A 72,089-nucleotide genomic window follows, 5' to 3' on the forward strand; every position below is an offset into this window, starting at 1 on the left:
AAGATTCAAAATGATCATGAGTAGTGAATCAAATGAATAAGAAAGGGAGGCACGTTTAGTTCATTCCCCATGACCAATGAGAGGATCTTAATACACCACGAATTAGGATTTGACAGGACCCGGAACTCCCCATCGAGCCCATGACAACCGCCGCGAAGCCTCGACAAACATTCTTCAACCCGAATGTCGATCAAAACTTCGCAAGGCTCTCGTATCAGCTTTCGCACTTCCCCGGTGAGCAATAGTTATCCAATAATCAAAATACGAAGGATTACAAATCATTTCCAAACCATAACATAACATATTTTTGTTTTTTGGCTCACAGGGGCATTTTCGTCATTTTTGTCGAAAACCTCGAAACTTGCTAAAAATGTAGTAGGTAAGCTGAAAATATATATTTAATGATTAAAAAAAATTAAGTATCTAAAACGTTCATTTGAAGTGAAAATTTGACCATTTGAATATAATAAAAATATTCAATAAAATAAACTATTTTCTTATAAAATAATTTTCATAAAACTATCGGTACATAATTCTTATAGCGTAAAAGATAATTATATTCATATATACTATAAAGCAAATAACCAAAGCATAAAATTTCTTTTACAGTGACACGTGGGCCCACATCTATCCAAAATGTATCGAAAGCTGAAAACCTACAGCTTTTACCGATACGAGTCCAAATGAAGGTTCTTGTCAAAGTCAACTAACTATGGAATTCCCGAGCCTAAAATGTGAGGAAATGAGGGTGGTGAGATTATAAAATTCCAGTGAGTAAACAGATACCATCTAAACTATCTAAAGTCGAGTAAATGGAGACAATTAAAATAAGTCATCATACTGTAATTTCATTACCTTTCAGTTCATTTCAACCAAATAAAATCAATCCATATAAATCGAGAAATCAACTTGGCTTATGAATTTCTTAAAACTTTGGCTCGTGCCAAAACTCATACTCGGTGATACCTTGAGCAAGGCATCCAACCGAGTCCGCCAAGGCTGTTAAAATTTTTGTATACACTTAAAATATATTTTTAGTTTGAGAAAAATATAGCCGTTCCTTGGCGTTGGTTGAGTTTCCCTTCACGTGGTGGTTTAGCGTGAAGTGAACCCTAAGCTTTACCCCAGAAGATACCCTACGCGCCTCTCCGTTCGAGGTAATAATATAATGGAGTTTATCGTGCCCCTCTAATAGGCTGGTCCACGAAACCCCCTCTGCAGTAAATAATTAATATATAATCCACCAATCAATAAAATTCATTCTAGCATGACATGACAATTTATCGCAACCTAGCCTCTCAAGGCTGAATACATAGTATAAATAATTCTAACACCAAAATCAGTTTAGCCATTCATGCTCATTTATTGTCATAAGCCATTCAATTCAAAACCATAAATTTGCAACACAAACTGGTAGTCTTCAATTACTTTATTTTCAAAACCAATATTCGATTTTTCAAAAAATTTATAAAATTATTTTATAAAATCACAATTTCTCTTAAAACATAGCAATTTACCATTTAAACCCATTTTTCATAAAATCACACAGTTGTATAAAACTACTCTAGATAATTAAGACGATAATAAGTTCACTCACTGTTCTAGGAGTCGATGTACTCCTAATCCCAATCTCCAAGCACAATCTCTATACTTTTACCAGTGTACTTTGCTCACCACCTATCCACAATGTACAATACATAATTCACCACATCAATACTTGACCATTATTAAATCAATTCAGGTTCGGTATATATGCATGATATGATATACAACTTATCCGACTACCGCTTAAATGCGGTGTTGACCTAATTCGGCCTATTATCTCCAATTTAACTCCAAATTAATTCTTCTCACTTTCTACACTCCAATTATAACTAAATTACCTCCATGACTGTGAATGAGATTCAATTTATCAGTCTCGGTAGTAAATTACGAAAATACCCCTAATGAATCTCTATTATTTATAGTCTCATAATTCATCATTTCTTAACCAATTCTCCTAAAATGAAAATCAAATTTACCCTCACTCAACACATGATAAATTTGGCCATTAATGATTGTGGGAGAAAATAAATTATTTTCTTGTTGTTTTGTTTCTAAATATGCTAAACTAACTTAAAACACTAACATAGTCTAAAATCAAATTAATCTAACAATTTTCTCTCTCCTAACCCATTTTTCAGAATTGAATTCATCATAATAACTCAATATTCAACCATAGAAATCAAGAACAAAAGCATGGGTAAGCTAGGTATCAAGGAGAACTAAAGAAATTCTAACTTACCTAACTTGTTTCCTTGATTTCTTCACTTTTTCTTTGAATTTTCACTTAGGTTTTCTTGTTTTTCCCTTTGTTCTTCCTCTCTTTCTCTCTCTTCCTTGCTTGGCCGGCCATATCAAGAAAATGGGCTGATTTTATGCCTTTTTATAAAGAAATAATAAAATAATAAAGGTATGACACATGGCATTTTCTTATTGGTCCATTTTTAAAATTTTAAAATTTTAATCCTTTTTATCTCCACCACACAATTAGTCAATGGTCAAAATGAGGATAAAGGAAGACCATATGCTGGAAAAATGTCTTGGTGGTGGAAAATTACAATTTTGCCCCTAGGATGGCAAAATTACCATTTTACCCTTTTACTCAAAATTATACCGAAATTAAAATTTTTCACTTCTAAACCTGAAATCTTACTCCAATAAGTCAAATTATACTCCAATAAGTCAAATGGGACCAAAAAAATCTTTTCTAAAATCCCCATTTTGTCCCCAAGTGGCAAATGACCATTTTGCCCCTAGATAGCGAAAATCCGGTTTGACTCCAAATTGATCCTCGAACTTCGAATCACCATATTAAACCATTCTGGGACTTTAAAAATCTTAATTTCATTGTGAATTCTCTATTTGATCTAGTTCGAGGCTTAAATCAACTTTGTTGTACGTTTAGGTACAATACCAATTTTTGTAACTTTTTTGAAACTCTCTTAGCATGCAAACATGCTATCCATCACATGTATGTCATGACAAATATTTTATAGAGTCGAGCTTGTCATCTTCTCCCCCACTTGGATCAACGATATGATCCTTCTTCATGACTGATTTCGACATCAAGCTAAATATTAATATTTTAATATTATTTTATTAATAAAATATTATTTTATTCTAAAAATTTTATCTTGTCTCCTTGGTACCCAAAATACCTTATTATGCCTCACTTGACTTCCAAATCGCCTTTTATCTCACAAATTCTCCTCCGATAAAATTATTATTATTTTATTATTATTTTCTCACTTGCGAAATATTTTATCCTAAACTACTCCTTTCGTCTTTTATCACTTCTAAATATTTTAATTGACCTCAATTTGCATTTGATCAACTTTATTTATCACTATATCAAAATATGGGGTATTTCAAGATTAATGAAAACTATCAAGATCCTTGAACAGTCATCCTCAAGACCTTAGGATAATCATTTTAATTAAAAATACCTTGATGTTGCCTATTTGTTAAATTATTTTTAAAGTTGTAGAGCCTTGGATGAAGAGTTGTTTATTTTTTCAAATTGATTTAAAAGTTGTGGAGCCTCAGATGAGGAGTTGTTTTCAAAGTTGTGGAGCCTTTGATGAAAAGTTGTTTATCTTTTTCAAAATTGTTTTTTAAGTTGTGGAGCATTGGATGAAGAGTTGTTTGTCTTTTTTAAAATTATTTTTAAAGTTGTGGAGTCTCAAATGAGGAGTTGTTTATCTTTTTCAAGATTATTTTTAAAGTTGTGGAGCCTTCGATGAGGAGTTGTTTTTAAAGTTCTGGAGCCCCGGATGAGGAGTTGTTTATCTTTTTCAAAATTATTTTTAAAGTTGTGGAGCCTCGGTTGAGGAATTATTTATTTTTTAAATTGAATTTAAAGTTATGGAGCCTCGGATGAAGAGTTGTTTATTTTTCAAATTGACTTTAAAGTTGTGAAACCTCGGATGAGGAGTTGTTTATTTTTCAAATTGATTTAAAGGTTATGGAGCCTCAGATGATGAGTTGTTTTTAAAGTTATGAAGCCTTCAAATGAGGAGCATTTTCAACTTGGTTGAAATAAGGTGTCTACATCTTTGAATTATCTTGATTCTCAAGAATGTGCAAAGAGAGGCAACTGTAGTCATTCATTTTTTTAAAAAAATATATATATAATTAAATAAATTAATTAAAAAAAAGGAAAAAAGAAAAAAGAAAAATTGAATTGCTACCATGCCAAGACTCAACTGTCGTGACAACCAGCAAAGGTTGGATAATCAACTTGTCATCCTTTCTCACCTCCCTAGGACACAGTGGCTTCTTCTCCAAAAAAACACCATTTATTGCTAAGGTTTTTACCCTTTCAAATTTACATGTTTTCCCCCTTTCCCTCATATGATGAAGAACCAAGAGTCAATTTAAAAAAGTCAAGGGTTTGGTAGCTTTGGCAGCATACAACCACCAAGGCACTGTCAATGGCAGCAAAAGGAAAGAAGGATTTTGAAAATCCTTCCCTTGTTCATAAAAAGGCCGAACCAAGAATGGATGAGTGGGAGCAAAAAAAAAAAAATCCCTAACGATAGCCAAGAACCCTAGCCTAGTTGAAAAGCTCTAAAAACCTCAAAAAACCTAAAGCAAAAATCCTAACTTTCCTATTCCATCAACCAGCAATACCATAACAACAAAAAACTAAAAATACCCAAAAACTAAAAAACAAGTGGGATGTAATGCCTAGTGAGTGAAGGGAGTTTTGATGCTTTTGGAGAAATCATTTTTAGGAAGAGAATCTTTATTAGGTTTTGGTTTTAGAATGAGAGGGAGTCGCCTATGGGAAGGTTGAGAAGAAAGCTTGAAAGTTTGAAAGGCTAGGGTTTCATTTGAGGGAAAAAAGAGAGATTTTTTTTATAGTGAATGAGGAGTTGCCGCTAGAGAGAGAAAATGCAAAAGAAAGAATGACTCGAAAAAAAGGAAAGGATTCTTTTTATACCTAGGGTTTTCATTGCCAAAATGGCATAGCTTTGTTAAGGCTTCCTTGTGGAAGGAAGAGCACCTAAATGGCGTCGTTTTAGGAGGAGTATATCCTCCTCTTTGTGTACCTAAACGGTGCGTTTTGAAGGAGCTTGGAGGGCTGGTGTAACAAGCTTTGTTCTCTTTCACGGGCTGATTACTTTAGGTTATTCCTAGCCCAAGTGAGGTAAAGTCTTACTCCTTTCTTGTTGGGTTTGGACTATCCCACTTATGTAGATCAAAATCTGTTGTTTAAAAATCTACTTAGCTTAAATGAAAATATATATTATGAAACTTACATGATGTTTTAGATTAGAAAAATAAAAGTAACATATATATAAAGCTATAAATGAAAAAAAAATAGATAAATATTTAGCTATAAAATAATAGGTTAGTTAGGTAAAATATATGTATAAAGGAAAAAAATGAATGTCAAATCTAAAAAATAATAATAGTAGATCTAGGTTAAAATATAAGGACATAAGAGAAATAAATAAATATTTAGCAGTAAAAAATATAGAACTAAGTAAGTCAAATAATATCTAGTTAGGAAAATTAATTTAGCTAAAGGAAAATATATGAATATGTAAAATATATATATATATATATATATAGTCATAAGAAAAATAGACTAGGTAAGAAGTAAAAAAAATAATAAAATATTCAATCATAAGAAAATGAGTTAATTAAATGGAAAAAACAGAAGTACATTAGGTCGTGAAAACTAACTTAGGTAAATTAGTAAAAATAGCATAAAATATATAACAAAAAATAGAAAAGATATTTATTCACAAAAGGGGGTTAATTAGAATATAAATATAGATAGTAATAAAGTGGTTGCTTTGGATTAATTTCGATGATGGAATTTCATCCGAAAAGGCAAAGCGTTGCCATTTTCGGGATGCCTTTCCTAGGAATGGAATATAATAGGTTTTTCTCCGAAGTGTCGAAATAAATCCTAATTTCGTATTTTGATATTCCGTTAATTCATGCAATTACCTTAAATTCATAAAGAAATAAATTTATACAATATTCCATCTAAATTTAAATTTGATATGGTTACTAGTTAGTTTAACAAAAATAGATTGCAAATAAAAGATTAATTGTTTGTTCAATAAAAAAATAATTCAATAAAATAAAATAATGTTAACCACTAATATTAATTAAAAAATTTATTATCAATTTAAATAGAATGTTTCTTAAATATATATATATATAGACAATAAATGAGGCAAACACATATTTTTTTTATGCTGGAAATTCACGCAAGGCCCAGCTAACCTGTTAAATTTTATTAATAACGAAATAAAAGTACAAAGGAGGGGGACATAAACCGTACCTCCAAGTTACATGAACATAAGAAAGATTCATAAAAGCACTTAGAGTAAGGAAATCTATTTTATGTGCATAACTTTTGATGATACAATAAAATAGATATTCCCTACTATTACATTGAGCTCATATACTAAAATAACCATTAAAACAGAAAATGTAGATAAGAAAGGCACATAGAATGGAGTGTTTCATTTTATGACCATTTTTTTTACTATCGTCATAATATTGAAACACACCCATATTACAAAATTCTATGTGAAAAGTAAAATAAGAAAAATAAATTAGGAGTACTACTCCTTTACATTCATTTAAACCTAACATAAGGTAAACAAATTTTATCTAACCTAAGAATGCCTTTGAGCTGACCTTCTGCTTGTGAAAATACTTGCAGGATCCGTTGTGTATGCCCTTGATTTGCGAGATGGTCTGCTGCCTGGTTCCCCTCTCTGTGAATGTGTGAAATCCGAAACGAGATACCACTCAAGGATCTGCAAATGGAAGCAAGCAAATACCAAGTCCGAGAAGATCCCTGATGACCCTCATTTATCATGTGAACCACTACTTTTGCATCCATTTCTATCCAAAGTCTAAAAACATTATGCTCAATGCATAAAAGTAAACCCTTATGGACTGCCATTAACTCTGCCTGTAGTGAATCACAAGGTCCAAAATTTTTAGAAATTTCAAAAATCATGGTACCTGTATGGTCTCGAAGAAGTCCTCATCCTGCAGCATTCTGACGATTATGCTTGGAAATACCATCAACATTCAACTTAAACTCACCTGCTGATGGTTTATGCCAAGAGAATATTTTTGGAGGATGAGGGACTGCCTGTTGAAATATTATACCCCATGCTTGAGCAATCTGTAGATCTCCCCTCCATTGCCACCAATGGAATTGCCTCCCATGAAATAATTGGTGGATGAGTTTGAGTATTCTCTACGGCACTCTGTTAGGATACATACCAAGGTCCCTATGCTTCGCATCATTCCTTTCAACTCATAAGAACCAAAAAATGAATAGAGGCATTAATGTGCTTATGTGTCCTTTCTTCGTATAATCACTAGAGTACAACCATGCCCATATTATCTGAGAAACAGTCTGGTGACGAGTAATGTTGATTTGGAAAAATTTTGCAAAATAATTCCAAACCTATGTAACTATTGGGCATTCCCACATGACATGCAAGAGAGACTCTTCGGAGTTACAAAGTTGGCATTTGGAATTGAGCTGAAATCCTTTAGTTTTCAACCGCGAATCAACTGGGATCCAATCTTGTAATAACCTCTATAGAAAGAAATAAGTTGAAAGAGGAATGCATTTATGCCAAATTAAATTGAATACAGGATTTACCGACTGTCGCTGTCGAACTATCTCCCAAGCGAACTTGGTAGTGAATTGACCATCCGAGGTAGGTACCCAATATGCCCTATCATCACTCTGTGGATCGATCAAAATTTTCAAGATTTCTGCCACAACATCCTCTAGTAACACATCGTTCAACTTGCCCACATCCCATTTGCCATTATCATAGAAAAAGTGGACTCTTGTCGTAGATGATGCAAATGATGGAAATCGACTAACCAATGGTGCTTCACCCATCCAACAGTCATGCCAGAAGAATAACTCACCCTTACCAATCCGCCACCTAGTGTAATGCTCTGTGACCAGGCAGCTCGCTAACATCTGGTTCCATATTTGTGAATCATGAAGCTTCGATTGTACATTCCTTGGAATTTGACCAGCACAATATTTACTCTGCATAAATTGCGTCCAAATGTTGTTACAAGTCAACAACCTCCACCAAAGTTTCATGCTAAAGGCCTTCACCACATCATCTAGGCCTCTGATGTCTAGTCCTCCCTCATTAGATGGAATAGTGATCTTATGCCACGAAGCCCAATGAATTTTTCTAATACTTGCCGACCCTCCCCATAAAAAGTTGTTGAACAATCTGTCAATTCTTTCAATCACATTTAAATAAAATATTCTTTAAAAGATATATATAGTAAACAAATAAATAAATGGGTTATTTAATTATATTAAACCATCAACTATATATAAATTCTAATCAACAAAACTATGGTCATAACGTGCTCATGTGACATCATTCATAATTTTATTTTTACATAGCATACAACATGTTTAGTTTATTAATGGGACGAGAACCCCGACGATGGGATTTTCTCAAAGGACTTATAGAGACGAGGTTTTTCAGAGATATTCGTAGGTGAGGAAAACTTCGAGACTTCTCCAAAGTGTTGGGATGGTCTACGAATGATTTTTCAAAACAAAGTTTTCACTTCCCATTATTTCATAATTGCATCATGTGCACCCATAAAACCAAATAAAATGTTTTAATTTGCTAATAAAATAAAGAATAAAGTAAATAAACAATAATTAGGGAAACATAAGAATAAAATCAATGGATTATGATAACATATGATTGAGTAGTACCATTCATGAAATGGGATCACGAGGGTGCTAATCCTTTCCCATGCGTAACCATACTCTCGAACCCAACTCTAATAAATCGCAAACCAGTTCATCACTCTTTTGACGAACCTAAAGTCAATTTAAGACCTCGTCTATTAGAACAGAGTCAATATGTAGCTAATCGCACCTAAATAAAAAATATTGGTGGCTACTTTTGTATTTTTTACGTCCAGTGGTCGGGTTTCAATACCCACACATTACTATAATGATCACCAATTAGATTAATTTGGATATCTAAATATAACTTAACGAATGGAGTTTAGATTAGGCCATGAATAGAATAGCATGTGCTTATAATCACTTAGTTGATTAAGTGATTTGATTTACATATAAGATAGACATATACCTATGTGTCGTATGTAGCCAAGATTAGCCAAGATTAGAGCACCAACTTAATGAATTTGTTTTCAATTGAATTTACATAAACATATAGTAAATTAATTGAGATAGATATTTTTATGAGCACATCGACAGAGACTTGTAAATAGCTTAGGACTCTATGTTAGCAATTCTATCCATTGAAGTAAGTTTAGAGAGAGAAAGATGACTCACATGAAATGTTAGGGGATATCATAATCCTAGGCTTTTAATCGCTTGCTTTTCTAGTGAATTTTGCTTTTCAATTATTAGTTTTAATTTAGATTTTAAATAATCTTTTAATTTTGACTACTTGGATAAAATTAGTTTCTCACAATTTTAGTACTTAGCTTAAGTTGGTGCAATTCCCTCTGGGAGTCAACACTTTACTTACTTCGATATTATTGTTGCGATACATGCACTTACATGAAGAAAATCAATAACAAATTTTTAACTGTTACTAGGGAATTGTTTCTTACATTTTACTAATATTAATACCAAGCTAACTAGTTCTACTTCAAGCTTTGTTTTTTTTCTTTATTTCAAGTACTTTTAGTCATTCTATACGAAGAATAAGAAGTTTGGAGATTTTACCTCTTGATCCAGATATCGAGATAACTTTTTGAAGACTTTGGACAAAAAATTTACAAACTTCATCTCACCTAGAACCAATGGCTAAATAACAAGGAGAGCATCAAATTCAAGGGCAATTAGTGGAAGATAATCGATCTTTGAGAGATTATGCTATTCCGTTAGTATAAGGTCTTCACTCGAGCATTCGAATGTTGACTCTCCAAGCTAACAACTTTGAAATAAAGCTAGCAATCATTCAAATGATACAGACTTCAGTCCAGTTTGGGGGTCTATATAATGATGACCCAAATGCTCACATTTTAAATTTTTTAGAGATTTGCTACACTTTCAAGCACAATGAAGTTACTGATGATGTTATTAAACTACCACTTTTTCCTTTCTTCTAATGGGACAAGGTGAAGGTTTGGTTGAATTATCTTTCTACGAGCTCCATTACGACTTAGGATGATTTTGCTTAGAAGTTCTTAGCCAAGTTCTTTCCTTCGGCCAAGATAACGAAGATGAGAAATGATATTACTTTTTTCATGCAACTTAACTCTAAATCGTTGTACGAGGCTTGGGAAAGATACAAAGATTTGCTTCGACGCTGCCTTCATCATGGTTTACCAAAGTGACTTCAAGTATAAATATTTTTTAATGGTTTGACTGGTCATATTCGAACTATTATTGATACAGCAGTTGGAAGAGCTTTTATGGCTAAGTTTATTGATGAAACGTATAATTTGTTGGAAGAAATGGCATCAAACAATTATCAATGGTCATTTGAGATAGCAATGACTAGAAGAGTAGCTGGTGCACATTAGCTCGATGCTATCAATGCATTAACCACACAAGTAGCTACCCTTACTAAGAAATTTGATTTTTTGGAGTTCAATAAGTTCATACAATTTAAAGTCTGTTTGTATCTTATGATTATTATGGAAATGGGCATGCAAGTGATTAGCATTTAGGCAGTTCAGAATTGGTTCAGTTTGTGGGGAATAAATAACAAAACAATCTCTATTCCAAAACTTATAATCTTGGGTGGGGGAACCATCCAAACTTTTCTTGGGGTAATAATCAGGGGTCTTCTGTAGCTTTAAGACCTAATATACCTCTTGATTTTTAATAGCAAGCAAGACTTCTTATACCAGAAAAAAAAAACCATTTATGGAGGAGTTGCTAATGCAATACATGGCCAAGATTGACTCTCTCATTCATAATCAAGCACCCTCACTGAGAAACCTAAAGACTCAAGTTGGGCAACTTGCTAACACCACCAACAATAGGTCTTAAGGGACCTTACCAAGTGACATAGAAATTAATCCTAGGAAAGAAGGTAAGGAACATGTCAAGGCCATTACTCTGAAAAACATAAAAGAGGTTGAAAGCACTCCCAAACAAGCTGAACCAAAAGGTAAGTAAGTGGTAAATGAGACAGTGATTGTGAATGTGGATAAGCAGAGTCAAGAGAAGGAGGTAGCGTGTACTCCACCATCACCACCCTTTCTTCAGTTTTTTCATAAACAAAAGCTTGATAGTCAATTCTAGAAGTTTTTAAAGATATTTAAAAAGCTCCATATCAATATACCTTTTGCTGAAGCTTTAGAACAAATACCTACTTATGTGAAGTTTTTGAAAGATATTTTAACCAAGAAAAAAAGATTGGGTGAGTATGAGACAATGGCAGTCACTGAGGAAAGCAATGCAATCATTCAGAATAAGCTTCTTTCAAAACTTAAGGATCCTAACAGCTTTACCATTCCTTGCATTATTGGTGCACTATTTTTTACCAAGGTTTTGAGTGACTTGTGAGCCAGTATCAATTTGATGCCACTGTCGATTTATAAGAAGTAAGGTTTAGGGGAAATTAAGCTCGCCACTGTAACTTTACAACTTACTGACTAAACCCTCACATATCATAGAGGTATTATCGAAGATGTGCTAATGAAAGTAGACAAGTTTATTTTTTTGACCGATTTCATTGTTTTTGACATGGAGGAGGATAAAAAACTCCCAACTATCCTAAGGAGACCTTTCTTTCGCACTACTAGAGCACTTATTGATGTGGAAAAAGGAAAGTTTACCTTAAAAGTGCAAGATCAAGAGGTAACTTTCAATACTTTTAAAACTTTAAAGTTTCCTAATTATCATGATGAATGTTCTGTGGCAAGTGTAGTTGATAGAGTTACAAATGAAACGTTTAGGGAAAACCACCCTAATGACACTCTTGACGCTTCCTTAGTAATTGATTCTAAGAGACATGATGAAAATGTCATTGAATGTGTGAATTTGTTGGATGCCCCATCCTGTGTCATGAGGCCACAATTTGAGATGTTGGATTTCTCATCTTCTTTAATTTTACTAGTGAAGCCATTAATTGAAAAACCACTTAAGTCGGAGCTTAACCTTTGCCAAATCACTTGAGGTATGCATATCTTGGTAACTCATCTATTCTTTCTATGATTATTTTTTCTACTCTTACCAACATGTAGGAAAATAAGCTTTTGAGAGTTTTAATAGCACAAAAAGGTATTGGGATGGACAATTGCAGACATAAAGAGAATTAGTCTTTCAATATGTATGCATAGGATTCTATTGGAGGATGATAATCGAGCCACCATCAAGCACTAGAGAATAAACAATCCAATCATGAAGAAGGTGGTGAAGAAAGAGATAATCAAATGGTTAGATGTTGGCATCATCTATTATATATCGGACAGTGCATGGGTAAGTCCAGTGTAATATGGTCAAAAGAAATGTGGGATGATTGTGGTAGAAAATGAGAACAATGAATTCATTCCCTATAGAACACTGAATGGATGGAGAGTATGCATTGACTACCAAAAGCTTAATAAGGCCATAAGGAAAGGTCATTTTCCTTTGTCGTTTATTGACCAGATGTTGGATAGGTTGGCTGGTAAGGAATTTTATTGTTTCTTGGATGGGTATTCAAGATACAATTAGATTGCAATAGCTCTAGAGGATCAAGAAATGACTACTTTTATATGCCCTTATGGTACTTTAGCTTTCAGAATAATGGCATTTGGACTATGCAATGCTTCAATCATTTTTCAAAGATGCATGATGGTTATCTTCTATAATACAGTGGAACAGATCTAAGAGGTATTTATGAATGATTTTTCTATTTTTGGTAACAATTTTGATGAGTGTTTGTTGAATCTTGACAAGGTCTTGAGAAGGTGTGAAGAGACAAACCTGGTGCTGAGTTGGGAGAAATGCCACTTCATGGTGCAAGAAGGCATTGTCCTTAGTCACAAGGTTTTAAGCAAAGAATTGGAGGTAGACAAAGCCAAAATAGAGACAATCGAGAAACTTTAACCACCGTTTTCTATAAAAGGTATTAGAAGTTTTCTTGGTCATGTAGGTTTTTATATGAGGTTTATTAAGGACTTTGCTAAAATTTCCAAATCTTTGTGTAACTTGTTGGAAAAAGATGTTCCCTTTAAGTTTGATGATTGATGTGATACAACATTGGTAATATTGAAAAAAAAATTAGTATATGCACCCATCATCATAGTTCCTAATTGGACACTTCCATTTCAGCTTATATGTGATGCTAGTGACTATGCTGTAGATGCAGTGTTAGGTTAGAAGAAAGAAAAATTTTTTATTCTATTTATTATGCTAGTAAGACCTTGACTAAAACTCAAATGTATTATACCACCACTAAAAAAGAATTATTCACTATTGTTTATGCATTTGATAAGTTCTGTGCATATTTGGTTGGCACTAAGGTTATTATGTACACTGACCATGTTGCAATTAAGTACTTGATTGATAAGAAAGATGCCAAGCCAAGATTGATACGATGGATTTTATTGCTTCAAGAATTTGATCTCAAAATCAGAAACAGAAAAGGTATGGAAAATCAAGTAACAGACCATTTGTCAAGGTTTGAGAATGACAACCAAGGTAAAGACTTAACTCTGATTGATAAAACTTTTCCTGATGAACAATTATTACTTGTTAGGTAAAAGAAATTACCTTGGTACATTGACTACGTAAATTACATTGTAAGTAAAATTTTTCCTCTTGATTTGAATGGCCATCAGAGAAAGAAATTTCTTCATGATATTAAATTTTATGTATGGGATGAATGTTTTTGTTTAAGCAATGTGCAGATAGAATTTTGAGAATGTGCATCCCATAGAAAGAGGTTGAAAGCAATTTGAAGCATTGTCATTCTTCAGATTATGGGGGCCATTTTGGAAGGGAAAGAACAGTAGTGAAAGTTCTTCAGTCAGGTTTGTATTGCCCTACACTTTATAAGGATGCTCGCAATTTTGTTTTTTATTGTGATACGTGTCAGAGAGTGGGGAACATTTCCAAAAACATAAGATGTTGTTCAATAACATCCTTGAAGTGGAGATTTTTTATATATGGGGTATAAATTTCATGGAACCATTTATTTCTTTTTCAACAATTATTACATTTTGGTGGCAGTGGACTATGTTTTCAAGTTGGTGAAAGCCTTAGCTTTGCCTACGAATGATGCTAAGGTGGTGTCAAAATTCTTAAAAAAGAAAATATTCACTAAATTTGGCACACAAAGAGCAATTATAAATGATAAAGGCAACCACTTTTCCAACAAGTATTTGGAAGCAATTCTTGCTAAGTATGGAGTCAAAAACAAAATTGCGATTGCTTATCATTCACAAACCAGTGAACAAGTTGAAGTCTCCAATAGAGAAATAAAGAGGATTTTGGAGAAGATTGTATCTCTATCAAGAAAGGATTAGGTCAAGAGATTAGATGACTCATTGTGGGCATATCAGATTGCTTACAAAATGCCGATTGATTTGTCTCCATATAGATTGTTTTTTTGTAAAGCATGTCACCTTCCAATGGAGTTGGAGCATAATGTTTATTAAGCCATAAAGAAATTGAATTTTGATCTTGAAGCTACTGGTGAGAAACGTCTATCTCAACAAACGAGATAGATGAATTTTGACTTGATGCCTATGAAAATGCCAATATTTATAAGGAAAAGGAAGAGATGGCGAGATAGAAAGATTGTTGAACGTCATTTTGAGCTTGGTCAACATGTGTTATTGTTTAACTCACACTTGAAGCTATTTCTAGGTAAGTTGAAATCAAAATGGTTGTGGCCTTTCATTGTAATCAAAAGTGTTTCCACATAGAATAGTAGAGGTAATGGATGGTACAACAAATGAAATATTCAAAGTGAACGAGCAACTATTGAAGCATTATTAGGGAGGTAACATTGATCGTCAACGATCCTCCATCAACCTTTCCGATCCCAAATGAACTAGAAAGAAATCCAGTTGATGACAATAAAGCTAACGCTGCTTAAGAGGCAACCCAAGTTTTCTAAACTTAGTTTTTTTTTTGTTATTTTATTTAGCGTATTGACTTTTATTTTTACTTGAAATTTTATTTTACATTTTTGGTTTTATTTCCTGATTTTAATTTTCTTTTTCTCTTTTGTTTTACAAGTACTTATTAAAAAAAAAATCAAAATGGCGTTGTGACGCCATTGGTGTGAAGGCCGTGGCGCCAGCTCATGATGCCTTCTTTTATACAAAAACACGAGAGTGGGGGCTATGGCACCCCTAGCCCAACGTCGTGATGCCCACTCTTGTGCATCTACCATAAAAAGGGACAAGACTAGAGCTTTGCTATGCCCACTCGAGCCCTACACTTTATAAACCCGCCTCTTTTTTCCATTCTTCATCTCTTTCACTTTGTAGGTTTTCTTTCTCTCTCTATAAACTACCCACTGAAAAACAAGCTTCCATTGTCAAACTTTTGCTCTAAATCAAAGCTTTAAAGCCATCAAATCATCTTCCACTCATTCAACAACCAATTTTTTTTGTAGAAAATTCAAGTAAGTGGTTTTGTTCCTTGATGATTTTCTCTTTGGTAGATTTTGATATTGAAAAAGAGTTTGTGGTTGTTGATTAGTGGCTTTGTGACAAGTTTGAGATTATGATATGTGTGCTTGCAAATTACTTCTTCTCAATTGATTATTGTGAATATTTGATGCCAGGAAATTATGAGTAAATAAAAATTTATGTACTTGAATAGTAACTTGTGGAATTGAGAGGATTTGTGCACTAGTGAATTGGGTAAAAATATTTATGGATAGAAGTGAGACAGCTACTACATTTTTTTGTGGAAACTTGTGTTTAAATTGCTACAAATTTGTTGACTTTTTATGGCACCCAAGAAAATAGTTAGAGGTCGTGGAAGTAAGACCCTTTTCAATCAAAGTAAGTTTGTTTCTGCTGACACTGCTACAAGGCATTCGCAGTCCTTGTTGCAAAAATTCCCTATTCCGAAGCGAGGTATTGATTTTCATCCTGGACTTTATGGTTATGTTCATAAGATTATTAATAAGCATCAATGGGAAAAATTTTGTGAGCAACCTAAGGCGGCAGTATTGCCTGTTGTTTGAGAATTTTATGTCAATGCCGTTGAACATGAGAATGGGCAAGTTTTTGTCCAAAGGTATTAGGTACGCTTTAACAATCAAACAATTAACCAATTTTATAACTTACCTAATATTGGGTTGCTTTGCAACTAAGGTAAAGAATGGAAAATGACTAAGGGTGTGCCATTGTATTTTAATGCCAATACCATGAAAAATGATTATAAATTATGGTATCACTTTTTGGCAGCAAGATTACTCTTTACGAAGTATTTTAGTGACATGACAAAAGACAATGCCATTTTACTTTATGTAATTGTTTCAAGGACGTCAATCAATGTGGGTCAATTAGTGTTCAATAGTATTGTTCAAGCTATTCACTCACCCTATGATGGACTTTGGTATCCATCCTTGATCACGACTTTGTGCAAAAAAGTGGGAGTGATTTGGGAAAGGAGTGAAGTAATCTTGCATCCCAAAGTCCCTCTAGATGTAGGAATTATACGTAGGTTTTATACTCATGGGCATTCAACTGCTAGAGGAAGTTCTTCATTAGCCTCACGCCATCCACCATTGCAGCAACATCCTCAACATTTTTCCATGTCTTAGAGAATGGAAAGGCTTGAGCTTCTCATGGACCATCATGCTGTGTGTATGCAATCAATTGAGCAGATGATGATAGCTTATGATGAACATGTTGGCATGGACATGGCCTATTTTCCTACACTGCCATATGATCCCACCATGGTGGACTAGAATAAAGATGAGGAGGAGGATGACTAGTAGTGTTTGTCCGCGAGTTAGGGGAGTATTCCTTTTCTTTACTTTTACTAACATTAGGGACAATGTTATCTTTAAGTTTGAGGTAAATTTTTAATTTTTATGCTTTGTTTTCTTTATTTTGCAATTATATTTTTTAGATCTTAAGTTTAGTTAAGTTATTTATCAGTTAATTTGTTGCATGTTTTAAGAACTTGAACTAGATTTAATTGTGCCACTTTCTTTAATCTACCTATCCAATGATGAGAATCTAATTATATTCTTATCTTGATTCTTTGAAACCTGTGAATATTGTTTAAGTATTATGTAAATTCTTATGCTAAGGTTCATTTTTGGGATGTGATTTCTACTTAATTTGAGCATCGTGTCTTTTGCTTAGATTCATTGTGCATATTTAGATAAGGTTTTATGTAAATGTAAGATCTTGAATTATGTATTGAGTTCTAAAATTTGTTAGATTCTCTCTCAAGGTAAAATCTTAGGTTATACTTAGTTAAAAAAATGATTTAGACCATCTTTGAACTGATTGAGCTTTTCGAGCCACCTTGTTATATAAATATCCTTAGAATACCCCTTTGAGCCTAATGTAACCTTTTCTTTGTTTAAGCACTTAATTATTAGCCTAAACCCTTATATAAAAATTTCCAACTTGTTACATCTCTTACTCCTAAGTGTATAAGTCAATTTAGGAAGTGTAAAGCTAGATTGTGAAGAAGATAGTAAAAATGAAAAGTGATTAAAAATTTAAAAGCATGATTGTATTCATCTAACTACCCAATAAAATAAATAATTTTGGAGGTGTGTTATTGAGAAAAAGAAAAAGAATAAGGAAAGAAAAAAGTGTTGAGCAAAAGAAAATTTTAATGAAAAATGGGTGTACTTGGTGAAGGAAAATAAAGCTCTTTATAGGTTTTAGAATGACTATATGCTTAAGGTGATTTGAGCCACATTAATATTCCATATCCTATCTTGATCCTAGCTATATATTACAAGCTTGATAAAGACCTAATAATCCTTAACTTAGTATTAGCCCACATTAGTGGAGAGAGAAATGAAAAGCAAACTTATGGTACTCTAGTACTAATTTGAATTTTGCATACATATAAACTTATTCGGACTGTATGATGTTCTTCACAAAAAAATTACACACACACATTGAAATCCATTTGATGATAAGCTTGCATTTGAATTGAAACCCAATTTTAAATAATATTTATTTGTTACTTAGAGTTAAGAATAGGGATTAACTTATGAGGATATTAAAGGTGATTATTGAGTTGCTGCAATTTATTTCTAGTTAAGTTGTTTTCTTCATTTATGTTTTTGCATTTTAGTTTATGTTTTACGTAAGGACTAACAAAATCTTAAGTTTGGGGGTGTGATAACCCTATTATATAAAGTTATTTTGTCACATTTTGTGGGTTTAAATAGCTAAGTTTTTTAGATTTCTTGGTTTGGAAATTAAGTATATTAGTTATTTTTCTTAATTTAGTTTAATAGATGTTAATTAGTTTACTTTAAGTTAGTTTAGTTTAATTTTATGTTATTTTACTTTAAATTACTTTAAGTTTAATTATTATTGATCTCTTTCATTGTTTTGTAAGAAATTTGATGAAATTACCTTAATTGATGAAAATCTGTGCAAATATGGTGATGGCTTTGTTCGTACATACTGCAATATTTCGAGCATCACTTGAGATACAGAAATCCAAGTAATGTGATTTTTAAGCCATTGAAAAGCTAAGAGATAGGACTACAACTTTCATATTTACCACTTTACCCAGTTTTGATTTGATCAAGGTGAAAATCACATTAGAAAAGGCTAGATTACTGCAGGTCAACACGAGACAACATGTGAATGAATGAAAGCTGTGGCCTTGAATTGCTCAAGGTTATGGACCAAGATGCATCAAAGCCCCATAGTAGGACCCAAGAGCACAACGTTGTGGCACTAGTGAAAGGAGACCGTGACGTTGGTTGAAGAATGAAGCATCATACTCAAACCCAAAAGCATGGTGCCTCGATGCCAAGAAAGGCTAGGTTGTTGTGCCAGACAAACTTCCAAAATATGCTTTGATGGGATTTTTAAAACTAAGGCTTTTGGAGAGTATCTAAGGGACCTTTTTCAGAAGTTTGGGAAAAGAGATAACAAGCAATTATTCTGGAGAAAAAAAGCCACAAACAAAGCAAGAAAGTAAGAGAATTTGAGGGAGAATTAAAATAAAAGAGCTTCAATATATTAGTTTCTATCTCTACTTTTGTTTTTATTTTTTCATTTTCTTTAACTTGGATTAATAGTTAATTTTCTTTGAATGGTGTCTTTAGTCAATATTATGAGCTAATTTACTTTTTCTAGGATTATGATGGAACTTAATATGTAATTTAGATTTTTAATTTCTCTTTAGCTTATTTTTAATGGAATATGAGTTGTTTTTTCCAATTCTGTGTTTAATGCTTCTAGTTGCTTGACCATCAATTAGATTAATTTGGATATCATATAACATGACGAAAAAAGTTTAGATTAGGCCATGAATGGAATAGTATGTGTTCATAATCACTTAGTTTGATTATATAATTTGATTTGCATGTAGAATAGACATATATCTATGTGTTGCATGTAGCTAATATTAGATATAAATTTAATGAATTTGTCTTCAATTGAATTTATATAGACATATAGTAAATTAATTGAGATAAATATTTTTATGAGCACGTCGACAAAGACTTGTAAATAGCTTGGGACTCTATGTTTGTAACTTTAGCCATTGAAGTAAGTTTAGATAGAGAAAGAGGATTCAAATGAGTGTGAGGGATATCATAATCCTAGGGTTTTGAGCAATTTGATTTTCTAGTGAATTTTGTTTTTTAATTATTAGTTTTAATTTTTTAGTTTAATTTAGGTTTTATATAATCATTTAATTTTGACTACTTAGATAAAATTAGTTTGTCACAATTTTAGTACTTACCTTAAGTTGGTGCAATTCTCAATAAAATTCAACACACTACTTACTTCTATATTACTTGTTGCAATACGTACACTTGCATGAAGCAAATCAACAACTCTTATGCAACAATAATATTTTCAAGGTTATTTATTAATTAATTTTCTCACTTGTAATAATGGAAATTCAATTAAGAATTAAAAATTATATAATATGTATATATTATTTCTCTTAATAATTGACAGCCATTGTATGAGTAAATGAATCAAAGCCTAGTTTTTATTATTTAAAGAAGCATAAAATAAATAACTGTATATGAGAGAAAAAAATCAAGTACTAATAGCATTATTTACTTTGAGAGTAAAGAAACGTATAAACATTTTAGAGTTAACATGAGAGATTTAATTTATAAAGTTAAATATATCATTGTGATATGGTAGCAGTGCACAAAATTATAATTTCTTGAATTATTTCTTTTCTAGATATTACATTGATTAAAAAATAATATGCCTAATAGGAACTCTTGAGCCTTGACCAGTCAAATTAAGCTTAGTCCACAGTAAGTAGGAAAAGCAATCATTCAAACTCTCATAATTACATAGATAACCCGGGCTTTTCAAGGTTTAAGCTTGAACATGCTAAAAATGTCTAATTTACCAAGAAAGCCTTTACCTTTGTACCTTAATCCATCACGGCTAGTTAGCAACTTCCTTAAAAAGAGTGTCCATTTCAGTCATCCTTGTAAAAATCAGAAAAGAGTAAAACTATCACATGTCTTAATCATACTAAAAACAGAACAAAACAAAACAAAGCAAAACTCCTCTGTCTAAGTTGTTTCGTTGGTTGCTTTGATTTTCTCCAGTCCATATTTTCTTTGGACACCTTGGGAGATTGTTTTTGTGGTGGATTTTGTTTAAAGAGACCAAAAAAATGGCAGGAGTTAATAGGAAAATATCAGCTGCATCAGCAAGAGCTCACACTAGAAGAGCCAAGGAAAACACTTCTTTCAAGCTTCCTTCAGGTGGGTTTTCTTTTTTCAAAATTAAAAAAAAAAAAAGAAAGTCTACCTTTAATTTGATCTGCTTTTGGTTATATTCTCATTGTAAAATTCCACAATTTTCTTTTATCTGGGTCACCTTGTTTCTGTTATTACCCTCCTTTTCTTCTTAGAAAGCATAAGAAAGTTGAAAATTTTGGATCTTCGATTCTTCATTTCTTGCAGAATTTTGAAACATTCAATCATCTCAGTGTAATGAAGTTTGGGTTTTCATTTCTCATTGTTTCTGCTGAGATTGTATGATTAATTATTCTTTGCATTCACTGAGTATTTGGGTCTAGAGTCAAGACCTGAACTTTTAGCTTGGCTTGATGTAAAAATCATTCCTTTTTTTTATAGAAAGGAGTAACGTGAGTTGAATTCTTCATTTTGCTAAAGAAAGGGCTTCTGCGTCTTTTAATGGTAAAAGAAGGGCTTTTTGTTGCCTTAGAGTTGTATATTTCAAGTTGGGTGATCTATAAAGGCATTTTGTTTACACGTTGTCTTGTTCCACAGATGATGTCCTGTCACTGCCATTTCTTTCAAATTGATATGTCTAATATTGTAGACTGTTTGATTATAACTCAAAAATTGCAGGGATATTCACGAAGATACTGTTGGTCTTGTCTGTGGGGATTTTGGCATGGGCTTATCAGGCGATCCAGCCTCCTCTACCCAAGACATGCGGCTCTCCAGATGGTCTACCTGTCACTGCATCAAGAATAAAGCTGAAGGATGGAAGGCATTTGGCCTACAAAGAGCATGGTGTACCACGAGATAAAGCGAAGTACAAAATTGTCTTTGTCCATGGCTTTGATTGTTGTAGGCATGATGCTGTTGTTGCCACTACCCTGTCTCTGGTATTTATTTGTTTTTTCATTCTTCTATATTATTTTGAGTGGTGGTCTGAGCTTTCAATTGTAACATGTTGAAGTAAGTGTCATTTGACTTCATGGTTGTTTCTTCCAGGAAATTGTTGAAACTTTAGGGGTCTACATTGTGTCTTTTGACAGACCAGGTTATGGAGAGAGTGACCCTAATCCAAGACGAACTGTAAAGAGTATGGCTTTGGATATAGAAGAGCTTGCTGATCAATTGGGACTGGGATCCAAGTTTTATGTAATTGGATTTTCTATGGGGGGGCAGGTGATTTGGAGCTGCCTCAAGTACATCCCTCACAGGTAATCTGTTGCTGAACTACTTGAATGCAACATATGAAGAGAGAAAGAGAATACGTATGATGTTTGTACTGCTGTTGCTATACTGCTTGCTTTTTCACGTTTTCTCATGTGAGGGATATTTGCAACTCCAACAGGTTAGCTGGGGCAACATTGGTAGCGCCAGTTGTCAACTACTGGTGGTCTGGTTTTCCTACAAACTTATCTAAAGAAGCATATCACCAACAGTTACCACAAGACCAATGGACACTTCGTGTGTCTCACTATGCTTCCTGGCTTACCTACTGGTGGAACACTCAAAAATGGTTCCCTAGTTCTAGCGTCATCGCTCACAGTACTGATATTCTTTCTAGTCAGGACAAAGAACTCTTGCCCAAGATAGTCTCTACAAGGAATCACAGGGTATGTATTTCTATCTGCCAAAGAGTTCCTTGTGTTACATATATCAGTACTATTACAAAAGATAAAACTAATAGAGGTAATGAACCAACTCAATTACTCGTGGCAGTTTAAGAAAAGTACCATATTGGCTGCAGAACACTATGCCTCCCTTGACAAGTTTATTAAATTTATGTTTTGTTGTTTGGCACTAAGTGACAGATTTTTTTCTCACATGCAATTATGCATTTATTTTCTGTGAGTATTTTGGTCATACTCCATAGATGAGGCTACACTGGTTGTACTTGGCTGTGAATGGTGCTTTTTTCCTAAGATTGGCAAGTCTATGAGAATGATAATTGGGGCAGTGACATAAATTGATGCTAATGATCTCTGCTTACATTTGAAATAGGGTATAATTCTCCAACTCCAATAACAATTTGGTAACATTTTCATTAGAAAGCCTACTTTCATTTGGTAAGATTCTCTCTCACTGACATGCACCAAAATCCTAACCTTCAAAAACTGCACCTTTGTGTTCAATGTCCAAATTCACTATTGATTTCTGCAGTTTAATTGTTGTCTTAGCAGTTTAAGTCACTGATGATGTGGTCTTTGGTTGTCTGCTGCATTTTTGTTTGTGAAATCTGGTCGAAAAATTGTTTTTGTTTTGACTCATATTTGAGCTGTGATTAGTTGTGTTTGTGGATTGTGTTGGTTCAGTTATGGGCATCTGTTGGCGGTATAAGGATTTTATTGTAGTGAATGGTTGTGGTGGATTAATGGTAGTTCCTTGAACTTGAACTGCTTGTCTGTGGTGGTAGTGGTTTTCCATAGTGGAGATAGTGAAAATTCAAGTATTCTTAGCGCATCTACTGAATGAATCTCTGTCTGTAACAAATAGAGTTTTTTGCACTATCAATAATCTCTCTTTTTCTTGTTTTTCCCGCTCTTTGTATCTTCTTTATAATTGAATTTGGAACTCTATATATATTCTCTGGTATTGCCATCATCATAATCTTTTGTCTGTCCTCCCCTTAGGCACTAGTAAGACAGCAAGGTGAATACGAGTCCCTGCATCGTGACCTAAACATTGGATTTGGAACATGGGAATTCTCTCCAATGGATCTGGACAACCCCTTTCCTAATAATGAGGGCTCTGTGCACCTGTGGCATGGAGATGAAGATAGGCTTGTGCCTGTTACATTGCAACGCTACATCGTGCAACAACTCCCATGGATTCACTACCATGAACTACCTGGTGCAGGACATATGTTTCCACATGCGGATGGGATGTCTAATAACATAGTGAAGGCACTTTTGGTCGGTGAAAAGGAGACACCTTCGTAGGTTTTGACCCTTATCCCAGCATCCCTCATCAGTTTATAACCAGACTATACAATGTTACAAGGGAAAATAAGGTTTATTCATTTATTTTTGAAGAGGGGATAGTCCAGGGACTGGGATTTCTAGAAGTATCCTTTTTTCTGTCTATTGTTTAGATTGTCGAACTTTTGAACAATGTAGTAGTAACAGTTTTGTACGCATGAATAAATTTTACTAAGCACATGATAAGAAGATGGCAGTGCCCCTCTGATACAGGGGGTATTTCTTCGATTCTTCCTCAATCCGACGGTCTATCCCTTTTATGGGCTCTTATTTTTTCTAATGTTTCGCTGGCTGTAGATGTATGTAGGGATGTCAACGGGTACCCTATATACCCTACTTAGTTACACCGGATTAGAGTATTTCATAAAAGGATTTTAGGTAGGGTTCGGGTAGTGATTTCACTACCCGAATCAGATTCGGATAGGGTTCGGGTACCACTCATTAGGTACCCGTTACCTGAACTCTATTAATATTTATAAATATTTTATTATTATTTTAATAATTAAATTAAAAATTTACAATTTTTATTAACTCTACATGTAATTTTTTTATTATTAAAAACTAATAAATATATGAAAAGTATGGTTATTTTAATTATTAATATGATGACATTAATATATTTAAATTAAAAAATTATTAGATTGTTAATTATGTTTAAATAATTTGAATATTATATCATATTATAAAAGAATATAATTATCATTATATATGTACTTTTAATATACATATATTTACTTTTTATTTTGTATTAACATTATAAAAATTATGTCTTATAAAATTATTAATTATAATATATATACCATTATTTATATAATCTTATAATATATATACTTAAAGAAAGCTTTTGAGATTAGAATAGTTTTAAAACTTAACTGTTTTTTTTTTTAATTTCTTGAAATTAAGAACAAATTCTTATAATTAATTAAATTAATTCATGAAACTACTATTGTTAATTAACTTGTAATGTCTTTTAATATATATAGTTTATATATTGTGTTAATTTATAAGAAATATAATTATTATTTTATATATTATAATATTTTTTATGTATGAGTGTGTGTGTATATATATATATATATGTACTTTAAATATAAATATATTTACTTTTTATTTTATATTAACATTGTAAAAATTATAACTTATAAAATTATTAATTACAGTATATATACTTTTGTTTATATAAACTTATAATATATAAATCTAAAGAGAAGTTATGAAATTAGAAAAGTTAATTGGGTAATTGGGTACCCATGAAGAAGATTTTAATAATTTTTTTATTTAATCCGGTATTTAAACGGGTTAGGGTAATTATAGGATAGTAAGAACGTATTAAGGTTAGGGTTAAGGTAGTAATTTTTAAATTATTCGGATAGTTAATAGGATTAGGGTAGTTAATTTTTAATAGGGTTAGGGTTCGGATACCTCGAAATTATAAGGTACCCGACCCATTGACATCCCTAGATGTATATGTCACGGGTCATTATTTTCATTCCAAAAGATTAATCTAGCGAAGCAAAATATATAACGTTCACGTTTATAAGCTTTTCAGGACTTTGACATGATATTCTTATTCATTCAATTTGACGACATTTTCATTGTCATTGATCATTTTTTCTGTCTCTCTTTTAAGTGTATTTGGTGTGGATCAGATTTAAATTGCATTTATTTTGATATTACTTCGTCACGGTTATTATCTTCTCCTTAAAAGGTAGATGTGTTGGATGAGTGGCCTTGGAGATTAGGAATTTAAGATGGAGCCCTAGCATCATAAAAAGAATTTGGAGAGAGATGAAGATTTGAGGGTGAGTACCGTGAGAGGAGAAAAGGAAAAAGATGGCATGCTCGGTGGCGGTAATGAAGAAGAAACTTTAAAACTTTTTTTTTTCTATATTTTGGAAGTCACTTTTCAAATATAAAAATTAAGGAAAGAAGAGAACAAGAGTTTTCCTAAGTATTTATCTTCTTACTCTTGTAAAATTAAAAAATTCGTCTAAAATAAATTGTTTTCTTATTCATAAACGAATTATACAAATTAAAATATAATATAGATATGATAATTTGTTAATTAAACGAATTAATTCATTTAATGTAGATAAGAATCATAACTTAAATATGTTAACACAATTAATACTTGATAGGTTTAAAATATGAAATATAATAATTCCAAATATAAATTAATTTAAATTTTATATTGTATTTGTGTCATGTTAATCAAATTTATAGAGAAGTTAAATTTATTTTATTGCTTTTACTCATTCCACTCGAATGGCTAAGTCATTTTTTTCCTTTTAACCAAAAGAAAACAACGTATTAACTTTTCTTTTGGAACTCTGAATAGTTTATTTTTAAAGTTGAAGTCAAACTTTTGAGTTTTGACCATAACTTGCATTAATCTCTTACCCCCAAACAAAAAAACACAATTTAAGAAAGAAAGTAATGGTTTATGCCAATTAATATAAACATCAAATTAAGTCCCTAGCTTACTCTGTTGACTTCCACCTTATCTCAATGAACTATTTTAGCTAGTCTATCCTTTTCAGGTTAGGGGGTGTTGTTTTGAGAGATAAAATATGGCGGGAGAAGTTAACAGGAAGATATCAGCAGCATCAGCCAGGGCTCACACCAGAAAATCTAATCAGAGCACTTCTTTCAAGCTTCCTCCAGGTGGGTTTTGCTTTACTTTTCATTTTATTTGATCTAATCTTACTTCAACTTTCAAGCTTTCTTCATGTGTATAGTGATGTTTACTTTTCTGGTGCTGTATTTAGTTGATAAGCAGATGTAATTATGTGCTAAAAAAATGGAATTTACTGTTTCTGATCACTGCTTTGAACGGTTGAGAACAGATTTTTCTTTTCTTGGGATTTGTTTTGATTGGCTTGTGACTATGTTCATTTAGATTTATTCTGCTTTTACCTCGAAGTGGTAGTTTTAAGGTAGAAATTTTCAGGTATATTCCAGAAAATACTAGCAGTCTTGTTTGTGGGGATTTTGTCATGGGTTTACCAGGCGATCCAACCACCTCCACCCAAGATATGCGGCTCTCCTAATGGGCCTACTGTTACAGCACCAAGAATAAAGCTTCGAGATAGAAGGTATTTGGCCTACAAAGAACATGGTGTTCCAAGAGATGTGGCCAAGTATAAAATTATCTATGTGCATGGTTTCAATTCTGGTAGGCATGATGCTGCTGTTGCAACTACTCTATCTCCGGTACTTATTGAGTGGCTTATTTTTCTTTATTTTTCAGTCTCTCCTCTTAAGTTTTAATGTTTAATATGTTAAAAAGTTAGTGTATCATTGACTTTTTGACGGTTTCTTTCAGGAAGTTGTTGAGGAGTTAGGGATCTACATTGTGTCTTTTGACAGACCAGGTTATGGAGAAAGTGATCCTAATCCAAAACGAACAGTAAAGAGCATGGCCTTGGATATAGAGGAGCTTGCTGATCAGTTAGGACTAGGATCCAAATTCTATGTAATTGGCTATTCCATGGGTGGGCAGGTGATTTGGAGTTGTCTCAAGTACATCCCTAACAGGTATTGTTGGCTAAGCTAAGCACAAGATAAAATGAACCAGTAGGCGCTTTGCCACCGAAGTTCATCTAACAGTCACATTTTCTTTCTTTTCTCATATCTGTGGCACATTTGCAACTCCAAACAGGTTAGCGGGAGTGACACTATTAGCTCCAGCTGTTAACTATTGGTGGCCTCATTTTCCTGTAAACATATCTAATGAAGCTTTCAATCAGAAGACACCTCAAGACCAATGGGTTATCCGTGTTGCTCACTACACTCCATGGCTTGTCTATTGGTGGAACACTCAAAAATTGTTCCCTGCTTCTAGTGTTTTAGCTGGCAATTCTGATATTTTGTCCAGCCAGGACAAAGAAATTATGTCTCAGATTTCTGCAAGAAAGAATTTTGCGGTATGCATCTCTCTTTACAAAAGAGGTTCCTGTATTTTGTTTTATCTATTTATTTTATTTTGTGGTTGGGGTGGGGGACTAAATGGAAGCAAAATGCAATCATGATATCTAGAAAATGGTTTGGTGCTGTCAAACAATAATATAAAAAAAGCCATAAGATTATTGATGTTGTAAGCAATATTAACTTAGTGACAGTGTCCACGATTCAATATTCTTTGTAGATTCTCATAGTTCTCAAGTTCAAAACTCTTATTTATTTAATTTCTAACCTGAAATCTTTACCAACTGGTAGTTGAAGCTCTTCCGGAAAAAAAAAATCACAGGAGAAAATATGTTAAGAGACCCGAGACCCAAAATTACGAGAACCATAATTCATAACAGAAATAAACAATACCATTTTTAACAAAGGGAAAGGAACACAGTTTAATTGTAGTAGGAGATCTAAAAACCATGTTAGTTGTAAACAGTTAGTAGAAAAATGGAGAAAACAGCTTAGCAAAGAGATTTCATCAATTAATTCAGCCATCCTTTTAACTATATTGAGTAATCTACCTTTGACAAATCTTCACATGAATTCTGTTGCTCTGCATCATTTTATTGGTTTTGCCAGAAATGCATAGCAGTATGTAAGTGCACCTATTTGCTTTTTGTCAAAGAAAGGCTCATAGTGTAATGATGTATTTCATAAGTTCTGACTCCAATATTAAGTATTTGAGAGCAGAAAAGATATTAGATTTCTTTCCTTTCTCAGATTTAAGGTTGGAATTCTTGGTCAAAACATCAGATGTTACCTCTCATTGACTGTAGTTTCGGTGTAAGACTATTGGGTACTGTTTTCTAATAAAAAGTATATTTCCGTCAATTTCTATGTAGGCAGATTGTCTTATCATGTCAGTTCTCTCCTTCAACCTTTTTCCCTTATAATATTACAAGGTAATTGAATTTTGGATTTATGGTATGATTAATACTTTTGTTTCATTCCTTCCAGTCACAACAAGTTACTCAGCAAGGAGAATTCGAGTCCCTACATCGTGATCTTATAGTTGGACAAGGAGCCTGGGAATTTGATCCTTTGGATCTGGAAAATCCATTTCCCAACAATGAGGGTTTTGTACACCTTTGGCATGGGAATCAGGATAGAATTGTGCCCGTTACAATGAACCGCTACATTGCCCAACAACTTCCCTGGATACTCTACCATGAGCTTTCAGGTGCTGGGCATTTCTTTCCTCTAGCTGATGGGACTTCCAATGCTATCATAAAGGCACTTTTAGTTGGAGAATATTAGTGAGTATTGGGCTATCTCGGGTCGCTTATCTGTTCATGTCATGCTGTATAAGCCTGACATTTGAAATTAATCATTCTAATTTATACAACAAATTTTGTACCCCATATGGATGTTTTTGTCTGTCCTGTGCTGCGAATATTACTTGATAATTTGTTCTCAAAACGAGTTAGCTGACTATGATTTTGCCTAGTGGATATTGTTTTTGTGGGTGACAATATATGAGAATATCTGTTTAGGTTTGCGATGTTAGAAAGGCCAGATTCATCATGCATACAGTGCAAGCATGTATACCAGGTCTTAGTTGACTAGCTTAAATGTTTTTCATGTTCTTATAAGAGGAAATTATGAGAAATGACCTTCATAGTAAGGTGATTTCAAAAATAACCGTCTTTATAATTTTAACTGTTTTTAGCTAATATTTGACATGACTTGACAAGAATACCCTTTAATCCAATTAATCCAAATGAAGGCGCGTCTCAGTTTCTTTCTTTCTGCTCTCTCGCCATTCAGCTTAAAATTTCAAAATTAAATCTCGATTTAGATTTAACTATCCCTCCGTCCAACTCTCCAACACCATCGAGGTCTATATCGGCAGCCAACTTTCTCACGATCTCAAAGTGCAGAGATGACATCAAGGTATTTGTTATGGGTTCTTGCGTTTATTTAGGGTTATTTATAAAATGAAAAAATTGATGGGTAAACTATATGAGTTTAGAAACTTAAATCTGGCTGGGGGTAGCGAAGTTAATCAGTTTATAGGCGATGCGTGAATATTTGTTAGGCATCGAGTCACTGGATATTAGGATGTGTGACTGGATATTAGGAATTATTACTTGTTTATTTGGCATTAGCTGCCTGAATATTTGTTGAGCATTGCGTGAGTTCTTTATAGGCATTACGTGACTGAATATATGTTGAGCGTTGTGTGACAAGTATTACGTGACTGAATATTACATGACTGAATATTTGTTGAGCATTGTGTGAGTTCTTTATAGGCATTACGTGACTTAATATTTGTTGAGCGTTGCGTGACAAGCGTTACATGACTGAATATTTGTTGAGCATTGCGTGACCTATTTGTAAGCATTGCGTGACTTTAGCTACCTAATGCTGAAGGTGATTATCTACTGATTCAACCCGCTTAATAACAAATTGTGTAAAATTAGAAGAGAAATAGGCTAAAGTTGTTTGGTAAACTGTTAACAAAATAAATTATATAAGCTGTAATTTCGGTTAAAATTACCATAAAAGGATATTGAGTGTCATCTTCAATAACCTAATAAGCTCTAATATAATTCTTGAAGTTTATATATAATTTCATACTTGAATAGTAGCAATAGTTTTAGATTTTGGTTAGTTTATTATGATACTTAAATTAAAAAAAAAAGAGAAAATAGGAAACGATAACGAATTTCTTGGAAAAGAGAAAAGAGGTAATATTAAAATCTTTTTTGATTAGTGAAAAAGAGACAAAACCTTTAAGCTGCTTTTCATTAAGAATTTCTTGGAAAATGATGTTTGATTTGGCTTTTGTTTTAAGAGGTAGATAAGATGAAAGGGCAGGCCGAACAGGTACTTAATAACCAATTCAACCCCCCTTCATTGCACTGATATGGGTGTAGAAAACGAAGAGTTAGTTTTCATGCCTATAAATAAAGGGAACCATTAACCATTTGAATCAAATTCAATTATCTTAATCTGTCAAACCCTGCTTTGTAAAATAATTATAATATCATTCACATGCTCGATAGAATGTTTGTATATTTAGGAAGTTCGAGAAATCGTTAAAAGACGATATTGCCCATAATGGTATCATTAAGTCGATTAAGCCTCGAACTAGTTCAAATAGGAATTTTAAGGTGAAATTAAGAGTTTCACAGTTCAGGGATGACTCAAAATGGTAATTAGGAGTTCGAGGATCAATTCGGAGTCAAATTGAAATTTTCACTATTAGGGGTAAAATTGTAATTTTTCCATCTGCGGACAAAATTTGAGATTTTGAGAGAATTTAGATCACATTTGACAAATTGGGGAATGATATGAGTATAAGGGATAAAAAATATGTCTATGGGTAATTTTTCAATTTTTGGGGCAAAAATGTAATTTTTTTATTTTTACGGGGGCAAAAGTGTAAATATCAAAAATTACTTCACCAAGACTTTGGATAAGTTTGAGAATTTTATCTAAGTTATGGATATTTTAATGAATAATGTGTGGTGGAGATTTAAAGCTTGAAAGATAAGAATTTAAAAAATAGACCAATAATGTAGTGACATGTGGCAAGTTTAGATTATTATATTATTTAACTATAAAAATCAGCCCACACCACCATTTTCTCTTCATTATGGCCGGCCATAGCAAGAAAACAAAAGGGAAAAGAAAAACAAAAACCTAGGGGGAGAAATTCAAGGAAAAATTGGTGAAAATTCAAGGAAACAAGTGACCAAAGGTAAAATTTCTTGATTTTGACTTGTGCTTTACCTTTCCCATGCATTTCCCATCATTTTTCATGGTTGAATCATGTGATATGAGGATGAATTCAATTCTGAAAAAATGGGTTAGGAGAGAGAAACTTGTTAGATTAATTTGATTTTAAGTTATGTTAGTGTTTTAAGTTAGTTTAGCATATTTAGGAACAAAACAACAAGAAAAGAATTTATTTTCCTCCATTACCATTATTGGCTGAATTTTCTAAGGGAATATTGGCTGATGATCTTGATGTTTATTTGAGGAATTATGATGAATAATGATGAATTATGAGTCTAGAAAAATAATGGAAATTTTTGGAGCAAAAATATGAATTTTTACCCATTAGGGGTATTTTCGTAATTTACTATCAAGATTGATAATTTGCACCACGCCGAGGGACATTAAGTCAATTTGGGTGCAATTGAGATATAGAAACTGAAAAAAATTAATTTGAGATTAAATTGGACGCGTTAGTAATTTAATCGGGTAATAGGCCGAATTAAGTCAGCACCGAATTTAAGCGATAGTCGGATAAGTTGCATGTCATATCATGCATATATACCGAGCCTGAATTGATTTTATAATGGTCAAGCATTGATGTGGTGAATTATGTATTGTACATTGTGGATAGGTGGTGAGCAAATTACACTGGTAAAAGTACCAAAATTGTGCTTGAAGACTGGGATTAGGAGTACATCGACTCCTAGAACTGTGAGTGGACAATTTATCGTCTTAAATATCTAGAGTAATTATACTTGTTTGATGCTTTTATTGAATGGTGAATTTAAATTATAAAATATTATGTTTTCCAATTAAAATGTTTTTTAATAAAAATGAGATTTATACTGGTTTTAAAATCAAATATTGTTTTGGGAAAATTGAGTATATGGAGACTGTGTTGAAATTTATGATTTTATATGTTATTGAAATTGGAGCTTATGACAATATGGTAGCATGATGGCTAAATTTTTGGGGTTGGCATGAAATATATGAACAGTTTTGGATTGGTCTCGGTAGACTGAATTACATTTTATTCGCCATATTATGCTACTAAAATTTTTATGGGTCTGGTGGTATATTAAACGGTCACTGCAGTGGTGGGGGTTTCCGTGGACTGCCTATGAGAGGGGCACGGTAACTCAATTATATACTTACCTTCGGGGGGAGATGTTGGGTGAAGTATCTCCTGAGGTATGATTTGAGTGCACCTCACGTTCGGGCCACCACGTGAGAGTGAGACTCAGCCAACGCCAAGGAACGGCTGTGTGTCAGATGTGAAAACATGTTTATGGGTATAGGTCATTGAACAGCCTTGGCGGTCTCAGTGGGATACCTTGACAAAGGTACCCGCGAGAATGATATTGGCAGGGGCCAAGTTTAAAAAAATTCATAAGTCAGAGAAATTTTGATGAAAAGAAATTATTTGGTATAGATTGAAACGAATTTTGTGTTATGAACATTATTGAGATATAACGTTTTTATATTGTCTCCATCTACTCGGCTTTAGATGCTTTTGATGGTAATTGTTTACTCACTGGGATTATTTAATCTCACCCCTCTTCCTATCCATTTTTCAGGCTCAGGACAGTTTGTTGATAGTTGATTAAGACGAGAATTAATCTCGGAGTTGCATCATAGGAAGTAAGGGTTCGTAGCTCTACACCTTCTTGGTTAGTTGGGGGCCCACGTGTCACTGTAAACAAAATTTCATACTTTAATTATCTTTATTACTATATGAATAAATTTATTTTACTCTTACGCTACAAAAGTTATTTTAGGAAGACTTTGAAAATATTGTGTTTTAAGAAAATAGAATATTTTATTTAATATTTTTATTATATTCAAATAGCTATAATTTTACTTTAAACGAATGTTTTAGACTTCAAAATTTAATTTAAATCATGAAATATGTGTTTCCACTTACATATTACATTTTTTCGGATTTCGAAATTTCAAAAAGAAAAATGATGAAAATGCCCCAGTGAGCTAGAAAATAATATTTTTATTGTTTTGAGTTGGAAACAACTTATGATTTCTTGAAATGCGAGATTTAATAACTGTCGCTCACCGGGGAGATGCGGAAGTTGATGCTAAGTCTTGCGGGGTTTCGATCGGCATTCGGGGTAATTAGTGCTTATCGGGACGTCGCGACAGTTGTCACGGGCCCGATGGGAGTTCCGGGTCGTGACATAATCAATCTCATATAATTGAAAAATGACGTTCAGAGATCCAAGAGTCGAGAAGGGGAAAGAGGCAGCCTCCAAAAAGGAGGAAGTGCCTTTGAGTGTGAGGGACCAATTGCACATATTCCAGCAGGAGATGCAAGTCATCATCGACAACTTGATGCAAAGGACTTTTGACCTAGAGGCTGCCATCCTAAGCAACGGAATGATTCTCGTTGAGATAGAGTTCAAAGTAGATGAACTTATGAAGAAATGAACTATGATTCATTTTTTTTTTATCATCTCCTTATATTTTCGATGGGATCTTTTTAATAAAATTTGAATAAATTTTATAGCAATTTTTATTTTCATTGAGCACATATTTTCTTGAGTTATTTTCTTCGTTTAAGTTATATTATGCTGAATAACTTCGTGAGTGGATGTTAGGCATTAGGTGACCTATTATTAGGTATTGGGAGAGTGGGTTATACGCGGTGCGTGAATTGTGCAATGCATATCTTTTGTTGAGACATTGCGTGAATGGTTTGTATATATATGGAATAGAGTACCTATAGCGACATGTTGTTATGTATTGCATGACGTTGGGCTAGTACATGACTGTTTAAGTTGGCATAACGTGAGTGGATATTAGGCATCGATTGACTTATTATTAGGTATTACGAGACTGGTGGTGCTTGACTTGTGCAATTCACCTTTTGTTTTGAGGCTTATTATTCATTGAGTAACTTATTCTTAGGTGTTACGAGCCTGGCGGTGCGTGACTGACTTGTGCAATTCATATGTTGTTTTGAGACTTTTATTCAATACTTTTTTAGGCAGTGCATGACTAGTTTTTATATATTGCGTTACCTGTTGTAGCGAGAGTGGTGGCGCATGACTTGTGCAATTCATGTGTTGTTTTGAGACTTTTGTTCAATAGTTTTTTAGGCTTGCGTGACTGGTTTTTATATATTGCGTTACCTGTTATAGCAAGGGTGGTGGCGCGTGACTTGTGCAATTCATGTATTGTTTTGAGGCTTTTGTTCAGTAGTTTTTTAGGCTTGCATGATTGGTTTTTATATATTACGTGACATGTTGTTATGTATGCGAGAGTGGTGGCACGTGACTTGTGCAATTCATGTGTTGTTTTGAGGCTTTTGTTTAGTAGTTTTTTAGGCTTGCGTGACTGGTTTTTATATATTACGTGACCTATTGTTATATATTGCGAGAGCGGTGGCACATGACTTGTGCAATTCTCCTCTTGTTTAGGGGCGTTTGTTCACTAGTTATTAGGCATTGCATTAATGTGTATTAGACATTGCGACACTTAATTTCTATTAAATTTCTGTGATCAGCCAAATGTGACTTAGGCATTACATAAGTGGTTTCTATGCATTGAGGGACTATTTTTGATAAATTGACTGATTGTGACACTTATTTTCTGTTAAATTTTAGTGGCCTGCCAAATGTGAAGCTTATGATTACATACGATGGTCATTGTGTCGATGACACTTACAAGGGTGGTGAGACACGAGTGTTGGGAGTGATTTGTCATTTTCGATACTAGTGAAGCTGGTTGAAAAGGTTGTTGGGGTCAACTCACATAATAATGAAATCGAGCTACATGCATCACTCAGCCATGCCGCAGGGTTTTCGCGCACAGTTATCAAGGATGATGAAGATGCAGCAAGTTTTCTGCGAGATGAGAGGGCAGTTGTTGTGTTTGTGACAGTTAAGGCAGGAAATGCAAATGATATTCCACATGAGCACGGTATCCAACATAGTAATCACCAAGAACAGAATGTTAATTATTCTGACATACCACACCATGCATTTCCTAACAAACAACCATGGCAATCACGTTTGATGTAATCATGCAGATGGCGGTACAGGTCATACCACAATTCTTGTGTTAGAAGAGGTTGAGTTGGATAACAATGGTAGAATCGTTGAATTAGAAGATGTTGAGGGTACGGACCCTATTTACGAGAGCACCATCGCACTTGAGAACGGCATTCGTTCTCCTGATGATAATGATCAAGAGAGGGTAAATACAGTGGTATCTCGTCAATGGATTATTTTCGGGCTAGATATGATATCCTTCCAAATAATTAGGAGTGAGAAATTCAGATCAATGGACGACCACTTATATCGTGGAAAAGTGTTTCCATCAAAGGCTGAATTGAAACAAGCTTTGAGCATGTTGGCATTAAAAGAGTATTTCGAGTTTAGAGTTAAAAAGTCATATCACGCTCGTTTTGAGGTTGGTTGTAAGGATAAGGCATGCAAGTTTGCTTTGCGTGCAACGAAGTTGCTTGAGGAAGAATATTGGCAACTTCAAACGTTGCAAAAGGTACACACATGTACTGTCGATGGTTTGCAATGTGGGTACCGAGCTGTAAGCGCGAGGGTAATTGGTGAACTTATCTCCAGCAGGGTGCAAGAAAATTGTGTAACCCCATTGAGACCAAAGAAAATAATGGAAGAGATGAATCGCAAGTGGGGATTGCAATGCCTATATGGTAAGGCCTGGCAAGCAAAGGAGTATGCAAAGAGTATTGTGTTTGGTCTGCCGGAAGAGTCATTCTAACTTTTCCCCTCATATTTCCTTATGTTGGAACTTGAAAATCCCAGTATTGTCACGTGTGTCGCTACTGATGGGGAACAACGATTCAAATATTGTTTTTGGGAGTTCGAGTCATGTATTCGGGGGGTCAGTGCTGTAATGCGTCTTGTAGTCGCTATCGATGCCACACATCTGAAAGGTAGATTCAAGGGTATTCTGTTTATGGCGGTATGTAAAGATTCGAATAAGCAGATATATCCACTTGCATTTGGCATTGGCCACGTTGAAGACGAAGAGTCTTGGTCGTGGTTTCTTAACCAATTGCGTTGTGCGATTGGTTGTCTTGAAAATGCAATGTTCATTTCTGATCAGCATCTTGACATTAAGAATGCAGTTGAGAAAGTGTACAAGGACGATCATAACAGTCTATGCAATTACCACTTAGGGAAAAACGTTAAAAACAGGTTCAAGCGTGAAGATGTTGCAGCAATTTTCACCATGGCTGCCAACTGTTATAGGGTCATCGATTTTTACAAACATATGAATCAGCTGAAACAGCTTTGCAAACCTGCTTATGACAGCCTTATGAGATTAGGCCCTAAGAGATGGGCACGTGCACGGTCACTAGTAAGGCGATACAAGTTAATGACATCCAACACTGCGGAGTGTATTAACTCCTGCATGAGGCATGCAAGAAAAATGCCAAAAACGGTGTTGATCGAGTGCATCAGAGGCATCTTTCAACGTTGGTTCCATGACTGGCACAATGAGGCATTGAATTTGACCACACCCATAAGCCCTTGGGCTATCAATCTGTTGAACAGACAGTTCGATGAAGCATGTCACTTTTCCATACAAGTAATCGATCGGGTGGAGTTTCAAGTTATAGGCAAGAGTAAGGACATAGTGGTAAACCTCTCCACCAATGAGTGTTCATGAAGTGAGTTCCAGTCTAATCTACTTCCCTGCACGCATGCCATGGCGGCAATAAGGTATGAGTAATCATGTTTTGTTGTATTGTGCATGATGAATTGAATTTTTACATTGTTCGCCAATTGTGATTTCATTGCCTTGGCAGTAAGTGCAAACGTGCAGCCATTTAATTCTGCTCTGACTATTACAAGACTCGATTTTGGGCGGAGGGATATTCGGTTCCCATTCGCTCGGTTGGGCATCCCAATGAGTGGGACATCCTCGATGACGTTCAACAATTTATCGTTTTGCCACCAAGTTGGCGAGGCCAAGCAGGAAAACCTAGGAGGAAAAGGATTCCATTAGTTGGGGAAGGCAGCCGACAACGTAGATGTTCACAATGCAAGAGCTATGGTCATAATAGACAAAATTATCGGACTCTGTTTGCATCTCCATCGACAAACAGGGAAACATCATTTGCTTAGCCGATAGCTCAACGATGATGACCCAAGGCATGTGCAATTTGCAGACAACCTGGGCACACATGAAACCGCTGTCTAATACAGACTACAAACTCTGATAACGTTATAGGTGTCATACCTGAAGATAGTGGCCCTTTATACATCAGTGGTTAGGGATTGTTTCGAACTGGCCATTAATATTTGCATTCAATGATACTATTTCAACTTGAGTTTGACATAGTTTGACAGAGTTTGCAGATGATATTTGCAACACATGATGTTGCAGCAGTTGTGACCAGAACAACGAAGCAAAATGACTGTTGTGATTGGGTGACAAGCAAATCTAAAACACAAGATGTTGCAGCAGCTGTGACTAGTACAACGAAGCAAATTGAGTGCGGTGACTAGGGGACAAGCAAATCTAAAACACAAGATGTCTCTCTCAAAATGGATGGAACTTGTATGAAAGAGCAAACTGAACTGTCTGGTTGGGGAATGAAAAGTTAGATACACAAGATGTTCATATGGATGATAAAACCTTCAAGTCCAATGGTGGAGATGGTGGAACTAGTTCGGGAATAATGGAGGAAGAATGTGAAAAACCTTATGCTAGTGATGCATTGCCATGGTCTGGTTAGGGAACAGAAGATGTCATTCCTTCGAAAACCTTGGACGATTTTTTCAAATATAGTGGTTGGGAACAACAAAAGTCACCAGAATGTTATGAAGGTTGGGGCTATCTTGATGAGTCAAATCAACCAGCAAGTTCAAATGGCTGGGATACACCAAATGGTTTGGGTAGCACTCAAAGTGAAAAACAGCATCAGTCACATGACAGTGTAAGGGCTCACGTCGTTGGGCTTCAGATGCTAGTAAAAATAATCATCCTCTAAAGTCAGCTGGACTCATGAATGATGATTCCAATATGGCTGCAATGAACACTGCTACAACACAAAGATTAGACATGTTTACTTCTGAGCAAGAAGATATATTATAAGGCATTTTTGAAGTCACCTTACTACGAAGGTCATTTCCCACAATTTTCACTTATAAATATATCGATAGTTGTCGTTTCATCTTCGAACCGTTCCAAACTTAGTTTAAGGGTGAAGAGAAGTTGAACCACTAAAGTTGAGGAAAGCTTGAGGGTGACTTATTTTCATTATTTGACATCCAGCTAGTGAGAGAAAGTATTGAGGAAAGACTTTTGAGGATCTTTGAGGTGAAAAAGTGAAAGAACAAAAAAAATCCTATGAAAGTTATAGAGGTTTGAAAAAGTGTACCAAAGCATGAGAATTGAAGTTACTTTGAGAAAGTTATGGAGGTTTCAAGGGATGGCTTCCATGCAATATAGAAAACGTTTATTTAGGAAGAAGGATGGGAAGAAGAAGAAAAAGCTGTTGGAAGTGAGGAGAAAGTGCTAGAAAAAATTATATATTTATCCTATAGTTAACTACAGTTCCCCTTATTTACAAAAATACCATTGCATAGTTGGATCATCAAATTCGAATTACAGTGCTTAGCCCATTTGTTGGATCATCAAATTCATTGTACTCCTTAATAATTTGTTTTTCTTTGTAAACCATTAAATAAAGCACAACATATTTAATAATATTTACGTGATTGATTTTGGCATCCTGCATCATATTTTTGCCCACAAAATGATGTATAATAATCGTAATAGTTGTTCTAATGTCGACCGTTGTAATCAAAAAACATAAAGGGCATAAGATAGCTTCCAACCGTTTCTTTCATATTCAGTCTTCTCAATATCTATCGATAGCTGTCGTTTCATCTTCCAACGGTTTCAAACTTAGTTTAAGGGTAAAGAGAAGTTGAACCACAAAAGCTAAACCGTCCTGCACTGTCTTAAGCAATGACCGCATCTTCGAGCATACCCAATGTCAGTGGCGATGGCGACCAAAGTATGGGTGATGATGAATACTCTAGCCTACAATCAAGGAAGAAGAGGAAACTAGATCTTCAACTGCCTGCCGCATCAATTAGTTTATCAATTGAACTAGGTAATGATCTGTGTTCTCCCTTACGGTTTAGGGACATATCACATGGTGGTAGGTATTGGGTAATAGAGAATGCCATGATATCATGCTGGAAAGTGGTAGATTGGGAAAGCTTAAAGGAAAACATATACCTTGAGGGTGACTTATTTTTGTTTTTCGACATGGGTAAACTTAAGGGTCTAAGTACCTGTCCATATTTTAATTATAGCCCGACTCTTGTTAGGGAATTTTACTCTAGCATTTGCCAGAGTGAAAATGAATTTGAAAATCCTAGAGATTTTTACCCATTTGTTTTGAACGTGTTTTTAGGAGGAATAGAGTTTACAGTGACTCCCTTTGATTTTGGGAAGCTCATGAAAATGGAGTATACACACGAAAAATACAGACCTCCCCCATCATATGACCCATCCAGCATGTGGGCCCAAGTGATAAGCAGAAGAAAACCATACACCATAGAGTCATGTTCTGCTCGTCATTTAAATTATGCACCAGATAGGCTGGTACATAATTTTTTAGCATCCACATTACAAGGAAGGATCAATCGTTTAAGACATGTTAGCGCTAAGGATCTGTGGATGATGGAAACAATTGGAAGCTAGTTTGGCATTAATATTGCAGAATATATGATCATGAGAATGAGACAAGTTGCCATGCGAGAAGAGACGACCCTTCCATGCGGGAACATCATATCGACTCTAGTTAAGAAGAAAGGGATATGGAGCAATAGGTATCTAGCTGATTGGACCAGTCGCAAGCCTCGTACTCTCTCCTTTCGATGGCTCGTGAAAAGTGGATATGACTTAAGTCTTGATGAGCCATTAAACTCTGTCGAAGGCAGCCCAATTCATCCTACCCATGATACTCCATCCAGACAACCGTCTAGAGTTTCTGTTTCCAATGATGTGATGTATAATATGCTTCTGAGGATTGATGAGAAACTCAGTAATCAAACTACTACAATGCTGGCATTGGAATTGAGGATACAGAATGTTGAGAATCTTCTAATGCAAAGAACAGATATAGCTGTTCAGGCAGTAGAAGCGTGGCAGAATTGACTATCCTCATATGAGTTTCTTCGACATTAACCTCAGAGAAAAAGGAAATCAGTTGTCATTGGTTCTGGTTGAGTCAACCATACCAGATGAACATTCATATTTGAGAGTTGTTTGTATAACTGGATTATGGATACTGTAGTTTGTATTTTTCATAATTGACTTGTGGTATTTTGTTTTTTATAAATTCCCTCAACATGTGCTTTAACTTTCATCTGGTTGAAGGTTTAGGGTGTTCAACTCAATATTTTGTTATGATGTTGCTTGGGGTTGAGTTTTGGTTTGATATTGTCCATGATAATTGGCTTACCCTTATTCGAAGAACATGACACACAATAAGTGAGTCACGCGATGCAAGCTCAACTAGTCACGCGATCCCATATCATCTAGTCAGTGATTCAATAAGAATTCGTAATACCACTCCATATATACTACTCACGCGACTCCACATCAACTAGTAACGTAATTTCATAATATCCAGTCACATGACTCCATTTTTATACTCACGCGATTTTACAATAAAAACTCACGTCATTCCATAATAACTAGTAACGCCACTCCACATATATTACTCACACGAGTCAATATCAATGAGTGACGTGATTCCACAAAAAAGTCATGTCACGCGCTTCCATATTAACTAGTAACGCCACTCCATATTTACTACTAAAGGGAGTCAATATCAAATACTCACATGATTCTAAATCTTAACAGTTCACGCGATCCATATTTACTACTCACACGATTCCATGTGGATTAGTGACACGATTCCATATTAACTACCGACATGATTCAAAATTTAGTACTCGCGTGACTCCATAACAAATACTCTTGCGAATCAATATCAACTGGTGACATGATTCCATATTAACTACCGACGTGATTCAACACTTAGTACTCACATGACTCCATAACAAATACTCCCGCGAATCAATATCAACTGGTGACGTGATTCCATATTAACTACCGACATGATTCAACATTTAGTACTCGCGTGACTCCATAACAATTACTCTTGCGAATCAATATCAACTGGTGACGCAATTCCATTCCCACCATTCACACAATTCAATAACAACTGCTTACAACCCTATGTCACGTAATATAATTCAACATGTCATATAGGCTATAAAGTAAAGAAGTAAAGGGGGTTGGCATATTCAAACAAAGAACGTTGTCATGTAAATTGTGTAAAATACTAACAGACTTTACAATATGAATAAGAAAAAAACAATGTCGTTCTTATTGGACCTGTATGCTTATCACATGAATGAATATACAAAATAATATGTAAATGATACAACAAAGAATAATATGGAAATGATACAGAATAATGTTAATGTTATTTACAGATTGAAAAAGAATAAACAAATTAAAAATTTTAACAACTTAAGCTATTGGAAAAAATCTCAAGGGCAAACTTTGTTCGAATGCCTTCTATGGCGTTTGCCTTCAGCATCTAATCCTCCGAGCCAATCAACCACTGCAACGAGGCTAGAACCCAATCCCTGTAACTATGTGAATCTTACTATATCAGGATCTTCTCATTTAACCTATATTTCATCTGCATCAAAGCTCACTTTTGAAGGTGCGAGCTGACAAAGTATCCCACCTGGTGGCATATAATGGGAAACAATGATGTTAGTGGACTCATCTGCGTATCACGCAAGCCAAACTTTAGTGCTTCTTTCCCACTGTACGATGAGTCCACTAACATCATAGTCCATTTCAACAAGTTAACGTGTATTACGACCCAGTGGCCGTCGAAAAAGCATGGTACGAGAATTGAGTCAACCTCATGCCATGGCAAACCCCATAGAGGTCTCCCACCACTTGCATAGGCAAACACATCGTCTGGCAAAATCGCCTCACTCGGCTTGAATGTCTTCTCGGTGGGGGAAGGTCGCATTTCTTGGCTCAAATAGAGCAAAATAAGATGTCAATTACGTTATGCATAATAGTTAGATGCAATTAAGTAACCCTAAACCCCATACATTTGAATAATTACAACTTAGTAAAATATAATATACTTACATAAAATGTGGTGTCAACGATGCATATTCTTTGCTTGTAATGTTGTGGATGGTGCTCAAGCGCCCGCTTACACAACACAGTGATGCATGCATCAATCTGTTGGGTGTCCATCCATCAACTCTGTCGGCATCTCGAATCGTCGAAAAAAATCAGGGCCCTCCTACCCTTCGATGCCCAGAATGTTAAATCTGCATATTTAAAATAGAGTTGAATTAAAATTATAGTGAAGTTACCTTACTACGAAGGTCATTTCTCATAATTTTCACATAATAATACCCATGTTAAAAGGTCTATATATGTAATAAATACCCTAGAACCGTTAACCTTAATATGGTCTACTGTTTTCATTTTACCCGGCTTGGTCGTTTTTCCAAAAAGGACTCATATATGTCCTTCAAATCATCCTTCGCTTTGCGCTGGACTAATAGCGGGTTATCGTACGGGCTTCGAAGGTATTTGCTTGCCAAGATCACACATGCATCTTCAAGCTCAAGTGGAGGTGGAGCCTCAGCAGAAGATGTGATCTCACCATGTGGGGGCGCCTCTACTAGAGTTAGGATAGGAACAAGTCGCGCGAAAGTTGTAGTTCCACTACTCGCAGGATGAGGTCCCTTTTAGACCTCAAACGGAGGAGGTGGAGCCTCGAAAGAAGGTGTGGGCTGAGAATGCTGGGCTGCCTCTACCGGAGATGGGATAGGCGTAGGATGATGTTCAATTGAGCTACCGAGAGGTGAGATTCGACCTTAAAAGATCAAAAAAATCAAACACATTATAACAGTGTATACATCATACATCTTATAACTCACACGATGAATAACATAAAACCTCATACCTCAAAACGGTCGATTAGTCGATTGATAATCTGATCCTCCAACCCTTACAATGAGTGCTGGATATGCTCATGCAGTGACTGCGTCTGCATCTATATCGTCGGCTAGATCTCCAACTGGATTGACTGCTAGATCTCCAACTACATTGACTGCATCTGCATCTGCATCGCCCGCTAGATCTCCAAATGCATTGACTGCTGGATCTCCAACTGTATTGATGCATCTACATCTGCACATTTGTTTGCAATGACTGGAGGTCTTTCTTCCACTATGTCCGCATCTTATGCAGCTCTCGCTTAATGCCCGTAGTCATTTACGGACACAGGGCCTAGTTACGCGGCTTAGCATGAGGGGCAGCACCTGAAGTAAGAGGAAGGGCAACAGCAGAAGCAAGAAAAAGAGGAGCAGGACTAGCAACATGATGAACAACGGGAGAAGCACCATGAGCAGCTGCAAAAGGAGAATGAGGTGCCTCAGCAGCATCGAAATCGGAATGGACCTCCTCGTCAATGATGCATCTCTGCTTAACGGCTACTCATACTGGACTTTTCCCTTTGTGGTCCATTATTTTCCTCCTTTGTTGGGGACCGAATTCTGTGCGACCCTCTAACTTTCATAATGGAATGTATTGCTGCCCCTCGGAGATATTGACTTCAATGTTCACCTAGTATGCGGTCAACATCTCTTTTGCCGTTGGCTCCAACGTCCTCACTGCCCACAACTGCACCAAAACATACATTGCTATTAGGTATAACCCTCGCTTCTTATCTGCTTTGCCCGCAACAAGAGGTTCGAAACCCCTCAACAAGTAATCCACGGTCAGACTCCACACGTATGTGTCCCATGGGAATGCATTCCACTCGTCCATGTTCTCAACCAGCGACAACAACCATGGAACCATAGATCGTCTATAGTCTTGATCAGATAAAACATTGGTCGCGATCAGGACGAGGGCCACCTTGCTCGCATCTCCCTCCTACTGAAACTACCGTTCATTGAATGTATCTAAAACCTATTAAATCTTCACCTCCTTCCCGGGTCCCCAATATCGTAGGTGAATTCCTTCAGGGAGGGCCTCGTAGGGATTGACAATGAAGGCCGGTAGGGGACCAAACTTCAGTCTTGTCACCAAACAGAACTCCCTCTTAGAAAAATGGGCCTTCGTTTTTCCTATTGTGAACCATAACTCTACCTCCGTGGTGTCAAGTTCGTTGATTCTGCGCAGCATTAGATTGTGCACGAGACTGGCGTAGAACAAACTCTTGTCTGCTTCAACATCCATCATATGCTTGAAGCATGTTCTCTTAAAGTTTTCCAACTCGTTCACTTGACACAGCATCTCACGTATCATGTGCAGATGCGACCACTTATAGTGGATGTTAATGCCCGCATTGAACCCCCACCGGTGCCTCGGCACACAAAGCAAGGACTCCACGTTTTCCTACTCTATTCCTGTGCTGGCCATCTGCAACATAAAACAAATAACATTCCCATTTTAGTCATGTCAATACCATCATTGTAGATTAACAAAAAAATGACAAGAATTTCTTAGAAATAGCCCTCTTAATAAGCTCACCCAAAAAATAACCCTAACAATATTTTTAACTATTTTTAGACAACCCTGAAACAGAATAATTAATCCAAGTGTGGAGCATGGATTATTAAGTAAATAAACATATACACATTAAAGCATTACAGTTGACCCAAAACAATACAGAATGAACCCATGCAGATAAATTTCATGCAGTTATGACACTCGTGCAATTTCCTACAATAATAGTCACGCAATTCTAAGAACAACTAATCGAATCACGCACACACTAACTGACGCCATGCTTGAACAATATTCACGTAATAACCTAGAAACCAGTCATGCAATGACCTATCAATCAGTCACGCAAAGTTAAACCTTTTTACAATCATGCAAACCCTACGTGACCCATGCCAAAATCCACTCACGCAAAAGGTGCCAACCACCTAAGCACGCCCTCACTCATGCAATAGCTAACAAAGGGTCATAACACATACATATCAACCAATCACGCATGGTCGGTCACCTTTCCACCCAAACAACACCAACAATACCACCTTCATGTTTATATTCAAAAATTTCAAACAACAACAATATCAATATGAACAAGCAATATGTATACGTTTATGCTCAAAAACCTTAACCCTAAACCTGAACAATAACCATTCTGTCAAAAACCTCTACATGGTTCAAAATAAAATAAAATTTTCATAAAAAATATTATACCTTTCTTAGCGTAACGTCAACTTCTTCACACTGCTCAATATGTGAACTACCTTTATGCGAATAATAACCACTCCAAAAGGCTCCTACCACTGCCAAAATGCTCGAAAGTTGAACTGTCGAGGAATTCTTTTGACAAACTTGCTTCTGAGGATATGTACGGTCTCTCGATGAAAATCGAAAAGTTGTGGTCCATATAAAGGACATACTTGACCCGTTAATAGATTTCAGGTTGAGGCGCGAAGCCTAGCCAATGGGTCGGTTTCATTAAGGATAATTTTATCTATTTTTTTTTCTCTTGGTTAAAAACAAATAAAATTATACGGAGGACCATTCTCAAAACTACCTTATACCTAAGGCCCATTTATGAAAAGTACTCTTCTTATAATTTATCTGGACAGCCTGTATATCAGCCATAGTTGAACTTATTGCTAAATGTCTTTCAACAACTTGTGGAGTTTACAATAATAATGGAAGAATGAAAGGGAGAAAGTCCTTTGATAATTATGATTGTTGAAGAGTTATTTTTGTTCCAATAATTATGTTGGAAAACAAACAATTATATTTGCTAGAAAATAGACAATTGTCTATTGGAAATAGACAATTGTGTCTGTTCTGAAAAAACATCTTTGCTTATAAATGGACTTTCTGATTTCTTGAAAATGCATGGAAAAAGGCATAAGAGAAACAATTTCAATCATTTTCTCCACTTTTTTCAAATTCTTCTTAGATTACTTTTATAGTGTTTTGCTAGAAAAAGACTATAGGAGTTTGATAATCTTATCATACCTCGATGAGTGCTTAGTAAAATGATTTCATTAGTGCAAAACACAATCAATAACTGTATTTCATTGTATTTTCGAGATTTATATGTCAGTAACTTTTTTACATACTATAAGTGGGGGCAAATAAAACTTTAAGAAAATGGCATTGTTACATGCTTTGAAGCCATTTTCTAATTTCCAGTTTTGTATTCTAAAATATTAAGGTTTTATTTCATTTCAACAATGACTGCTGCAAATGCAACCCTAATGAAATTGGCTTATGATTTTTGTGAAATTGGACCAAGCTTATGTTGATAAGGAAAATGGCAAAATGATTCCTCTTAGAATTACAAGATAAGGTTTCTTTCCTTACTTGATATGCATGATGTTTAGGGTTGTCAACGGATAAGGTATCCATTAATTTCAAGGTACTCGAACCCGAACCCTAACCCTATAAAAATCCAAATACCTGGATTGTATTAACTACTCGAATAATTTTGAAAATTATTACCTTAACCCTAATCCTAATAGATTCCCACTACCTTATAATTACCTTAACCTATTTAAAAACTCGATTAAATAAAAAAATTATTAAAATGTTCTTCATGGATACACAATTACCCAAACCCATACCCATATACAATAATATTTCTCCTACATATTTCATATAATTAACTACTAATTAAATTAATAAAAACATAAATAATAAAATTTAAATTTAAATAATCATATACTATAAAGTGTGTTTATAAATGAACAAAACATATAATATGAATCAATAGTATTTTATTATTTAGAAATTATTAACTTATATAATAGTAATTATATTCTTTATAAATGAACATAATATATAATATAAAGTGTATGTATTAAAAGACATTACAATTTATATATTATAAAGTACGTATATATATATTATAATTAATAATTTTATAAGTTATAATTTTATAATGTTAACACAAAATAAAAAGTACATATACTTATATTTAAAGTATATATATATATTAAAAGTATTTTAGTGTATACATACTATAGGAATTATATTCCTTATAAACAAACCCAATATATATAAAGTATAGATATTAAAAGACATTACAAGTTCATTAATAATCATAATTTTATTAATTAATTTAATTAATTATATGAGTTTGTTTTAATTACATGAAATTAAAAAAAATAGCTAAATTTTAAAACTATTTTAATCTAACAACTTCTTTTTAGATAATTAAGTTTATATATTATAAGCTTATATACTTTTCAAAAAAAAAGTTTATATAAACAAAGGTATATATATTATAATTAATAATTTTATAATTATAATTTATAATTATAATTTATAATGTTTGTAATGTTAACAAAAAATAGAAAGTAAATATGTTTATATTTAAAGTGTATATATATATATATATATATATATATATATACACACACACACATACACTAAAAGTATTTTACTATATGTATAATAATAATTATATTATTTATAAATGAACCCAATATATATAAAGTAAATATATTAAAAGACATTATAAAGTAATTAATAATCATAGTTTTATGAATTAATTTAATTAATTACATGAAATTTAAAAAAATAAATAGGTCTCAAAACTATTCTAATCTCACAACTTCTCTTAAAATTTATATATTCTAAGTTTATATAAATAAAGATGTACATATTATAATTAATAATTTTGCAAGTTATACTTTTTGTAATATTAATATAAAATAGAAAGTAAATATATTTATATTTAAAGTATATATATACTAAAAATATTAGTATATATATAATATAATAATTATATTTCTTATAAATGAACCCAATATATATAATGTATATATTAAAAAACATTCCAAGTTAATTAATAACCATAGTTTAATGAATTAATTTAATTAACTATATAAGTTTATTTTTAATTACATGAAATTAAAAAAAATAGTTAGATTCCAAAACTATTATAATCTCAAAATCTCTCTTTAAGTATATATATTATAAATTATAATTTTTGTAATGTTAATACTAAATAAAAAGTAAATATATTTATATTTAAAATATATATAATAGTAATTATATTCTTTTGTAATATGATATGATATTCATATTATTTAAACATAATTAATAATTTAATAATTTTTTAATTTAAATATATTAATATTATCATATTAATAATTTGAGTAATCATACTGTTTAAGATATTTGTCAGCTTTTAATAAAAATATTAATGTTGATTATTTTTAATTTAATCATTTAAATAACAATAAAATATATATAAACAGGTATTGCCGCATAATCTGAATATTAACATAAATGGGTTCGAGTAGCGAGTACCTAAGGGATAGTACCCGAACTCGATATGGATAGTGAAATCACTACCCAAACTCGTCTCAAACCCGATTATAGGGTACTATTGGCATCCCTAAATTGATGTTATATGTGATTTACATGAATTATTCTAAATATTTAAATTGGTGGCCTATAGATAGAACTCAAAAGCAACATCCTAAACTACCATGTTTCTTTAACATGAATGTGCTGGAAGCAGAATGTAAAATAAAATTCAATGCGAATGATATTACATTGAAAAAACAGAAAAAAGAATGGCCCCCTGCAGGAACCATCCAAATATGAAGGATCAAAGATTTTTTTGATTATATTTGTCCAGAGACAGGCATAAACAATCAATCAAACGGTCTTTCTGAATTTTAACTAAACGTGTGTCAAACATCTAGGCAACTCATCAATTGATAAGTGAATTTGATCTTGACACGTGGACTGTAGATGAATGTTTACATTATAATTAGTTTTTTGTTTTTTAAACTTTTGATAAAGTAAACCTCTATTATTACACTAGGTGGGTTTCCTTTTCTAACTTATCTATCAGAGCCTGTAACTAGTGGAGTCAACTCTAGATAGCATAAAAGATAAGGTTTGCTTAGTTTCGTATAGGGCCCAATGTTGGTCCCTCCCCTTAGTCTCAAGGTTGGATAGGTTGGGGCTTAGGAAAAAAAAAAATCATAGTTTCTGATTGGCTGTCAGGACTTGATTATCATCTTATTTTGGAAATCAATTTTGTCCCTCGTAATGAAAAAAAAAAAATTGCTCCTTAACCAATACCTTGTTTGGGGGCGTTATTTTACTTGTAAATTTGGGTTTAACTTCTTTATTGATAAAAATAGAATTTCTACTTTGTTAGTCATCATGTTGATTATTGTGCTTTGCTAATATATTGAAGCATTATGATCTCGTGTAATTAGATTAATTGATAAAGCAACCGAGGTTGTTAATGAGAAAATAGTACTGGTTGATTCAAGTCCAAACACCATAACCTTTTTTTATTAAAAGATCATTTGAAGTATCATTGAGTATATTGATGAAACTTCATTAAAATTTTCATGTACATGAAAATGGGTGGGCCTGATTTCTTTGATGGAAGGCAGAAAAGAATCTAATCAAAAGCATCATCCAATAAAAATTAAAATTTGTATGAACATGGAAAATCCATTACCCAATTTCAATATATTCCAAAAAAATAATTGAACAATGAGGACTTAAAAGAAGATCCCTCGGATGTTGTTAAGAGATGGGTTGAATTTTTGAAGAGAAGCTTTATTAATAACTTGTCGCATATTAAATAGTGTTCCTAAAAAGGAATTAAAATAATCCATATGATAAATGGAAGAAAAAGAGACCAAACATTAATTATTTGAAAGTTTGGGGATGTAAAGGTGTAGTTAAAGTTTCAAAACCCAAAATAAAGAAATTAGGTCAAAGAGGAATAGAATGCATATTTATAGGATATGCACAACATAAAAAAGCATATAAGTTCATTGTAATTGAACCAATTGATTCAATTCTGATCAACACTGTTTTTGAATCAAGAGATGCAATATTGGATGAAAATAGATTCAAATCTATTTCAAGACAACTACAACCACTATCATTTGTTTAATCAAATGATATTCTATTGGAACAAAATAGAAATAATGATGAATTTAGTCCAGAAATAAGGAAAACTAAAAAGGCTAGAAAGGCAAAAGATTTCGATTCAGACTTTTATATGTTCCTTGTAGAAAGAACAAGAGAAAATATAGACAATAAAATTTCTTATTATTTTAATTTGAAGTCGGACCCTATTACATATGACAAGATAATAAAGTCTCAAAATTCTGCATTTTGGAAAGAAGTAATTAATGATGAGATGGACTCAATATTGGAAATAATTCTTGGATTTTGATTGATCTTTCTTCAAGTTTCAAACTAATAGGTTGTAAATGCATTTTCAAAAAGAAAATGAAGGTGGATGGAACCATAGACAAGTTCAAAACAAGATTAATAGCCAAAAGCTTTATGCAAAAGTAAGGGATTGACTACTTTGATACTTATGCTTTGGTAGCAAGAATTGTTACAATTAGAACTCTAATCTCCCTTGCATCAATTTATAAATTGGCAATTCACCAAATGAATGTTAAAACAGCATTTTTAAATGGTGAATTAGAATAAGAAGTTAACATGGAACAACCGGAAGGGTTTGTTGTTTCAGGACAAAAGCATAAAGTTTGTAAGCTTGTCAAATCTTTGTATAGGCTTAAACAAGCACCAGAACCATGGCATCAAAAATTTGATGAAGTTGGTTTACCCAATGGCTACAACATAAATGAATGATGAATCCGACAAGTGCATATATAGCAAATTCCAAATTGACAAAGGTGTTATAATTTGTTTATATGTGGATGACATGCTAATTTTTAGTATAGATTTAGAATAAGTCGGGGAGATAAAGAAGTTTTCTTAAATAACTTTACAATGAAAGACAAAGGTGTAACGGATGTCATTTTAAGATTTAAAATATTTCGAGATGAATATAACTTTGTTACAATTGCATTACATTGAAAAGGTGCTTAAAAAGTTTGATCCTATTAATTGTATACCAGCATGGATCCTCGAATTAATTAGTACCTAATGCTGGTAGAGCTGTTGATCAATTACAATATGCAAAAGTGATTGGTTACTTAATGTATGCAATGACATGTACAAGGCCAAATAGAGCATTTGTTGTTGGGAAGTTAAGCACATGCACAAGTAATCCAAATATTTTACATTAGCAAGCCATAAATAGAGTACTATAAAGAAAGCAATCAATTATGGACTTTACTATAATAGATATCTATCAGTGCTAGAAGGATATTCAAACGCTAGTTGGATTACAAGTTTAGAAAGATCATACTTTCACAAGTTGATGGGTCTTCAAGTTTGGTGGGGGCGTCATTTCTTGGAGGTCTAAGAAACAAACATGTATAACAGATTCTACCATGATAGCTGAATTTATTATGTCAATTGATATCACCAAAGAAGCTAAATGGCTAAGAAATTTACTCTATGGTGTACCTTTGTAGTCTAAACCAATCTCTTCAATTTCTATCCGTTGTGATAGTGAAGCAACTCTAGCAAAAGCATATGGCCAAGTGTGTAATGGAAAGTCTAGACATATTGGATTAAGACATAGTTATGTCCGATAATTAATTTCTAATAAAGTAATCACTATAACTTTTGTGAGGTATAATGAAAACTTGGCAGATCTTTTAACGAAATGTCTTGTTATAAATCTTGAAATAAGACCTCAAATGAGATGGGGCTCAAGCTCAAAAATGGAAAGTCACTCATGGTGGAAACTCGACTTAACGCTTGGTATAACGTCAAGTCCTGAGTTCAATAAGACAAAGTACACAATCAATATGTGGTTGCTAGCATTATAATATGATATATTATATTCCATCCCAAGTGCAAAATACCTATCATGGTATGAAAATGATGAGTTATATACTCTTAACAAACTCATAACATAAATTTGTTAGAATGCTTTAGTTACGGGGACATTCTTTTTAAGATCTACCTATATGAGCGTGAAGTGTGGTCGCTTCTAGGAGTTCAAAAGCTTGGCTCAAACAACATTTATAAAAATAGGATGCAGATGCATGGCCATAAAAACGTCATTAGATATTATGCATTCATTGGTGTTGAAATTGTTGTATGAGATGCATGTGTTCGATTAACTAAATGGAATAACTAATTCAAAGCATAGTCTACCATACAATTTAGATTAAGTTTAACATGTTTTCAATAAACGAAGGTTCAATCGAAAGACACTTTCATTTATGCAATCGATTTTCAAGATTATAAAAATCTAGATTATCTTGAAAATGTTAAGGGATTGTTGGAACATTTTTAACAATAATAATGAAAGAATGAAAGGAAGAAAGTCTTTTGAATAATTATAATTGTTCAAGAGTTATGTTTGTTCAAATAATTATGTTAGAAAACAAACAATTATATTTGTTGGAAAAAAGACAATTGTATATATTGGAAACAGACAATTGTCTCTGTCGGGAAAAGACATTTTTGCTTATAAATGGACTTTCTGGTTTCTTGAAGATGCATGGAAAAAGGCAGAAGAGAAACAATTTCAATCATTCTCTCCATTTTTTTTCAAATTCTTCTCAGATTGCTTTTATAGTGTTTTGTTACAGAAAGATTGTATAGGAGCTTGATAATCTTGTCATATTCCGGTGAGTACTTAGTGGATTAATTTCATTAGTGTAAAATATAGACAATCATTGGATTTCATTATATCTTCGAGGTTTATACACTTGTAACTCTTTTATACACTATAAGTGTGGGTAAATAAAACCTTAAAAAAAGTGACATTATTACATGTCTTGAAACCATTTCTTGATTTTGCATTTCTATGTTCTAACACTCTCTATAGGATAATAATGCATTCAATATATATTACCAGTATCAAAATTTTCAGAGTTGATTCTCCAAAACCTAAATCATTTACAGAGTGTTGGAGCTTAATACTAAAGTGGGTTGTTTTGCTCTTTTAAGTGGTTGAATTAATTATGAAGTTATGATACAATGCAACAATAGCATTTTGGCGACTTGTTTTTATTTTCTTAAGGTTTCCTTCCTTTGCTCCAAGAGTTTAATAGTCCTTTACAATAATGATGGCATCTCAGGCGCTCTTTCCTGTATTAGTTGCCGTTGCAATGATAATACCACATTCTCTTTATCCCCACATTTTGGAATAAAGCATAGATTCATACCAGTATTTAGTTATCCTTCAAGGAAGCCTGGCCTATTTTTAATACTACATAGGGGAAGGTTTGTAATTTAGTGCATTTGACTGTGACTTCTAATTAGCTTTAGATTCAAGATATTAACAAGTCAGTAGGTATCAACAGGTTAGGCACTGTTTGGTCAAGGGAAAAACTGATGGGAAAGTAAAGCATAGGATTTCCTTCGTGATTCTGGCTCTTGGAGTGATTGTATGCAGTTTTCCTGTTATGGTTCTAAAGAACATGAATCAAGTTTAAATTCGATACCATAGAGAAATAAATTAAATTAAAACTCTGGGTGCAACACTTGGGATGTGATGGAAACTAGTTGCAGCTCCAAGTACAGTATACACGAACAGAACTTATAACATAAACAAAAGCATAATCTTTCATCTTCATCATACTACAGCAAAGCCATTTAACTTACTCATCATATTTTCTATGACAATCTTTTCCAACGGTCATGAATTTACCTCCATGTTTTGGGATCAAATCTTCTCCTCATAGTCCCAATCTGCTTAGGAGTCAGGCCGAAGGCCTTCTCCAACAGCTTCTCATTGATACCAGATCCAAAAATAGCAGTTGGGATCTTCTGGAGTCCTGGATTTTGGCTGTTAAGACTTGCAAAAATTGTAGCGGGCTTCTCACCAACATTCATTTGAAAGTGCACCAGACCCCGTGGAAACACCATCACCTCTCCCTGCTCAATCACCCTGGCGAAAACGCGATTGTTTGAATCAACAAAGCCTGAATAAATACTGCCTTGCACCACGTACGCGATTTCAGTTGCTCTAGGGTGAAAATGAGGTGGATTAATCCCACCAACTTTCAGGTCAGCACGTACGAATGACATGCCTAGTGTGTTAATCCCTGGAAATGCTCCTGGATTGACAGGAATGGTAGCAAGGCCTGTGTCACTGAAGTTTCCAGTGGCTTTTAAGCCAGAGAACACGAAATCATCGGTGGTTGCTTCTGAGGAGTTTTTGCATGGCAGAATGCCGAGATGAGCTGTTCCTATAGCACCAAATTTGGGGTTTGGAATGCAGAAATCCTGAATTGGGTCAGGATCCGAGGCTAAAGTGCCATAGCCATGCATGGAGACAATAAGCAACAAAACCCACAATTTTAGTACCACCATTGTTTCCCCTCTTCTATGTTGTCACTACCACACTAACCCAACTCTCAATCACTTGTAGAGAAAGTTCAACTGGGTTTATATAGCAGCAAATAAACCGTAAACTCGCATGCTACTTAAATTAGGCTACAACCTTAAAGCTAAACAAGCTCCATACATAATTACAAAGCCAAAAGGTTTGATAAGCGGGATCTCAGGCAGATGTCATGGAAGTGTGTATCAGACAATTATGTTGGTTGGGACTTTTTTTAATGATCTTTTTTCTTCCAATACCGTACACTGCATTATTATTAATTATTCATTTTTATAAACAAAACTTCCAAGACCAAGTTTTAGAATATGTAGAAAATGATGAGAGCATGGCAATCGATCGATCATTGTAATGATGACTGCATATTCTTGATGTCGATCGTCCGCGTGGACCATCGATTTACATGCGTCGAGCCAAGCCAATAACTCCAATCAAAGTTAAACATGCAGGATTTTGCTTGAAATTAAAGAAACGTGAAATCTTGGGTCATGATTAACTCCATTCGTTTCTTTATGTGATGATAGTTCTTTATTCACTGGTGTGAGGGTTAGTGGATCAAATTATTGTGCTTAGGGTTTGAGTTTTGTGTTTGTAGCTAGGACAACTCTTATTTTCGTGGTACATACAAAAAGAAGTTGGTTACTGTTGGACTGTACAAGCCAGGCCAGGATAAGAATAACTTATCAAATTATTGCTATTTTGTTACCAACATTCAAATACCGTACATAATGTATTATATATATATATGTCTCTACTTTTCTCATACAACATTAATTATTTTTTAACACGATAATATATAAGACAAGATAATTAATTTATTACCTATACTTGTTCATGAATTCTATCACGTAAATTATGACATATGTCTAACATATATATCTTTGTGGCAATTTACCAACAAACAGAAAATATTGCACCCGGGCAATGCTGATTGAAGTATCATCAACTGTTCTTTTCCTTCCCGGTCCCCATCCTCCTTTTAAATGGTGATAGTGTAGCCATGATGAGAGCAATGAGCCCCTCCGTTGAAGGTAGAGGTGGCACAACCAATCTATAAATCCCCACATATCCGAATGGGTTAAAAGGTCAAAGCTTGAATATGAAGAAATTCAAATTTGAAATGACTAAAATAAATAAAAAATAATAAAGTATTTGAATGAATTGCAAAGCTCTTATACACAACCACTTGTGTATGGAATAGTTAAGTTGCAAAAAGTTTAAGAATCTAAACTTGACCTTATGTTAATGTTTTTTTGTTTTTTTTACTAGTCAAACTTAATGGAAAAAAAATTAATTTGATGCTAGTTTAATTGATAAAGTAGTAGTATTAGTTAACCCTTCTTTTTAAAGGAAAAAAATCCTTGATCGAATTGAACTTTTAATTAGAGACTGAAAGTAAAGTAGATGATTGGGAAATTATATATGAACTTCAATTTAAAGAAGAAGTATCAAGTTACATCAATGTAAAACTAATTAATTTTACACTTTTATATAATTTTGATGTACAATTAATATTTAATAAATCAATCCTTAGATTTTATGCATGTATACTTTCAAGTAAATTCGATATCTTTATCATATTGATCAAAAATTATTGTCTTTTTTAATATATATTTAATTATTGAAATTTTATTATAATCAAACAAATTGTTAGATCATTTTCAATTAACATAAAATTTGACATGCATAATTTACATGAATAGAGTATAAAAGCAAAAGGTTTGATTAACAAAATACAACTTGTATAAAATGAAAGGCTATAAACTAATTTAATTATATACTTGTAAGTGTATCCTTTCTCCAATTTTCATACATATATATATATTCAAATTCGAATCTTATGGGTAATGTGAACTTGTGGGAACAAATCATGTTTTATTCATTCTAAAAGATTAAAAACAAAAAGGAAAATCTATTAGCAAACATGATTTCTTTTTATCTTATATATCTGAGATGCAAGTGGAATGCATATTACTTCGTTTCTCTGTGGGCCTTTCATGGACTAATTGGGCCTATATTCTATTCTTTGGCCTCTTCACTGTGCCATCTTAAAATAAAAGGCCCAAAACAAACTTATGACTAGTGACCCAATTATTATGCCCCAACAAAAATACTGTGAAGTTGGGTTTTTTATTTATTTTAATTTATTTTCTTCGAAAATAAATAAAATAGGTAATTATAAGCTGGATATATCTCTTCCCAGCGATAAAAATGAAAAAAAAAAAAAGGGTTATCCAAGAAAAAAGCAAAAGAAAGAAACAGCTATCGAAGCCTTCACTCTTCCTTGTTGGAGTGCAAATGCCTATTAAATGGGCTAAAGCTATAACAGTACTATCCGTTTATTTTAATATCTTAAAAGAGACTTCAAATTTGACCAAGTGGCGCTACTTATTTGTATTATTAAGTGTGGGACACACATAATATCTAAAATAAACTATTTATTATATTTGATTAAGTTTTTATATTTTTATTTTAAATAAAATAGATATTTATAATTAATAATTAATTAATTATTATTTATTAAAATATTATTTATTATTTTTCATAATGTGGTGTTGGTATGACATGTTGAAAAGTTATATAAGATGATGATATGACATAATAATATGAATTGTCCACGTCAATATTATGTAAATATAAAATGATAAATGATGTTTTGATTTATAACAATTATTTAATTTTAAATTTTTATCTTTTAAGACATAAGGTGTTTGTACCTCGTCACTTGTTTTTGTCTCACCTTTCAATTCAAGATTTTAAAGATTAACCTTTTTTAAGTGACTAAGTTTTTCTTTTTACATGTATCCAAAGTTAATATAAACACTACCATCTTTTCAAAATAAATATAAACACTACCATCATTTTGATAATTTATCATAACTATTTGTTAAGTAAAATTCATATAAAAATAAATAATTAATAATTATTGATATAAAGAACATAATGGAAGACCCAAAATAAAATTTTAAAAAAAAAGCAGAAACAAAAACTAAATGAAAAAGACGGATGGGTGATTACTTGATACGCAGGTTTCCCATTATTCCAAACATGAAAAAGCGGTTTCCAAACGAATCCACAGATCTTGTTGTTCTTAAAATCTAAAGCCAAATATATCCATCGCAGAATCTGAGGAACAAAACTGCACGTGCATCATATGCCCTAACATTAACTATGGAGACAAGCTTGGGTGTATAGGTCTCACACCTTAATTATTTACCATTACTTCTTCCTTCCTCCCAACCAGATTAACTATTTGATGCTGGAAGATCTTTAAATTAAACATTATCCAAAATCCTCAAAGGGTTGTTTCCCTTCACTAAATAAAATTGTGTTACGGTGTTAAGTTATTAATTCCATAACGCTAAAAGCTGTTATTGTTGTTGTTGTAAGTTAAAGTTCTATTCATGTTGTAATTTAATCTATTTACTAACTAATTACATGCACAAAGTTTGATCATTTAGATATTCTATGATATTACAAATTTTAGTCCATAAGAGAAATTTGGTATACATTTTTTTATATTGAAATCCATGATGTTATAAGTTTTAGTGTTTTGCCTCCTTGAGAGAAATTTCCCAGTAAATTTTTTCATGTATTTATCATGAAAGAAATGCAATATATAATAAACTCCATAACCATAATGGATCAGCTTTAAGTAACTTGACCTAATGAAACTAAAATGTGAGAGAATAAAATAAACAGGCAATGAAGGGGGTTTTAATTACCTCTGGCTCCAATAACAAGCCAAGCTGTGGGAGCTGAGCTTACAGGGATGAGCACACACGTTGAGCGAAGAGCACCAAACAAGGCAGAGCAAGCCACATGGCCGATACGTGTCGAGCAGACCAAGCCCGATACCTTTTGGGCCAATTTTCATTCTCAACTCCGTGCTTGGTTGATTTATATTGACTTTATAGCCCGCTTTGGACCCCAGTCCGCTGGGAACATAAATACTTTTGCTCTCACTGCACATGTTAGAGGTCTCCCGTCCTTGTTCATACAAACCACTGCCAAAGATCTCCTTCAACCAAAGCCTTTCCAATCGTTTTTTTCCCTCTGCAACTCTTTTTCTGATTCATGATATTGTTAGATAAAGCTTGCAAAAGTAGTTTAATGTTGGTTTTATAGATCCACCCACCACCCTGCTGGATTGTTAAAACTCCCAAAAGCATTTTTCAGTTGATCAATTCTCTTCGATCGCTTGCTTGTTGGAATAATCAGGTATGTAACTAATATGGGTTTTCCATTTGGTTGAATGGGGGTTCCTTTCTTTCTTTTGATGATTAAGTTTTAAATCTGAGACATTCTTGGATGCCTGCTGAGAAGCTTCATTTCTTCTATGGCACATATGCATGTGATCTTTGTACTCAAGGTTTAGTTTTACATCAAACTAGTATCATAACTAAGACATTGTTCTTGTACAATAGACTTATAACTTTGATCTTAACAACTCGTTCCTCTTGTATAACTCTTGTGTTAACAAGCTCTCTTCCCTCCCTTCATTTTTTGTAAAAAAAAAAAAAAAAAAGAATTGTGAAAAGACTCTATCAATTAACCAAGCTTGCCAGGGTAGCCATAGATTATACAGCTTTTAGCTCCTTTCTTGGGCCATCCACACCCTTCATAGAGAGGATAATTGGTAGCTAACTAGCTTTGATATTTTTATAACCCTGTCCTTTTTATTTGTACTTTTCCGTTTATCTAGTTTTCTAATCCCTTCAGAGAGTCAAAAAGGCTTTGTTTGATTTTAACTTTGTGATACTTAATTAATTAATGGCTGCTACCATGTTTCGCCATAATAGGAAAGATTCTTTTGCTTTTCCTTCTCGGCCACCCATATCAATATTCCGCTTTAAGGAACAGCACATTTTTTTTCCGATAAAATTTTGGGCAGAGTGAGTTTTTGCTTTGACGTGATTAAGAATAACTTGGTCCGAGAGCGACCCTCCCCCCTTTTGCCTAATCAAATCACCTTCACTGGATGACAAATATGGTGTGGTTCTCAATTCCGCATTCCCATAATTTCCATTTATCGTGCGGCTCTGATTGATCCACGTCAGCTTTGATTTTTCGACAGTGACCTGACGGGCTTAACTATGTCAGTGTCAAAGCTAACTTAACGAATATGGAAGAAACCAACTGATCAAGATTCGGAAATACTAGCATTTTTCTGTTAAAAGATAGTGATTACAAGTATGAGAAGACTTAACTTAGGGTTTGTAATAAGACTTGGAAACACTATTGAAGATTAATAAGAACTACCGAAAGGAAAGTGTTGGTATTTAATTTCTTCAACTATATGGAAGTAATTGGAAATTTAAAGCACCTTCTACCATGATATGTAGTCTGGTTTATTTTAATTCGTGGATGATGGTGGAGAGGAAATTAACAAGATAGGCTATAGATTCCCACTGCTGCAGCCACTTTAGACGCTTTTATAAAAACACCCAAATATTTTTTTTCTTAATTATTCTGTTCCCTCAATTATTACACTAGCTTTTCTGAATTTAATCTGCCATAATTAGTTTCCACCATTATTTTCTACGTACTGTTGCTCGTTGAATTGAGAGAGAGAGAGAGTCTGGTTTTAGGAACTTACAACCCATGTGCTATAATTTAGTGTAGGCTATTCTAAGGGAAATCTAATGTACCCTTTGTAGATTTTCCTTTTTCCCCCACAATTAGCTATTTCAATTTGTTTTCTTCCCCCCTGCTTACGGGTAGGGTTCATTTTCAAGAATCAGGCTTGGACCCACCTGTGGCAAGCTGCTGCAATACTTATCCATCAATTATCATCTCATTTTGAGTGGTATGTTAGTGGAATATGTTTAAAACAAGATTTCCATGGTCTCTTTCTTTGTGATATTAGTGTCCTTTCCGAACCTAATTCTCCATCCACTTTTGCTTCCTTTTTTTATCTTTTTGTTGGCAAACAGGTCAATTGGTATTGCTATATCAATCATCAAAGAAACGTAGCTTCACAGCTTTCATCAGAAAATGGTGATTACGGAATCTGAGATTGGCGAGGTTGAGTCATCGTTGCAGGTGGATCAGCAGCAGAAGAACCACCCTTTCTCGTCCCTTGGAAGACAATCCTCAATCTATTCCCTCACTCTTGATGAGTTCCAGCACACGGTATGTGAGGATGGGAAGAACTTCGGGTCCATGAACATGGACGAGTTCATTACCAGCATCTGGAACGCTGAAGAAAACCAAGCTATCAACTCCAACATTTACAATCAGCAGAGCAACTGTGCAAATAAACAAGTTAGCAGCTATGTTCATTTGTCGTTGAATGAAACAACAAGCAATAACGGCATAGCTAAGCAGCCTAGCCTGCCAAGGCAAGGCTCGCTTACGCTTCCTGCACCTCTTTGTAGGAAGACTGTTGATGAAGTTTGGTCTGAGATGCATAAAGGGCAGCAAGGACAAGGACAGAGCAACAATAGCAATGTAGAGAATGCTGAGAATGGAACCCGGCAGCCAACTTTTGGGGAGATGACCTTGGAGGATTTCTTGATTAAGGCAGGGGTAAGGGAACAATGCATGCTACCAGCACCGCCTCCGCAGCACCAACCGCAATATGGGTTGTATCAGAGTGGCAATAACGCTGCGGGGGGTCCAGGTTTTGTTTCCAGGCCCATTATGGGAGTGGATAGCAAAGGTGGCTTTGGTGGGAGTGCATACCAGACAATGCCTCCAGGTGGAGTCATCGGTGATTCATCTGGGTATGTTAATGATTGTAAAAGGGGTAGTGGCTATCAGCCAACTGCTCCGCCACCAACGACAGTTTGTTACAGTGGGAAGGTAGCTGCTGCTGGTGCCTATGTACGTGGACAGGCAATGGGAGTGGTGTCACCAATGAGTCCAGTATCATCAGAAGGGATGTGTAACAGTCAAGTTGATAATGCTGCTAATCATTTTGGGATGGATATGGGCGGACTAAGGGGAAGGAAAAGGATCATTGAGGGTCCAATAGAGAAGGTAGTTGAGAGAAGGCAACGCAGGATGATTAAGAATAGGGAGTCAGCTGCAAGGTCTAGAGCTAGAAAACAGGTACTACTATATATTGAACTGATAGCTATACTCTATACTGTTTGATGAAGCGAATGCATACGTGCGAAAAACAGTTGTTTGACATATATAGTTTGCTTCTCTGGGTCACAATTTTTAGTGGAAAGAAATCTTCTTCTAGTGACTAGGCCTAAATGTTACAAGAATGAACGTGTCTTCCATTAGTGGTTTCTTCATTAGTGATTAGCCCATGGATGAACCTTGACTAGACTTCCCTCTTTTTCTTGGTCTCTGAGAACCAAAGGGATGTATTTTATGTTTGTCGATGTCTCGAACTTATGATTTTTATACTACTAAACATAAAGGTCTACTCTTATGGCAAAGGGCCTGGATTCCCTCATCTGCTTTTAAATCCTTCTTTTACTCGAACTATATAGCCATTAGCATAACACAGACTCGAGAGATAAATCGTAGATTTCAGTGACCGAATTAATGCGTACTCAAGTTCATGATATGTAGTAGGAAATCTAAAAGCCCGGTTATAGAACAGAAATAAACTATATATTTCATGAACGGAAATGGAAAATGACTTGTGAGTGATACTGAATGGCGTTGGTAAAAACTAGATCCTCATGACTAATTGACAACTGCCTAAAATTTTAGGTTGGTTTAGCAAGAAAAATGAAATTTAATAAGAAATGGGAATTGACCAGTGCAATATCATTAGAGATTCTTGGAGAAATGGAATATATAACATTGTGATTAGTTTTACTGATTCTTACGAAGGTTGATTTGATTTTACAGGCATATACAGTCGAGCTAGAAGCAGAATTGGACCAATTGAAACAAGAGAATGCCCATCTTAAGCAGGCTCTGGTACCACCATTGTTGCTTTAGTTCATTTTCAACGAATTGCTCCTGTAGCTTTTATCATTTGTTATCCGAACAACTTAGTACTCTCATTCTACTCTCATTTTAACAGGAAGAACTCGACAGGAAAAGGAAGCAACAGGTAAATTATCTAACTGATTCCAAGTGCACCGAGGCAGGAAAAAAAGAAGATAAAGAGGATGCTTTTGCATAGTTCATGTTCCTCTTTTGCTCAGTGTAGCCCCATAATAATGTTTGGTGTACATTTAAGAATAGAAAATCCAAGCATTCGATGGCAATATAAGCACCCAGTGACATGAAATTTCTAGGATTTGTTTTTCGGTTTGTTTCCTTCTAATTCTGGTGTACCTTTTTCTTGCAGTACTTTGAGGAAAGGAAAATGATAACACAAACCGAAGCCCAAAAAGCTAAAGAGAAACTAAGAATAATAAGAAGAAATCTGAGTTGCCCATTGTAAAGCAAAAGGGGGTGAATTAGGTAAATTATTGAAGAGCTGTTCGTCTTTTTATCATAATCATCTCGCAATCGCATCGCTTGCATTGTTTACGCAAACAAATCCATGGAATTTCCAGGCATTGGCGATGGAAGCTCCAGGACCAATGACATAAAAGCTAGAGAGGAGAACAGTCTGAAATGAAGAAAATTTGAGCACCACAAATCTGAAGGGCATCTAAGAGAAGGAAGACTATCTGAAATTCTTATAAATAATCAAATTCTGAAGTCTAAATATGCTTTTAGTGTTACACAGGTCTGTATCTCAGACATAGGTATATCATTAATTGTTTTGGTATATCTCAGTCTCCTTTATAAAATTTGGCCCTCAGTTTTCCGAGGGTGGTAAATTATTTAATAATTATGATTTCCATGTGTTATCATTGAAGTTTTTGATCTAAAGCTTCAAGTTGAGGATGAAAGTATTCAGAGATTTCAGAATTGAGCAGCCATGACATCAGAAAATAAGCTTCAACACTTTGTAAGAACAAACAACACGAGATAAAAAGGGATTATTCCATTGAGCTTATCAAGCAACGTAGTTGTTTTCCTTGAATGTGGAGATAAAATCGGATATTAGTCAAAGCCAACTTACACCGCTGTGCAGCGAATTTCTAGCCTTGTTAACTTAGCACGCCTTTTTTGACCTTGCTGTAATGTCAGTGAATAAAAGTCAAAATAAATCTAAGCCGTCGACATATATAACCGGTAAACTTAAAGAATCGGTTTTGCATCTTTTGAGTAGGCGGTAAGATGGGTCTGCAAGATAGTTTTTTTTTTTTTTGGCATTAATTGAACATTAATGAACATCTTGTGGCCCTTGGTTAGGCATGGCTGCCACTCATTGCTTTCATTTCTTAATTTTCATTTTTTTTCCAAATTAAGCAATATAAGGCCTCATAATTAGGAAAATTTATGATACATTTAAACATTCTTCTCGATTTTATTTTTTTATTTCACTTTTAAAAGTGTCTTGATGAATTTAATTTATTTTTCTTTTACGAAATTATTTATATTCTTAAACTAAAAGTATTTAACGATATATAAATTTTAATTTATAAATTAATAATAAAAATAAAAATAATTATAAAAAAATTAACAATTGAAAAATCTTGGTCTAAGTTTATAAGAATAAACGTAAAAAATCATAAAGGTGGAACAAGTATTGTTAAAATATTGACGTAAATGTGTAAGAGTTAACGTAAAAAGTCAATTAAGTCAAAATAAATATAATTTTTTATGAAAATTAAACATTTAAATTTATATTATTGAATTAAAAGTTATTTACCAATTTACAAATTTTAATTTATAAATAAAAATAATAAAAATAAAAATAATTATAGTAAAAGTTAGTAATTGAAAAGACTTGACATAAATTTGTAAGAATTAACGTAAAAAATAAAAAAGGTGAAACAAGTATTGCTAAAATATTGACATAAATATGTGAGATTTAACATAACAAGTCAATTAAGTCAACTCGAGAACAAAATGAGATGTAGCTAACCAATTTCTTGGAGAGACATAATTAACTGCATTGATCTTGGTAGCTACGCCACCTACAGAATTTAAAGAATCTAAAAAAGCGTGATTCATATATTCCGTAGAATGTCGTTCTTGTCAAGGTTGTATGTCTTTTTTCAATCTACTCAAGTCCAAACCATTGGGACTACTTAGAGGTTCTAACCAAAGAGCATGCAGATCCCAAAAACACATAGTTTCCCCTCCAAAAATGACTTATGAGGAACACATTAGATATTTACCTAACCTAGTAGGTCCTTGAGCAAATCCCACGTTAGTCCCAAGACGTTAGTCCCAAGACGTTAGTCTTTAACTAAAAAAGTAAATGCTTTAGCTTGAAAAGCTTTTAGTCTAATGGGTCCGTAAACCTCACTAGGTTAAGCAGCATTATTGAACCAGACAAAGCAACAAGTAATGAAACCAAAAACAGATAAAGCATCTAAACTATAAGACAATTAAGGCTCTCCCAACTTTACAAGTGCATGGCGAGCCCATGCCAAAGGTTTGGTTAAGATATGCCAGATTCCACCAAAATATACAAATGAAACCTAACCATACATGCCCTCCAATTTTATCTTACAAATCGTCCACGCTAACAATCTATCCTTCGCCTCTGAAGAGGGATTAGTAAATTACCAATATAACACTTGGGCTAAGAGTAAAGTTGGTAATTTTTCTTACATCTCCCCCTCCCAAATCCCAGGTATCATATATGCCCCCAAAATAAAGAGCTTTGAATACTAGAAGAAAAGCACCTATACCTAGCAAAATTAAGTGAATATCCAAAATTGTGGTCATTTTATTTCTATCTTTCCATACATAACCGAAAAATGGAAAAGATTCTTCAAGAGTTTTAGGTCTCAAAAGTGCATGACAAATACTGCCAAAGCCCAATAGAGCAGAGGAAATTAAGTGAAGTACTCCAGATATAAAGTATGGAAAAGTGTCTATAACTTTTCCACCGAGACCTACCCTAAGCCATTGAGTTAAAAGTATTTAATAGTTTAAAAATTTTAATTCATAAATGAGTAATAATAAGGATAAAAATAATTATAATGAAAATTAGCAATTGAAAATTGTTAACATAAATCTGTAAAAATTAATGTAAAAAATCATAAAGGTGGAATAAGCATTGTTCAAATATTGATGTAAATATGTGAGAGTTAATATAATAAGTTAATTAAGTCAAAAAAATTTAATTGTAAAAATTTAAATTTATATTCTTAAGCTAAAAGTATTTAACGATTTATAAATTTTAATTTATAAATAAATAATAATAAGTATAAAAATAATTATAGTGAAAATCAGTAATTAAAAAACCTTGATGTAAAGTTGTAAGAATTAATGTAAAAAATTACAAAAGTGGAACAAGCACTGTTAAAATATTGATATAAATGTATAAGATTTAAGGTAACAAGTCAATTAGGTCAAAATAAATATAATTTTTGACAAAATTAAACATTTAAATTTCTAATGTCGAGCTAAAAGTATTTAAAGATTTACAAATTTTAATTTATAAATTAATAATAATAAAAATAAAAATATTATAATGTAAATTAGCAATTGAAAAACCTTATTGTAAACTTATAAGAATTAACGTAAAAAATTATAAATGTAGAATAAGTATTGTTAAAATATTGACGTAAATGTGTGAGATTTGGAGTAACAAGTCAATTAAGTCGAAATAAATATAATTTTTGTGAAAATTAAACATTTAAATTTATATTATCAAGTTAAAAGTGTTTAACAATTTATAAATTTTAATTTATAAATGAATAACAACAAGGATAAAAATAATTATAGTGAAAATGTATGAGGGGTGGCGAGGAATCATACAAGGTAATGAATCAGGTCAATGATTCGATTTGGAGCAAAAAATTAATCACTTTTGAAATAAAATTAAATTATAACATAAAATTTCATTAACAATTTAAATATAAATTTTTAGATTCACCAATATAAATGACATAAAGCTGAAAAAAAATTAACATTAGATTTTCACATTAAGCATCATAAACTGTGTTCGATGGGTTTTCATACTTTCAAATTCATTTATAACTAAGTGTCGTAACGTGCGGGTTCGGGAACCTGACCGCTAGACGTAGGCGAAAATTAAATATCTCGGGAGTCGCCACCAATCTTTTTTTTTTTTTAGGTGTGATTGGCCACCCTATTTTGTCCTACTCAACGAAATTTAAAATTAATTTTTGGTCCGTCAAAAGAACGATAAACTGGTCTACATATCTTTTAGATTTGGGTTCGAGAGTACGGTTACGCACGGGGAAGGATTAGCACCCCCGTGACGCCCGTTCCACAAACGGTATCATTTAATCATATATTATCCTAACCTATTAATTTTATTCTTATGTTTCCTTAATTGTTATTTATTTAATTTGTCTTTTATTCCATTAATCAAGTCAAAATATTTTACGGGTTTGGCGCACACATGATGCAATCGTGAAATGTATGGCATAAAATCAAGATAATGCCAAACGAAAACCTTTTATTGAGCGTACTTTCCGAATCCGCGCATCATACTGGTGGGATCCGAGAGTATTCTCTCACCTAGAGAAATACATTAGAAACTCGCCTTCGCAAGCTTACAAGGTAAATCCCATCATCGGGATAGTCGTTTGTGAGTAAAAAAAACAGTGCTTTCATGAATGCAAATCCTAATACGAGTAAAAGCTTTTTATTAAAGATATTTCTCCGGACCCTCCCATCGTACTGGTGGAGTTCGGATGTATCTTTTCACCTAGGGAGTTTACCGATGAAGCTCACATTCGCAAGTTTTCTCGGAAAGTCCCATCATCGGGATTTTGCCCGTATACAGAATATGTCTATATGCCATGACATTTAACAATGTAACAATGATACACGACATACTCGTAAATTCGATGTTCGTTTCTTATTTAATACTTTTCTTTGAGCTTACTTATCATGAACAAAATATTTCACATTTATTTATTGTTTTTATACAACCATTTCTATACTTTGTTTATTTATATTTTAAATCGCGTATTTTGACTATACATAGTTGTTATTATTTATACATATGTATTTTATTCATTTTTTATTATTATGATTGACAATTTTATTGTTACCATTGATTTCTCATTTTTTATATATTTTTATTAATTGGTGATTAAGTGTATATAATTCTCATTTATTTAAAATTGGAAACATTAGAATTCCGAGTTAAGACCCTCCCATTGTACTAGTGGAGTCCTAATCGAAATTCCTAACCTAAGGAAATTCTTTCGAAATTGCGACTTCTCGCGTTTCGTACAAATATCCCATCATCGGTATATTATACTTGTAGTTAATGTCATAAAGTATTATCATTATTTTCTATTTTTTAGGGATTAATTTTCTAAGATTGATTCTCATACCCATTTTATTACTTCAATACTTAATCCAATAATTTCCAATTTCTTAATTTTATATATAAATCTTTAGCTTACCATTTACTTCATTCATTTATATGTTATTTTTATATTTGTAGTAAATATTTTCCTAAGCTTCAATTCTTTGTATAACTAAACATCCCCTAAAATATTTTTATTTTTTTATGCTTTATTATTTCTATATTCGCATTAATCTCCTAAGTCTAAAATATCATAAAAAAAAAAAGAATTTTATACTACAACAATTTAGAATTAATTCTACCTAATATTCCTTAAAAAGGAAATCACACAAAATAGACCAACAAACAGATCCATAAAAGGGTTAGGGATTTACCTTGGTGGGCTAAAAGCAGCCCAAATGGTTAACCCACTTCAGCCAACCAGCCACTAGAAGCCCGCGGATCCTGCTCCCCAAAACACACAGTGTTAGTCTTCGGCCCAACAGCCTCCTGTTGCCCAAAACGATGTCATTTAATGCTTCCAAACCCTAGGTATTTAATCTATCTTTCCTCCCTTCCTTCTTCATTTCTTCCCTCTTGTTTCTCTCTCTAAAAGCTTCATTTCTGCCTTCTCTCTACAAGCTGATCCTTTCGTCGGCCAGATCTCCACCGTCGTCGGATCTGGTGCGCGGCACTATTTTCACCTTTTTTTTCTCTCTCTAACACTGGCAGCCTCCCCTTTTTCTGGCTACCCACCGATCTTTCCCTCTCCCGTTGCCTAAATCAGAATTTTCTCTCTCCTTCTCCTTCCTTTCGTCGGCTACCTGAAACAACTCTCCTTTCACAGGTCGGTGACAGCAGAAAACCCCAAACTTAAACACCCCACCGGCGGCACAATAACCCCTCTGAATCTCTCTAAAAACGAGCTACCAATCCTTCAACCAAACCCCCTCCCTTTTCACTCATTGTATTTTTTTATATTTTTTTTATTTTGGCTGTGGATTGTGATTTTAAATCTATTGCTATTGTGGCTAGGGTAGTCTACTGGTAGAAAACTAGGGTATTTTGGATTTGCAGGTCTCGGTTGTTTGAAGAAAAAATGAGATTTTTTGTTGATGGATCTAGTTTTTTTGTTTTTGCAGGATTAGTGTTTTTTTTTTTTTGGATCTGGCTTTTCTCCTTTTTTGAATCGTTTTTTGGTTTTTTTGTGTTCCTCCTTTCAAAATCTACCCCCCTCCGCCTTTTAAAAAAAATTAGATTGTCTAAAAATTTAGACAATCCAGAGGCGAAATCATGTTCTTTTGAGCATAATTTCACAATGCTCTGGCAAGCATGAGGGGTTGGTAACCGGAGGTGACCACTCCTTCCCAAACCCGACAGCCTTTCAGGGGTATTCATGCCCTATAATGATGGACTGGGGAAGGGGCTGAGCACACGCTCAGTCCCTTCCTGTTCATCCATTTTTTTTATTATTTATTTTTTTATTATATTTTATTATTATTTATTTTTATTTTTTTGAAATAGGTGTCTACACAGTCTATATCAATGGTCTTGACAATCTCTTCCTTCATATAAAGGATAAGTAAACTAGCAAGAAAATCATCTTCCATCCTATTACACAACCTCGTCTTTACAATTTTCTTAATTGAAAATGCACGTTCTATGGTTGCTACAAAAACTAGAAGAGTTAAGATAAGTTAAACCAAACGATCTAAAAATATATATACAATTGATTTTTTTGTCTTTAACATTAATTGGGATAGCTCTAAAAGAGTGTTGCAAACATGGATCTTGTCTAATATCAAGTTCAAAATGCTCCAATTCATATTTCATATACAATTAAATGATCTAGAAGAAGATATACAACTGATTTTTTTGCCTTTAACATTAACTAGCATTACTTTAGGAGAGTTGAAACACTTTGCAAAGACAAATCTCTCAAAATGCTACCGTTCATATTTCATATGTAATTTTTCTTGATGAGTGAAGTTAGCAAGATAGGACTTTTGAGCAAACTTGCAAATATCATCAATCTTGAATAATTAAATCCATCTTTAGGATCAAAAGATGAGTTAAGGAAAAAATGGACAAAAAAAAGATGAGCTAAGGAAAGAAAAATAATTTCAAAATTTGGGTCTAGATAAGTTAAGGAAAAAAAAGGAAAAGAAAAATAATTCCAAAATTTGAGCTAAGGAAAAAAAAAAGAAAAGAAAAGTAATTCCAAAATTTGAGCTAAGCAAAAAAAGGAAAAAAAAAAGAAAAATAATTCCAAAATTTCAGCTAAGCAAAAAAGAAAAGTAAAATAATTACAATATTTAGACTTAAAAGGGATTGAATCTAGGCATTAAAAATTTAACTTAGGTTTCTTACCACTACTCCAAATCAATTCTTTTCATTTATTTAGAAATGGCGAAGTTATATATTCTAACTTTTATACATATAAAAATAAAAATAATTAAAACTGAAGAGGTTCGTTTGATTTATTTAGGAGTTGACTTTTATACACATAGAAATAACAATAATTAAAAACCGCCACCCCTCTCCCTCAACCTTTGATTTTAAGGTAAAAAAATAGAATAAAATAAAAATTAAATAGCAATTAAAATAAAATAAATAAATTTAAAAATGGGTTCTTTTCAAAAACACCCCTTATACATAAGGTGTTTTTAAAAATAACCCTTTCTATAATTTTAACTATTTTTGGCCAAGAAAAATTAATTTTGGATAAAATTACTCTTAATGAAATTGACCCATATGTTTAGGTCTATGCTTCAAACTGATTCATATCCTTTGAGCTTTCCTCGTCAGACCATTCATCTTTGGAGTATTCCTTACCAAAAAGAAAAACCTTTAAGCATTTTGAGCATTTTTTAGCGATTTTTTATATACGAAAAAAAAATCTTTGAGCATTTTTAACCATTTTGGAGTGGTTTTTGATACATAAAGAAAAACCTTTGAGCATTTTGAGCATTATTTGCTATGTAGGCATATTCGTTGATTATGTTGTTAAATGAAATATGGTATATTATTTGAAGTTGTTAATTTTATTAAATGAAATTCGGTAGTTTTTATGGCTTTTAGGCATTGCATAACAGGTTTTTGGGCATTGCGTGACTAGTTCTTAAGTATTGCGTTATTAATTTTTAAGCGTTGCGTGACTGATTTTTAGGTATTGCGTGATTAGTTGATATGTCATTGCTTGACTGGTTGATATGGCATTGCCTAACTAGTTGATAGGCATTGTATGACTAGTTAATAAGGCATTACATGATTAGTTTTTAGACATTACGTAACTTAGGCATTGCCTAAAAATCAGTCATGCAATGCCTAAAAATCAGTCACGCAATGCCTAAAACAAGTCACGTAATGATTAAGTCAAATAATGCCTAAAAATCAGTTTCGTAATATCTAAAAATCAATAATGCAATACATAATAACTAATTGATTTACCTGCTCGCAATCAGGTTTAAATTGCCAATGTCATATAGTGTTTTAATTTATAGATATATCTAATCAATTTCAACCTCTCAATTTTGGGGTTATATGAATAATCCAATAAACCCAAAAACTTAAAACATATACCTTGATATCATGTTTACTCTTCGAGATAGCAAGAAATAATTGGATGGTGAATAGACAATATTTGACAAGAGAGAGAAATTAAGATATAATTTTGAAATTTTTGTCTAGATGGCGGGATAGAGAAAACCAAAACCATTTTAATTTATCTGAATTTGTTTAAAGGACATTATTGTTAAGTTATTGCAAAAATTAATTAAAAATAATTAAAATTATAATGAAGTTGAGCTTATGAGAAGGGTTATTTCTCACAATTTTTTCTTTAAAAATTATCTATGTAGTTATCATAAAATGAATAAATTTAAAAATTAAGTATTGTTTAGCTGTTAACTTACTAAACAGGT

The 72,089-nt window shown here is 33.5% G+C and overlaps 4 protein-coding genes, 2 long non-coding RNA genes and 1 other non-coding gene across 8 annotated transcripts; 5 read left to right on the forward strand and 2 right to left on the reverse strand.

Annotated features, from left to right (window-relative positions):
* Positions 1 to 10,287: 10,287 nt before the first annotated feature.
* LOC148762384 (small nucleolar RNA R71) lies at positions 10,288 to 10,394 on the reverse strand. The gene has a single exon (XR_016026808.1). It is a non-coding gene; the product is annotated as a small nucleolar RNA R71 (small nucleolar RNA).
* A 4,909-nt stretch (positions 10,395 to 15,303) lies between these two features.
* LOC148762385 (uncharacterized) lies at positions 15,304 to 19,031 on the forward strand. 2 transcript variants are annotated; one of them, XR_016026260.1, is made up of 2 exons: positions 15,304 to 15,641; positions 18,791 to 19,031. It is a non-coding gene; the product is annotated as an uncharacterized LOC148762385 (long non-coding RNA). The 2 variants fall into 2 exon arrangements; XR_016026261.1 differs by having other exon boundaries at positions 18,801 to 19,031.
* Positions 19,032 to 20,704: 1,673 nt separating this feature from the next.
* Positions 20,705 to 24,126, forward strand: LOC18598224 (uncharacterized). The gene is made up of 5 exons (XM_007027657.3): positions 20,705 to 20,927; positions 21,540 to 21,802; positions 21,912 to 22,123; positions 22,258 to 22,522; positions 23,540 to 24,126. Exons 1-5 carry the CDS (start codon positions 20,837 to 20,839, stop codon positions 23,846 to 23,848), a joined length of 1,140 nt encoding a protein of 379 aa, XP_007027719.3. The 5' UTR covers positions 20,705 to 20,836; the 3' UTR covers positions 23,849 to 24,126.
* A 2,216-nt stretch (positions 24,127 to 26,342) lies between these two features.
* On the forward strand, positions 26,343 to 29,288 carry LOC18598225 (uncharacterized). Its single transcript, XM_007027658.3, has 5 exons — positions 26,343 to 26,551; positions 26,838 to 27,100; positions 27,213 to 27,424; positions 27,549 to 27,813; positions 28,802 to 29,288. The coding sequence occupies exons 1-5, from the start codon at positions 26,458 to 26,460 to the stop codon at positions 29,099 to 29,101; spliced, it is 1,134 nt and encodes a 377-aa protein (XP_007027720.3). The 5' UTR covers positions 26,343 to 26,457; the 3' UTR covers positions 29,102 to 29,288.
* A 2,166-nt stretch (positions 29,289 to 31,454) lies between these two features.
* LOC148762386 (uncharacterized) lies at positions 31,455 to 34,050 on the forward strand. Its single transcript, XR_016026426.1, has 3 exons — positions 31,455 to 31,550; positions 32,202 to 32,281; positions 33,148 to 34,050. It is a non-coding gene; the product is annotated as an uncharacterized LOC148762386 (long non-coding RNA).
* A 19,942-nt stretch (positions 34,051 to 53,992) lies between these two features.
* LOC18598226 (germin-like protein subfamily 3 member 2) lies at positions 53,993 to 55,003 on the reverse strand. Its single transcript, XM_007027659.3, has one exon. It carries the CDS (start codon positions 54,875 to 54,877, stop codon positions 54,209 to 54,211), a length of 669 nt encoding a protein of 222 aa, XP_007027721.3. The 5' UTR covers positions 54,878 to 55,003; the 3' UTR covers positions 53,993 to 54,208.
* A 3,847-nt stretch (positions 55,004 to 58,850) lies between these two features.
* On the forward strand, positions 58,851 to 63,663 carry ABI5 (Basic-leucine zipper (bZIP) transcription factor family protein). The gene is made up of 6 exons (XM_018121904.2): positions 58,851 to 59,126; positions 60,842 to 61,961; positions 62,724 to 62,795; positions 62,902 to 62,931; positions 63,172 to 63,287; positions 63,383 to 63,663. Exons 2-5 carry the CDS (start codon positions 60,903 to 60,905, stop codon positions 63,265 to 63,267), a joined length of 1,257 nt encoding a protein of 418 aa, XP_017977393.2. The 5' UTR covers positions 58,851 to 59,126; positions 60,842 to 60,902; the 3' UTR covers positions 63,268 to 63,287; positions 63,383 to 63,663.
* Positions 63,664 to 72,089: the final 8,426 nt, after the last annotated feature.

This window comes from Theobroma cacao, chromosome 5 (assembly GCF_053813885.1).
Source record: "Theobroma cacao isolate CCN51 chromosome 5, ASM5381388v1, whole genome shotgun sequence".
NCBI classification, from domain to species: Eukaryota; Viridiplantae; Streptophyta; class Magnoliopsida; order Malvales; family Malvaceae; genus Theobroma; species Theobroma cacao.

Excerpts from the sequence above, each read along its gene's own strand:
- LOC18598224 (XM_007027657.3), top strand. The coding sequence starts at position 20,837 with ATGGCAGGAGTTAATAGGAAAATATCAGCTGCATCAGCAAGAGCTCAC. Across the intron at positions 21,803-21,911 it reads TTGCCACTACCCTGTCTCTG|GAAATTGTTGAAACTTTAGG; the intron begins GTATTTATTTGT and ends TGTTTCTTCCAG. Across the intron at positions 22,124-22,257 it reads CTCAAGTACATCCCTCACAG|GTTAGCTGGGGCAACATTGG; the intron begins GTAATCTGTTGC and ends CAACTCCAACAG.
- LOC18598225 (XM_007027658.3), top strand. The coding sequence starts at position 26,458 with ATGGCGGGAGAAGTTAACAGGAAGATATCAGCAGCATCAGCCAGGGCT. Across the intron at positions 27,101-27,212 it reads TTGCAACTACTCTATCTCCG|GAAGTTGTTGAGGAGTTAGG; the intron begins GTACTTATTGAG and ends GGTTTCTTTCAG. Across the intron at positions 27,425-27,548 it reads CTCAAGTACATCCCTAACAG|GTTAGCGGGAGTGACACTAT; the intron begins GTATTGTTGGCT and ends AACTCCAAACAG.
- LOC18598226 (XM_007027659.3), bottom strand. The coding sequence starts at position 54,877 with ATGGTGGTACTAAAATTGTGGGTTTTGTTGCTTATTGTCTCCATGCAT.
- ABI5 (XM_018121904.2), top strand. The coding sequence starts at position 60,903 with ATGGTGATTACGGAATCTGAGATTGGCGAGGTTGAGTCATCGTTGCAG. Across the intron at positions 62,796-62,901 it reads CCCATCTTAAGCAGGCTCTG|GAAGAACTCGACAGGAAAAG; the intron begins GTACCACCATTG and ends TCATTTTAACAG. Across the intron at positions 62,932-63,171 it reads ACAGGAAAAGGAAGCAACAG|TACTTTGAGGAAAGGAAAAT; the intron begins GTAAATTATCTA and ends TTTTTCTTGCAG.